Source organism: Castanea sativa, chromosome 12 (assembly GCF_040712315.1).
Source record: "Castanea sativa cultivar Marrone di Chiusa Pesio chromosome 12, ASM4071231v1".
In the NCBI taxonomy this organism is placed as follows: domain Eukaryota; kingdom Viridiplantae; phylum Streptophyta; class Magnoliopsida; order Fagales; family Fagaceae; genus Castanea; species Castanea sativa.
Genome location: NC_134024.1, coordinates 19,077,974 through 19,150,062, shown reverse-complemented (window position 1 = coordinate 19,150,062; position 72,089 = coordinate 19,077,974). Strand labels below are relative to the sequence as shown.

The 72,089-nt window shown below is 34.2% G+C and overlaps 3 protein-coding genes, 1 long non-coding RNA gene and 1 pseudogene across 4 annotated transcripts; 4 read left to right on the top strand and 1 right to left on the bottom strand.

The window, feature by feature from the left end:
* The first annotated feature begins 15,655 nt into the window (after positions 1-15,655).
* On the top strand, positions 15,656-20,022 carry LOC142620975 (uncharacterized). The gene is made up of 4 exons (XR_012841670.1): positions 15,656-15,906; positions 16,553-16,851; positions 18,121-19,232; positions 19,835-20,022. It is a non-coding gene; the product is annotated as an uncharacterized LOC142620975 (long non-coding RNA).
* Positions 20,023-20,708: 686 nt separating this feature from the next.
* Positions 20,709-33,121, bottom strand: LOC142620313 (probably inactive leucine-rich repeat receptor-like protein kinase At5g48380; annotated as a pseudogene).
* A 1,606-nt stretch (positions 33,122-34,727) lies between these two features.
* Positions 34,728-35,827, top strand: LOC142620312 (uncharacterized). Its single transcript, XM_075793702.1, has 2 exons — positions 34,728-35,165; positions 35,744-35,827. Exons 1-2 carry the CDS (start codon positions 34,728-34,730, stop codon positions 35,825-35,827), a joined length of 522 nt encoding a protein of 173 aa, XP_075649817.1.
* Positions 35,828-50,563: 14,736 nt separating this feature from the next.
* On the top strand, positions 50,564-53,423 carry LOC142620311 (uncharacterized). Its single transcript, XM_075793701.1, has 2 exons — positions 50,564-51,759; positions 52,195-53,423. The coding sequence occupies exons 1-2, from the start codon at positions 50,564-50,566 to the stop codon at positions 53,399-53,401; spliced, it is 2,403 nt and encodes an 800-aa protein (XP_075649816.1). The 3' UTR covers positions 53,402-53,423.
* A 1,214-nt stretch (positions 53,424-54,637) lies between these two features.
* On the top strand, positions 54,638-68,634 carry LOC142618714 (origin of replication complex subunit 3). Its single transcript, XM_075791704.1, has 17 exons — positions 54,638-54,792; positions 55,024-55,227; positions 55,631-55,805; positions 56,132-56,301; positions 56,399-56,529; positions 57,089-57,362; positions 57,475-57,552; positions 58,774-58,841; positions 59,097-59,187; positions 59,511-59,722; positions 60,593-60,662; positions 61,988-62,070; positions 63,140-63,229; positions 65,571-65,646; positions 65,972-66,099; positions 67,280-67,456; positions 68,161-68,634. Exons 1-17 carry the CDS (start codon positions 54,718-54,720, stop codon positions 68,264-68,266), a joined length of 2,208 nt encoding a protein of 735 aa, XP_075647819.1. The 5' UTR covers positions 54,638-54,717; the 3' UTR covers positions 68,267-68,634.
* Positions 68,635-72,089: the final 3,455 nt, after the last annotated feature.

Sequence of the window (72,089 nt, the reverse complement as noted above, 5' to 3'; positions counted from 1 at the left end):
AGTTTGGGAGAATGACACTCCATCCCAAACTTAAAGGGAAAAAACACTCCCCTCCATTGAGATTTGAAGAAATTAAACACTCTCACCCTTTTGTTTATATTAGTAATGAAATATTCTAATTTTTTATAAGAATCTCTTTACAAGAGTTTAACCATAGTTAGTAAAAAAAAATGATAAATTTAGAATAAAAATGCAAAATTTATCAAGCACCAAAACACTTGCAACAACAAATCTCTCCATAACACATTGAAAAAAGAAAAAAAAAATCACACTTGATACTTTAAAATACACTTTAATTAAAAATTTAAAATAATGAATTTCAATTATAAAATAAAATAATTTTGGAAACCTGTAAGGGTAGGTTTAGTAAACAACATTTTTAAAATTAAGGGTAAATTGCAAATTATACCCCTGAAGTTTGGGGTTAACTGGATTTTACACCCCAAAGTTTCTGAAACTTGATTTTACATCCTGAAGTTTGGTTTCGTTAGCAATTCACACCCTACGATTAGTTTTTGCTGTTAAATGACTCATGCGCATGTTGACGTGTTTTATTTTTGCCAAATTAGCCCCAAAACTACGTTGTTTCAAAGAAAAATAAAAACTTACCTGGCACTATACAAACAAACCGTTTTCCCTAAGCTAAAACTCAAAAAATCCAATCCTAAAACTACATCATTTCTGCGTAATTCTAAAATCTCAAATCAATGAATCATCACCTATTCCCGTCCATTTAAGCAAGCCTCATCGTGAACCCACCCACCTAAAAGAAACCGGCTCATTGTGAACCCATCATCCCAGTGGCAGCGGCCACAGCAACTTGAAGATTGTGAACTCAGGCAGCGGCAGCAGCTCTAGGCAGCCTTGGTAGCCACGACAACGGTAAAACCAAATAAACCCGAGCTGCTCTTCTCGTGTGATTGATTTGTTGATTGGGTTTGGTGGGGAGTTTTTGTATAAATGTTTGGGTGATTGATTTGTTGCTGGAACTGTCTATATGTGTTTGATTTAAACTCATTGTACAACTTGCATCTTTATTGAAACTATGCTTATGGTGAAGTTTGTTTTTCTTTGATTTTTTTTTTTTTTTTTTTGGTTTCTGTATCACTTTGAATATTATTGATTGGGATTAGTTTTGTATTATTTTGTTGTCAATGGATTATAATATAGTTGGTTGTATTTTGTCTTGTTCTGGTTACTTTATTGATGTTTATTTTTGGTGGATCAGCTTGTTGGATGATGATTAGTTGTATGTATTGCCTGGTGTAAAATAATGTATATTTTTTATTGGTAAATTGACTAAGTGCAATGGTTGTGGTCCAAGTGAGCAGTTCATGTGTTGTGCTTTGTGCCTCATGTCTACATGTATGTTTTTGTTGCATTTATGTGTGTATTATATTTTAGTAATATATTAATTAAAAGTTATATTTTAGTAATGCATTTATACATGTGTTCAGGGCATTGAATATGGATCAAATATTTGATGTGTATACATCATGGAGGAGTATTCATTACACATAGCGATACATATGTTGAATATGTTAGAAGGATTGAATCAAGGGTCTCTGATGTTGATATTGACACTCTTGTTATTTTTGATATGCCTTAGTATGCCAAAAATCTTGGTATTACGAATGTAACAGAATATTTCTTTACCAGATTCCTCAGATGAACCTTCATAATGGCTGAGGTTCATTGAATAAAGATGGTGATGTGAGGGCCTTACGTGACTGGTTAGAATTTGCACCTGAAAAGTTAATACACATATATGTGAAGCATATTGAACAAGCTGTTGGGGAATAAGTTGATGAGGATCAAGGTAATAAAGGTGATAATGAGCATGAGTGTTATAAAGAAGTTGATGAAGGGGTTGGAGTAGATGACAATTTTTTTGATGACGACTATGTTGATTTGGTAGGTGACAGTGAATTTGATAGATATGAAAAACCATCATCCCCTATTGACCCATCCCCCCACATTGTCCCATCCACTCCCCATGACCAATCTAACCTAAACCCTTATGAGAAAAAAAAAATCAAATTGGGCACCCACTTGCTTTAGTGATGAGGAGCAAGATATAAGAAGTGGAGAAAGTGATTTTGGGAACTCTAATGTCTTATGCACACCTGTCAACTCTAAGGATGATGAAGAGCACCCCAAATACACTGGATTTAGGGCTAAGGTGGATATGCCCGACCTTGTTTTTGAGAAAGGGATGTTGTTTAGTGATCACAAGGAATTTAAGAGGGTTGTGCAATCTTATATAATCAAGCACAAATATTTATTGTTAATTGGTAAGAACGAATCTCATAAGGTGAGTTACAAATGTGAAAATTGTGAGTGGTATATTTATGCCTCGTGGGACAATGAAGAAAATTCTTTGCTAGTGAAAACCTATCATGGAAAACATACATGTTCTAGGGCTTTTCATAGTAGGATGGTGTCTGCAAGGTGGATTGCAGTTACATGGCTAGAGGTGTTTAGAGAGAGACCCAAAATCAAGAGTGCTGAGATAAAAGAAGGTATAATGAGTCAATTTCAAGTAGGCATATCCTTGGACAAAGCCTTTAGGTCTAGGTAGATCGCATTGTAGATGTGTAAAGGAAAGTTTGCCTACCAATTTGAAAGAGCTAGAGATTATTATGAAGAGCTGAGATCTTCTAATCCATACACCACAACTAAAATTAATCTACACACACCCACATTGCACTTCAAACGAATGTATGTGTGTCTAGCTACTTGTAGAACTAGATTTATGGAGGAATGTAGGCCAATTATTAGTCTTAATGCTTGTCATTTAAAAGGGTTTTTGAAGGTGAAACTACTGGCAGTTGTTGGAATTGATGGGAATGACAGGATGTACCCAATAGCATTTGCTATTTGTGAGGACAAGAACAAAGACAATTGGTCATGGTTCTTGGAGTTGTTATTAGCTGATATTGGTCCTGTGAGGGAACGTGGCTGGACCTTTATTTCTGATCAACAAAAGGTATGTAATTATTTATGTAAGTTTAATCTTATCATTTGTTGTATAACATTAGACTTGAAATAATTTACATATTATTTAATATCTACCTACTAACCAATTTATTTGTTTTGTTTTTAATATAGGGCTTACTTCTTGCTCTTGCAAAAGTTGTTCCTGAAGCACACACAAGGTTCTTTGTTAGGCATCTATATGCTAATTTCAAGAAGGGGCACAAGGGCAACTTATTGAAAGATTTAATGTGGGCAGCAGCAAGAGAGACTACCAGACTTTGGTTTGAGGCAAAGATGGAGATGAGGAGAAAGATAGATGTTAATGCTTATAGGCATATGATGGGTATTGACTGCGAACATTGGAGTGGACATGCTTTTAGTACATGGCCTAAGTGTGACATGCTGTTGAACAATCTTTGTGAGTCATTTAACTCTAAGATTGTTGATGCTAGGGATAAGTCCTATTGATTATGTGTAAGATGATTAGGAGGTATCTTATGAAAAAGATTCCAAGAAATAGGGATACAATGTTGAAGAAGTCTAGCCCAATTTGTCCTAAGATTCAAGATAAATTATAAGTTAACAAGGAAGCAACTAGGGATTGCACATCTACATGGTCTAGTGGATTGAAGTTTAAAGTGCATTGTAAGGAAAAGCAGTCTGTAGTTGATTGGAGAAGCATACATGTGCTTGCTACAGATGGGATATAACCGGCATCCCTTGCATGCATGTGGTTTCAGCAATTGCTTACAAAAAAGAAAAGGCAGAAAACTACTTGCATAGCTATTACAAGGTTGAGACTTACCTTAGAACATACTCACACCTTATCCAGCCTACCAATGGTGAGGACTATTGGCCAAATGCAACAAGTGATAAGATTTTGCCTCCAAAGATGCTAGTACAGCCTAGAAAACAAAAGGAGAACAAGAGGAAGAAAGCTATTGACGAGGCACCAAGGATTTCACATAAGTTGAAGAAATCATCTGCTGCACAAAAATGTGGCAATTGTGGACAATTGGGTCACAACAAAAGAGGATGCAAATTACCCCCCAAATCTAATGATGCTAGTGAGGGCTAGACTAAGCAAAGACAAGGAGCAACAACGAATATAAGGAGCTAAAACCGTGTATTAATACTTGTTTATTGCTAAATAAGTTTTTTATTGTGCAACTTACCTATAGTAGTTGCTAACTACAAAATTTTTGAACTTGTTGAAGGTTAGGAGAACCAGAGGCGATCATGTGTTTATGGGCTTAAGAGTGGAAGAGGATCATCACCCATCAAGTGTTGCTAGAAGCCAATCCACTATAGTAATTGCAATATTATATATATATATACACACACACACACACACACTTCACATTGTGCTTGTAATTTGCATATTGCCAGTATTTGGTCATTGATTTTGTTGTGTACTTACCATATGGTCCAATGTATCTATTATTAAAGATCTCAACCTAAACAAGTGTTGCTAGAAGCAGTGCAATTGGTAGATATGGAAAAGGAGATGGAGATGGAGCTGGAGCTGGAAAAGGAACTAGAAGTGGATCAAGAGTTGATAGTTTGTAGGACCTTTGATTGTTAGAACCTTTTGTGGTTACTGTTTTATAAAGCTGCCCATAAGCTTATTTGATGGTGTTACTGGAAAAAAATAACTTACTTTGTGTTAGTTTTAGGACCTTTGGTTTGGCAAACTTTGAAAGCCACTGTTTTGTAAAGCTTTCATAAGCTTATTATTCTAGTCATATTGGACATGAGCAGAAAAAAAATATAGCAGCATATTTCAGTCATGTTTCTGCATATTTCTGTCATGTTTCTACATATTTCTGCGTATTCCAGTCATATTTCTGCAAATTTCAGTCATATAGTAGCAGCTTACTATTCCAGTCACATTTTTGCATATTTTAGTCCATCAGTTACTTACTATTCTAGTCATATTTCTACATTAGCAGCTAAGTGATAACTAAATAAAACTTATGCATGCATGTGCTGCAAATATCACCATAAGAAAATAGTATTGTTCATGAAAGATTTTTTCTTCATTTTTGGGTCTGGCACATGCAATGCATAAGTTTAGTATGGTTTGAACTAGAATTTATTGTGTTTGACCTGCCCCACCTTCTTTTTCTTCTCTCTAGCTGATTGATAGCTACATAATAATAAAAACCATGGTACTTTCTTGTTGATGAGTTAATTCGGTAATGTGGTTTTAGTAGACTTCTTCTAAGTTTTAAGTTAGGAGCAAAAGCCACATTTAATAACCTTCAGCCAATTTCCATCATAATGAACAATATTCTAATAAGAGACAAAATTAAGTGACAATTTCCTTTGCAAGAAATGCATTTCAATTTCCATTACAATATAATAAAGCCAATGGCTATTACAATTGTCGTTACATTAAACAAGATAAGAAACTATATACTCTCTCAAACCGATTGTCATTTCAATCTTTCACAATGACTAAATTACAATTCACCTATTCTAAATGCAAGTTCTTTCCTTGGCCTTTTTCATTCACTAAATAAACTAAAATGACCACCACAACAACAAACCAACTTCTACTATTTAGGTTCTCTCGGAGAAGTTGCTATTTCTACAATTTCACTTCTTCCCATTTCAAGATTGTCAATTTGCAAGAGATAAGAGGCACATGTATAGCCGATCATGAATCTATGGAACAGTGGAAAATTTCACTTCTTCAATTGTTCTAATGCTGCTGGATGCATGTTACCAGTGGCAGAATTAAAAGATTCTCTGTGAAGGGCAGCACATGTCTTCCTTTGGGTGGAAGATACATTGTCTACTCATGACCAAATAAACATAATTTGGCAATAAGAAAATGAAGCAAGACTTAAAGTAGTCAGATTAATGCTTGTAATCTTAGATCATTATAATAACAATTTTCTAATAACAATCCCAAATAAATAAACTTTTGGTAATGAGATGAGTTCAAGTTACATCCGGTGTAACTCCATAAGAGTTACACCTTTTAGGTACCGTAGATTCTAATAAATCCAACGGTTGGAAAAATAGCATTAAATGATTATTTTGTTTCTCTTCCTTATTTATGATAAATTAATTCTATCCTTTTTTCTCCCTCTTTCTTAAGCAATATAAAACAAAGTTCTCTTCTTCTTTCTCTCACCAACTTTCTCTCTCTTACTTACCCAATAAAAAAAAATTCTCTGCTTCTTTCTCTCACCGTGTTCTGCATAAAGGAAGAAAAGATAAAAACAAATTGATTTTTTAATTAATTAAAAAATTTACGGAATTAAGGAGCGTGACCAAAGCTTTGCAAGAAAATAAATCCCGAGTTTTTTTAAGCTTTAATTTTGAGGTTTTTTTTTTTTTTTTTTTCCGTTTAGGAGACTTGTCAGGTTAATTGGTTTTGAAGTAGAAATATATGATTTTTGAGTTATGTTTTGTATGAGGCTTTGTTTTGTCTCTATGGCTGACACCTCTAGCAACACATGCACGGTCTTGGTGAGCTAGATACACTAATTTATATAATCATTTTACGTCCATAAAGTTTTCTATCATTTTTTTAGAGAGTATGTGAATTAGGAGATTAGGAAAACTGAAAATGCCAAAACCATTTGAAACACATAACAAGTCTAACAAAAGAAGAAGAAACATTGTCTAATAACAGCAATTTTAGGAATAAAGCGACACCCTTAAACAACATTCAATGAGATCTATGGAAAGTAATAAACGAGGATAGAGAAAAAATGTTATTAATTAGGTAAATAAGGTAAAAGCAATAATCATTTAATGCTATTTTTCTGACCGTTGAATCTATTAGAAATCTACTGTACAAAAAAGGTGTAACTCCATAAGAGTTACACCAGGTGTAACTTGAACCCATCTCTTTGGTAATAAGTATGTCGACAGTCATAAATGCAGTAGACAATTTTTCAAATAATTTGCCAATACGAAATTCCATAAAACATGAAGTCATGCACACCAATTTGATGTGGGAAAATGCTAATAGCATGTAAATGAATAGCTACACAAAGGTGGAACATAATTCTATAGTCTGGATGACAAAGCACAATCAAAACTATATTTTTGGGGTAAAAGTGTATCATTTGCTTTAAGAGCTCTTTGAAGAGCCCAAATATCAGTCAACAAAGCATAGAATATAGGTTAAACCTCCCTCTGCTTAGTAAAATGAAGCAAGTTGTATAGTAGTAGAAATTTTGTATTATCTCAAGCAACTCACAAAGTGGCCATTTGACCATTCCATAATAGTTATTCAATAATATGCAAAGTGAGTTATCACTAAAACCTCCAGAGTAGTTATTGATTATTTTACCCCAACATAAGGATGGCTGCCTCTGAATTATGCATGTTTCATCTGTCTTAATCTTTAAACTTTTTTGTTTGATTCAAATATAAGCATATACAAGAATGGTGAACAATTAGGAATTAACTCAGCTTAGTTATGTGAGAAGATGATAAAATGATTTAGACAATTATATCTCATAATAATCCACAACTTCTATAGAATGACAAAAGATCTCAAGTAAAATAGTAGCCCAAATCACCACAAGAATATAAGATAATAGTGATATTTACAATATTCAAGATCAATAATTCCTACTGTGTTCCTAAGACATAATGCTAATTTAATTGCATTGTAAGTGGCCATTGATATTACACTTTCCAGTAATATCTAGAAATAGGATTTTAGAAAGGGAGTAGGGTATGTCTGTAAGTAGGGGTTTGTATTTTTCATGGATCAATAGGTACCTAAAATATTTATAGAGTTTCTAATGTTGTGGCTTCTGATCTGATCTTGCAATTTGTATTGCTTTTATTATTGTTGTTGGAACTCAACCTTTCATTTGCATATTTTGAATACATACAATTCTGCAACTCTACCACCGCACACCCTTGGTGCGATGGTCACTCCATAGGTATAAATGCTTGTGGAGTGTAGGGGGCAAAGGCCGGGGTTCAAGTCTTTAGGAGGGAGCTTCACACACATATACACTTAGATTAGGCTAGAGTAGAAATTCTATCTTGTATCAAAAAAAAAATTCTGCAACTCTAATCACTGGAGTAAGTGAAGCCTAGACATATTGCATATGTTCTTAATCATTTGTGGAACCTAACTCCTATTTCTATGCATATTGTAAGCTAATGCATCAGAAAGAAGCAAATCATGAAATATACCCTAATAATAATCAACAACTTCTAACAATTAAATTATCAAAAAAAAAAATTGCATAATCTATAAAACTTTATTATTCCAAAAATTATATAAATCCAGAAGCAATAACCCTAAGAAAAAGTGAGAGAGAGAGAGAGAGAGAGAGAGAGAGCCAATGGTTTTACCATCACTGTGGCTGTCGCCGTGGCTGCCTAGGTTCATAAGAGCTGATGGGTTTGTGGGGTTTGGGTTCAGTCTGTTTGGGTTCACACGTGCAATTGAAGCTAGGGGGTCTAAACGTCGCCACCGAGGCAGCTTGGAGCCTTCAACGCTGTCACTGCCACCGCCTAGGATGAAGGGTTTGGGTTTGGGTTTGTGAGTCCTTGTTTTTAGATTGGCCAAAATGCAAAATTGACCCTCTAAATTTTATCTTTTGTCATTTTAGTACTCTAAGTTTTAGTTTTATTATTTCAGTCATCTAAGTTTTAAGTATAATCAATTCAATCTTCCGTTAATCTTCTGTTAAATGCTATCATTTACTAACCACCAAAACGACGTCATTTTGGACGAATTTTTTTTTAATTAAAATTTCTTAATTTGAAAAAACTAAAAAAATTAATTAAAAAAAAAAAAAAAAAAACTAAGGGCTCAGGGAACGATGTCGTTCCCCTTGCCACTGAAAGTCATAAACCATCCCGATTTTCACCGTCGATTAACTAAGAAATTTGGGAGAGAGGATTGTTCTGCAAAAACCATTTATAGAGAGCAAAGATCTCAAGCAAAATAAAAAACCTAACAATATTCTGAGTGGAATATAAAACGAAAGGCAATGTTGATACATTTAAACTTTAAAGGCTAAGGAACATAACTGAGGATTGTATCGAAAAATTAGAAGCCCCAATTCGCCAAACGAGTAGATGCTTTGTTCTCTTCAAAGTTCAAACTACTTTGCTACAGATGGCTTATTTGAGAAGTATTTTCATTGTAACCAAGATCAATTTTGAAAATATGGACTATTATTTCTTACTGGTCTCCTAGTTCGATTTTCCAAATACTAATTCACTGTTTGCAACTAAACAATATATTGCATAAAGGACAAAGGATTTGTAGGTGCTTCCCAGTTCACATTAGAACTGGGTTCATAAGTTTCTGTCCACATTTCTTTTCAGTATTGACTTGACTGCTCTAGACGAGGAAAAGAGAATGGTGGGCGGGCTAGGTTCCCTTGAGCTCTTTTAATTTCTTCTTCTTCTTCTTCTTTTTTGTAATTAGCGTTTTTCAGTTTTTTTTTTTTATATTAAGAAATTTTAAAAAAAATCATCCAAAACGATGTCATTTTGGTTAATAAACGGCAGTACTTAACAGAAGACTAACAAATGACTGAATTGACTATACTTGAAACTTAGAGGATTGAAATGACAAAACTAAAACTTAGAGGATTGAAATGACAAAATGTGAAACTTAGAGGGTCAGGTTTGCATTTTAGCCTTTAGATTTTAGGACTTTGCTTGAAACTGTGTCGTTTATGGAGATGTGCGAGAAGTTAAGTTTAGGCTCGATACTATGTAGTTTTGATGCATGCTAGCTCTTCTCATGGTCATCATTAAAACGACGTAGTTCTGGAGCTAATTTGACAAAAATAAAACATGTCAGCATGCATATGTATCACTTAATAGCAAAAACTAAGCGTGGAATATGAATTGCTAACAGAACCAAACTACAGGGTGTAAATCAAGTTTTTGAAACTTTGAGGTGTAAAATCCAGTCAACCCCAAATTTCAAGAGTGTAATTTGCAATTTACCTTAAAATTAATTGAATAAAGTTTGGTTAATAGGATGTCAAAGGAGGAAAATGTTTTTTCCTTTCAAGTTTGGAGTGGAGTATCATTTTCCTAGATCTCAAGGGGATCTTGTTTTTCAATTAGCCACTCAAAAGCTTGATGCAATTAAAAGAATTCTTACTCTACATCTCTGAGTCATATGTCTTCTTTTAGTTATGGTCAGTGAATAAATAAAATCATATATCATATATTATCATAAATATTAAAGTCAAAAAGCAATTAAAATACTAATCAAATTCAAAATAGCTTCTAATTATAGTTTAATTTTACATCACGTGTCGAATTTAATTTTCTTAATTTTGTGCCAAGCATGAAAGCTAAGGGGACTACAATATTCACACACACCCAACCATTGCTTTGTGATGGGGACTACCATAATAACACACACTCAACCATTGATTTTAAATATGTATAATCTTTTATATATATATATATATATATATATATATATATATATATATATATATATTAATCTTTGTATGTTTCATGAGGTAGGATGGTAGCATGAGAATTTATTATTTATGTTGCCTCTTAGGTAAATTGGAATAAGTCGCTGATCAAAATTTTGAGTATTGTTGTTGGCCATTGAAAACAAGATCATTTAATCTCTCGAAATCTTGATAAATAATTTTTAAAATTATTGTGTAAATATTAAACTAAAATGATTTATTTATTAGTTTATTTAGTATGAAAATGATTTTTTACTCATGATTGCTATTTCTAATATAACACGCTAAATTTAGCTCCACTTAATAAATTTCTCAATAGTTTTTTTTTCCTAATAGCTTCTAACTTTTTGAGCGTTTGGTACTTTAAATGATGTCTTCATGAATTTGAAGTCTTACTAAACCAAAAGTAATTAAGATTGATAAATAATAATAGATTTTCTTATATGATTGAATGTTAAAAGGTGTGTTGGAGCGCTACCCGGAAAGTGGTGAGAGCCATAACTTCTTTTTAAAAAAATTAGTATTAAATTTATTTTTAAATACATTTATAAATATGTATGGGTTACAAGTTTTTTTTTTTTTTTTTTCTTTTTGGGTGAGGATTTCAACCTATGGAAAATTTATGTTCTCAATTCTAAGTTTGCAGCAAGCATGCAAAACAAAAGAGAGCCAAAAAAAAAAACAAAGCCACAACACAAACAAATATTCTTTATGAAAAAAAAAAAAAAAACAAATAACAAGCTCAAAATTATCTCAATTCCTAAGGGAGAGTAAGACTTTGTTTGGTTGGGATGAAAAAAATTAATTTGTGTTTGATTGGGTGATGGAAAAGTGAAGCAATAAAAAATTATTGGCAAAAATACCCTTTTGGTCCCTACATTTTAGGGTCACAATCAATTTGGTCCTTATATTTGGTTGCAGTCTAGTCAATTTGATTTCTGTTCTTTTCAACTTATAGTCAATTTGGTTCCTAAATTCCCACATAACAAATAATATACTGGCATGTTTATATTTTAGTAGTCACATTAGCGGGTTAGATGGCAAAAAAAGAGCCTCATCGCCTTAAAAAAAATCATTTTCTTTACCAAATTTTTTCTTTTAATTTTCTTAAAATCTCTTTAAGCTTTTTGAATTGGGTTTGGTTGTGAGTTTCAATTAACTCAACTAATAAAGTTTCCGATTATTGAATAAGAGATATGAGGTTCAATTCTCGCCTACACAAAAAACCAATTGATGTCTTGGTCTGATAATAAATAGGACAATCATTAAAAGCTTACGGCCGGTAAAATTTTAACAAGGTATCTCATCTATATCATATCATATTATATATAATAAAAGTTGGGTTTAGACGCCATGGTTACGCCATGTGGCTTCACCAAATTGCAGAAATTTTAATACATTTTTAAATTTTAAGAATAGATATATACAAATATGACAAATCAAGTAATGAAAGAAAGAAGTATTTGATTTACAACTATAACTGTTGTGTGGTTTCACCAAATTGCAGAAATTTTAATAAATTTTTAGATTTTAAGAATAGATACATACAAATATGACAAATCAAATAATGAAAGAAAGTAGTATTTGATTTATAACTATAACTGTTGTGTTTATCTAAAATGTTATCAACAAACCCTAAAATCAAAACATATATTTTTTTGTCCTTATCTTTTTCTCCTATAATTTCTAAGTTGATAAAAATTTTAATTTGATTACAATCCAAATTTTTCGTATAATCTTTTTATTATTAATTTCCCCATACACCAGTACGCCACAGCAAATAATGAGTAAATAAAATGTATTCTTTTTATTATAAATAATCACAGCTCCCACGTGCAAAATCCAAATCCCATCATAATGAGAAAGAGATTGTGTATAATATATATATATATATATAGAGAGAGAGAGAGAGAGAGAGAGAGAGAGAGAGGGGTTACCATTGCCATCTATGGTTTTAGTTGACACCACCTTGATCTTGATGAATTTTTTTTTTCCTACGTTTCTTTAAAAAACATAAAATGAAAAAAAGAAGAAGATAACACGTGCATTTTTTTTCCGACGTCTTTTTTTTTTTTGGATCAATTTGCATCTTAAGACATCTTTTTCCTAATAATAAAGTAAAAAAAAAAAAAAAAAAGTATTTGAGTTTCGTCTAAACTACTTCTTTTTATTCATATCGTCTTCTTCACAACCTAAAATTCTCACTATATATACACAATTTTTTGGTGTTTCATTATTTCTACTATGTACTTTATAATTATTTGTTATATTCTTCATTTCTCCTCTCTGCCCTGCCTACAACCTTGCAGGTATTTTTTTTTTCATCAAATTGAATAGATTTTGTGTATTTGTTACCTTTCTATTATATATAATATGATTTTTATCATCAAGTTTTATAGATAGACTGAAATTATATGTTTGATCACACCTTTTAGTGTTTTTTTAGAAGTCAATATAGCAAGCAGTATTTTTGTATTTTTTAATTTCTTATTACATGATTATTTGTTGTTGACATCAATATTTTTATTATGGATTAAATTTGTTATGGCTTTTGTTTGGTGCTTTGTTCCATGTAATCTATGTTCTTTAATTAAAAGCAAAATTTGTTGTCAAACATGAAATTGGATATGAGAGAATCCATCCGTCCAAATTTCAATGTAAGTCTATCTTTACTAAACTCCATTTTTTTTAAGTTAAAAAATTTGGATATTTTTTCATTAATGAATTGAGGTTTTGGCTTAATTTTGCTTTCAACCGTTTCAATTATTGAATTCATTTTTTTTTTCATTGTAATATTAATATATGTGTTTTTTTTATGATAAAAAAAAAAATATATGTCTTCTTAAAGGCTAAAACACAATACAATTTCAAACATTATTTTAAGTTAGGGTGTTATATTTATTTATTAGTAAGTTAGAATGTTACATTAAGTTAGAGTATTATATTTTTATTTACTATTAATTTAGTTTAGGGTTGATATAACTTATAACCATTTGAATGAAATCAACACTAAAACAAATGATTTAAATATCAAAATAAGAAATAAAAATTAAATTTCTTTTGAGTGTACAAGTACAATTTATTTTTTAATCTTAAATTTTGAATTAATTCTTTTTTCATTTTATTTTTTATTAAAGTTAATTATATTATCAAAATATTTTTTATTAAGCCGTGCATCGCATAGGCATAATACTAGTATTATATATAAAAGCAGAAGTTTTTTCCCGCAATTAAGGAGATGTTGTCATGCAAGAAAAGAAAAAAGACCACTTTAAAAACTGACACATATACAACTCGTAATTTTACCGCACCACACATCATTTCAATAAACTTAAAATTTTTACTTTTACTTCTACAACACGGTTTGAAAGCCTCTCACTATAAATAAAAATAAATAAATAAAATACGTAAATGCACTTTTAGTCCTAATATTTTGGTTTTTTTCTATTTTAGTCCCTACATTTTAATTTCACCACTTTTAGTCCCTAAATCAATTAACGCGTATTATTTTGGTCATTTCTGTCAATCAACGGACGGAAATGTCTGAGATGGCTGACGGAGGACTTAAATATTATTAAAAATCTACATCACCCATGACACATCAACATATAAATTTAAAAAATTAATTTATTAATTTTAACTAAATAAAAAAAATTAAAAACCAAAATTCACATGAATTAAGATCTAAAAGTTTCTTGAACAAGAACACCAACCCAAATATTTCTCAATTTCTCTGCCCCCATTCTTTTCATTATTTTTTATTGTCATCATTATTTTTTCTTTTTATTATTTTGTTGGAAGACCATGCCTTTGTTATGTTCTTTGTGGTCTTCCCATAACTGTTCATGTTCTTCCTCTCTTCCCCAAAATGGTTCATGTTCTTCCTCAAATAGCTTATTGCCCAGAAAAATATAAAAATCAATATTTTTGTTTCTCTTCTTGCATTTTCTTAGCAACCAAACATGCAAAACACACAGCGATCTTCAAATTAGACCAAAACCTAACAATCACAAAAATACCAAAACACATCTCAACCAAAACACTAAAACATCTCTACCGGACCCAACCAACCAAACACCAAACATCAAAACTTAACCAAACACAACAATAGACCAAGAAAATCCTCCACCGATCTACCACCTTCAAACCCCACCAATGGCCAAAAAATCCAGATCTACCCACCACCTGTGAGCCTAGCTGACCACTGCCACCCAAATCTGAAAAATTTCTTTTCACAAACCCATATTATCCCTTTTCAAATTTATCAAAAATCCAAAAGAAATACAGCAAACTCAACCCAGATAAAGAGAGAGTGAAATGAGAAAGACAAGCACTTGTGGGAGCAAATTTCATCGAAAGATGAGAGAAATCGATCGCCCACTATGTGCACCGACAACAGTGACATCATCGTCACTGCCTTGCGCAACAAATCCATCAGCCTCTGGAACCTCACCAAGGAAGACAAGACCTACGGTGTCCCTTGCCGTAGGCTAACGGGCCACTCCCACTTCGTCGAAGACGTGGTTCTCTCCTCCGACGGCCAGTTCGCTCTCTCCGGCTCCTGGGATGGCGAGCTCTGCCTCTGGGACCTCTAGGCCGGCATCTCTGCCTGTCACTTCGTCGGTCACACCAAAGACGTCCTCTCCATCGCTTTATCAATCGACAACCATTAGATCGTCTCGACTTCCCGTGACCGCACGACCAAGCTCTGGAACACCCTCGGAGAATGCAAGTTCACTATCTCTGACCTTGAGGTGCACCAGGACTAGGTCTCGTGCGTTCGTTCGTTTCACCCCCAGCAAAACAGATCTAAATTCCATCAATTTTTTGTTTTTAATTATTTTTTTATAATTTTTTTTATTTTTAAATTGATAAATTTAATTTTTTAAATTAGATACTGACGTGGATGTTGAAGTAGCATTTTTTAATATTATTTTAATAGAAATGTCAGCATTGACTGTGCAAATAGGGCACTCTGTTTGCCACGTAAGATTTTTCCGTTAAGTAAGTGACGATAAAGACCAAAATAACACGGATTCAAATCTTCTAGAATTTTTAGGATACTTTACCAAATATAGTACTTTTAATCTTGACCTCTCATTTAAAATTCAATGTTTCAAATTAAACCATGTCATTAATTTTTAAACAAAACTTTAAAAATAAATTCCACGTTAACTATTAAAATGGACATGCCATATTTTGAATTTATTTTTAATTTTAAAAAATTTTAAAAGTCAGATCTAAACTCAATCTCTCTGCTATGCCAATACCAACGGCACCAAACTTTTCTCCGGTGAGATCTGAACGCCGGAATGAATGAGTTAAGCGGAGCTGGGTACCAGAGTGCAAACTTGCCCACTCGGATTTCTGCCACCAAGTCAGTTTAGAGACACAAGAGATCGATCGTTACATCGTTTGAAGATTCTTTTAATAACCGTTTGGAATAAGCCGATACAGAAGGAGAGAGGACGATAGAGAGACGGTAAGTCTGAATAACCAGTAGATGTGAGAGACAGAAAGATAAATCTGACGGGTGACATTACAAATTCTGTCATCACCGTTAGGGCCGCCGCCCATAAGTTCTGTTTTTAATTTTAGAAAGTGGGGGTTTTTTGGGGAGAATCATTTGGGCATTATTTATGATTAAGGTATTTTGGTTTGATTGGTTATGATTTAGGTTTTTGGTTAGGAGTAGTTTTGTTTAATTTATGTAAATAGACGGGTTAGATTTGGTTTAATCTCTTACCCTATTGTCTTCTTTCAGTTTGCTGTCAATTTAGGGATTTAAAATCAGGGAAACAACCTAGAAGATCAAATTCTAAATGAATTGTTATTAGGAATTTTTAGTTTCTGGGTTTTGTATCAAATTCTAACTGAATTGTTATTAGGAATTTTCAGTTTCTGGGTTTTGTTCCCTTGCTTTCATGAATTTCAGTTTCATGTTTTGTTTTGTTTTTGCCTATTTGGGTTACATTCGTTTTGGGTATTCGTTCAAAATCAACATGCAAGACTTTTTATTTAAGTTGTTTTTTTTTTTTTTTTTTTTTTACAATTGGTATTTATTTCATTCCTTCTTCCTATGCTTTTTATTAAAAAATTAAAATAAAATTTAATTTTTTCCTCTGCAGTTGCGATACATAGGCTACATTTCACAGATCATAGTGATTGAGGCATTGCATTAGAACGAGTACCAAAAATTTTGAAAGGGAAGTTTTTACAAATGTTATCTTTTAAAAACCTACACCAGTTCAGTATGTAACCACTCTATCTGCCTTCTTATATACTGTTTCTTCTCTTCAATATTTCCCTTTTTTCTGTTATGCTCTTTTTCCTCTGCGGGAAGAAACCCAGTGACGCTTGAAGAGAAAGAACAGAGGCCTGCCTTCACTAGCCTGCCACCACTGGTCACCCAGCGAAACCACTCCCGGTAAAACTGATTTCTTTCTTTTTTCCCTTTCAGTTGTACTGCTTTGGATTTTATTTCTTAATCTTCCTTTTCTTCTGAGTGAAAATTTGTTTGTGTAATTTGGGTCACTCAATTTCTTTTCCTTCCCCCCCCCCCCCTCCCTCCATGTTCACACAGTCATGCTATCATATTGTATTGTTAAAAAAAAGTAAAAACCCAATATTGCAACATTTGCTGTGTTTTTATTTCCTTCCACTAATTTGATAGAGATATAATTTTACCATTGTCTGTTTTGATTTAGACAATTTTCTGGATTACACCATGTTTGCTTTGGTGATATAAAAACTTTGCCTTGCTTTCAAGAGGTGCCGAATCAAACAAATATTAAACATGTTGCGTTGCAGGAACCGTTCAATGTGCCAATAAGTTGTGTATTTCTGTTTTAATTCTTTTTATATATAATAACAATCGATAATATCTTAGACATTGAAATTTTGTGCACACCCGTGCGTTTGACAAAATGTCTTACTTACTCTTGCATTAGTTGATATCCACTCCATGGTTTGTGCCTCTTGGTTTTAGTTGCCATTGGTCATTGCATTTTTTCCTAATGTGCATTTAGGCATTCTATGTCACCAACATAAGTGGCAATTTAGTACACTATACACTAGAACTTTCCATCATCAAAACCCAAGTTCCACAGTTGGATTTCAAATTTCCCTATACTAGAACAATTTGAAACAACAACTCCAGGTGTTTATTAGTTTTCGATGGTTTTTTTTTCACTTAAAGCTATCTTTATACTTTTATTTCTTTCATTTCAATTATACAAACTGCACACACACACACACACACACACACATATATATATATATATCTTGATAATGCATAATTTTTAATTGTACCTGTTTGAACTTTTCATTATAATGTCTCTTTCATGTCATAGTAACAGTACATTGTAGTTGTTGTGGGGTAGAAATCAGTAACAAATCTACCTGAAAGGTCTCCAGTTTGCCATATTTCCAATTCCAAAAGAAAATATCATTGCTTTTACTTCCCATGTGCCACACAACCTAAGGCAATTTACAATATTCTGCTCATCAATTTGTCTCTTTATATATGCCTTTTAAATGAAGCAAGTTCAACAATTGTTAGTTTTGTCTATAAATATAAGTTCTATTTCAAGTTTTTTTTTTTAAAAAAAAAAAAAAAAATTGGTAGGACATTGAGAAATATAAGTTCTTTATGAATGTTCAATCAGATTTCTCATCATTATATAATTCTTTTCAGGAGGCAAGATTTAGGAGGAAAATTTGTGCCATCTGTTTAAAATTCAGCAAGAATTGGTTTTTGAGATTAATTTATGATTAGTTTTAGTGTTATTTTACAAAAGAAACACAGTTGACTGTAATCTGTATAAACAATTAATGAAATAGAATTAAAAAAGAAGAAGATTTTTTCTATAGTTACACTCAAAACTATATATGTTGAACAATTATTGAATTCTAATGTAAGGGGGTGTATTCTACTGCATTTAGAGTCAGTGATTCAGTGTTGTTATGTTTTAGTTTTGCTTGAATCATTTGAACAATTTCCTAAAAAAAAACTCCTTAGTTTTGCCTCTTCCTCATTTAAAAATTAAAAAAAAAAAAAAAAAAACTTTCGTTGTAGACTTGGAGTTGATAATGGAAGGAAACTCATTTCTCTCTCTCTCTCTCTCTCCCACCTCAATATTCAGCATCTAGACTCAGTATTTAGTTTGGCCTTTCTTTCCTTCTTCTTCTTCTTCTTTACTCCTTTGTCCCTTTTATTTATGAATCTCTAAGTCTACGATAATATTTAGATTAGATTACATTTTACTTAAGGAGAATGAGGAGGGGGAAGCTTCTGCTGCTGTGCTTTTTGCAACATTTGGCCAGGATCCTGTTTGCCTACTAAAGTTGAACTTCTCAGAATTTATGGTAAGTTTGGTGAGCTAAAAAAGGGAAAACAGAGATGTTCAATGACAATTTCTGTGCTTAAATTGGCTTTAGAAGTCTTGGTGATGCCTTAGAAGCCTTCAAGGAGTCACCATGAAAGAACAATTTTACAAATCCCTATTTCTATACAAAAGAATGAATCCCCCATGTCACTTTCCGCCTTCTTTATGCCGCACCTGAGCATGTGAATCTGTTTCCAACTACTAATCGCTGTTGCTTTTCCCCTGCTGAATTGTCAACGGTTGTTCTTTGACCCCTTTCAAAAAATAGATGGGTTCTGCCATTGTTTTTCCTACCGTTTGGCATGGAATGCAAAAAACATATGCATAAGGGGATATAGGGAGACATCTCAGGCCAGCACCACCATTGGACTCTAACCACCAAAAAACTGGCTTCCCTCAACCGGTGGTACACTATAACAGGGTGAGTTTTTATTTATTTATTTATTTTTCCTTTCTTTGTTTTATGATTTTTTATAAATTTTTAAAGTAAAAAACCAAAATCTTGCGAAAACTATGATTTATGTTTGGCAGTTTGGGTATTGGCATTTCGGTTATTTATGGTTTCGATAAAGGTTTTTCGGTTGCAATTTGGTTTATTCTTAGCCTTTTGTTTGTTTTGGATATTTGAAAGAATTTGGTTTTGCTAATTTTGCAATTAGCGTAGAGAGGAGATGGAATATTTTTGGGTGTACGCTCTTTGTTCCGCTTCTTCTTTGCAACACCATATACCTAAGTTTCAGCATAACATTGTTAATTATCCTCCTCGAATACTTTTTCTTCTCCAAATACGGTTTCTGTTGTCTGTAATTTACCACACTTGCTTTTCCTTTGCACCTGAATTTTTCAATATCTACACTTCTAATCATTAAAACCACACCAATCCACACTTTATTATTTTAAAAAAAAAAAAAACACTTAGAAAGAGTACCATAACTGTTAATAAAATTTAAACATTGAACAAAATGAGATAAATGAAGAGAGAGGTAGATAGAAATCTAAAGGTCAGCCCTTCTGTCAAGCCAGCTTCCTGCCAACGTCTACCCTCCCACCACTGACTCACCGGGACTGCTAACAGTAAGTTTTCCTCTTTATTTTTAAATTTGTGCATTAAATATGATCTTTTTTTCCCCTATAATAGTTGGATAGATCTTTGGGTTATATGTGGCTTTGATAAGGTATTTGCATTATGATGGTGGTATATTGGTTAAAACACATAGGAATGGAATTGAAGTCGGTGTTGTGACTAGCAAAAGAAACAGGATACGCTCTACACCCCTTAGCGGCAGCGCATCCCAAGTGGCAACTACATCAGGTCTCTTTGACTCACAGAATCCACCCCTCATCAAAGCCATTCTAACTGCAATGCTGAATAGAGAATGTTTTTGGCTGAAGTCCTGTATGTCTTCTTTCCTTGGTTTGGATGAAATCAGATTTTTTTTACAGTAAGTGTAAGATAACCTGGCTGTTTTTTTTTTTTTTTAGGAATTACAGACACGTTTAGACAAAGATACATATATTTATTTAAGTTAGTACAATCTCTGGTTATGGTTATAACTCCTATTTTGATTGTTAAGTTGGGACTGTTTTCAATTGACAAGTAGAACATTAACAAATATGTTTTTTGTTCTTTATGAGATGTATATGTGTTGATTGTGATTTTTATGTTGCAAAAGCCACTGAGAGTAGGAAATAATCCTTAAAATTGCTTCTAATATTGCTGCATTTGGATTATTTAAAAGTCATATAGGCATGGCCTTATGCATAAATTTGTGATGTTTCTTTTGCTGCTTTTACGTGTTTGAGCTTTTGACATCTTAATTTTAGATTAAATGATCTATGAGATTTTTCTCCTTCGTGCCCTTCGTGTTTGTGTGTGTTTTAATCTGCTATGTGTGTTCTATATACTTTCAGCCTCAACAATTTCATTCGAAGTACTGGCAGTTGCAATTTTAGAATGCCTCAATATCTCTGGGTCATTATTTATGAGGCCATAATTCTTTCTAGGGATGCTTATCGCATGGTACAAGTCGAGGGTTGCGGGCCTTTGACAAGGTAAGGGCTTAATGTAGGCACCAGCAATTCTGAGCAACTGAAAGACTTCATTATCAAAACCTAACCCAATAAGAGATTTATCAATGAAATTGCACATTAAAGAAGAGCAAGTCAAAAGACAAGTAATCCAATCAATGTAACTCCCATCCAAATGGTCTGAATAATTATTTTTATTTGAATGTGTGCCTTTCCTGTAATTAGCTCAAGAAGCAGAATGCCAAAATCATAGACATCGTTTCTGAAAAAATCCAACTCCGTAACTCCATTGCCATCAAGAACACTATTGCTCAAGTCATTGTCACTTGAGTTCGCAAACATTAGTCCTCCTGGTTTCAATATTATTGCCTCTCCAAAATTTGATATCTTGGCGTCAAAATTCTGATCAAGGAAGATAGCATTCAAACTCAAGCTGAGATGGACTACTGAGAAATGACAGTTATGGAGAGGGCAAGCTATGCCTCTTGCTATCTCGATGGCAATTTTAATCCTCAAAGGCCAATCCAAGATCTTATCCTTATATTTCATAGCATGTAGCCAGTCATAAAGGTTACTGTTCGATATATATTTGCAGAAGCATTTCCTTCCTTTCTCTACTGTTGTCTTTTCCTAAGTGAGTTATTTTCTTAAGATAATGCTTTTCCTAAATCAGTTTATGATTTGATACGCAGATTATTTACGAATAGAATGTGCTATTTATGATATAATCCTTGCTGAACATTCTTGATATGCAGATTACTTGCGGAACATTAAATTTACCTTTTAAATCAGTTAAGTCTTGGTCCTATGAGCATTCAACGTTGCAAGCTTTTTATTTTTATTTTTTTGCTTATACCCAAAATTTTGTACATGCATGTGTTTGCTGCACCCATACCCAGTCACTGACAAAAATATTGGATAATTTATGATATAATCCTTTGAAGTTTATAGAGTGCAACATAGTGCATCATTCTCTAATTTATGTTGATGTTACTTTGTTAGGTGTTAATTGCTGACAAACATATTGGATAATTTATGATATAATCCTTTGAAGTTTATAGAGTGCAACATAGTGCGTCATTCTCTAATTTATGTTGATGTTACTTTGTTAGGTGTTAATTGCTGTTAGGAGTAGGAGAGTAGTTGAGAAAGAGCCATAGACAAATAAGAAAATGCATTAGTGAAGTTTAGAAGAATGCAAAAATTGTCAATATCCTTATGCTTCAAGAAATTTGTGGAAAAGGGTTGTGGTAAAAAGCATCAACCAAATGTACATGGCTTAGGAAAGGAGTAGGTAGCTGTAGATTTCTCTGTGAGATTTCACAAATGTAACCTTGATTTAGTGCCACCATCTTTTATTTTTTTATGGGGCAGTACAGTGATTCGTATTGATAAAACTATACAATTTAACTTTTTCAATAGTTTTCGTTTTTTTTCCCTACCCCAACAACTATCTTTTGTGCGGTTTTTGTATGTATTCTTGAAATTAGTTGTCCTCTGTGTTGTTTAATTTGGATAGGTATAATAAGAATGCTATAATCGTGACAACATAGTTTGTATAATTGAGGTTTTTTGTATTTTCTTTATTCATTATGTCTTCATTTGACCATATTTAATGCATAAACACACCTTCAATTTTAAGGGAGTTTCTCATCATTTTAAAAAATAATAATATAATTAAGAAAAATAAAACTAGTGAATTGCGCGGATAATTTTATAATATTTTATATAAGACAGTTTTGGATAGTGTTGTACATATATTATAAAAAACAAAGTATACTAAATTAGAGTAAAGAAACATATACATTTTGAGATATTAAAAATTAATTTAGTAGTTTCACGGCATATTTATAGCATTTTCAAGGTAAGATTAATTATCTTTTTAAATCATGAAACCAAAAACAAATGCAAAAGTGTAACATGACCATGAAAATCAACTAATATATGTTATGTTCACATATTTAATACTATGAAATAAAAGTATGTTCAACTCTCACTATTTTCCATTCATCGATAATGCGACGTTAAAACATGATGTGGACAAGTGTGTATGTATGTGTCTTATTGATGATTTAAAACCATGGTAGAATATGGTTTTACATTGCATACCAAGTATTCTTTCTACTTATATACCAAAAAAAAAAATTATCCAATCAAATGACCCAAACCTAAATCATATTTAATCTCCTAATTTTTTTTATAAAAAAAACCCCATAGGGGTTTCGGCGTCTTAATGGTGGTGGGAGGCCAATATGACGGAGGTGGTAGCCCCTCAGATTTTTCTCTTTCTTTCAAATTTTTTGTCAGTCTCAGGTCTTTTATTTTGGTAATATGTAGTTAAACAATACATTTTATATAACAATTCATAACATTTTTATTTCCCTTTATCTCTCCAAGGCTTTATTTGGTTAGTTATTATTATTAGTCATTAATTATTATTTTTTTGCTTTTTTAAAAAAAATTTAAAATAGTTGGTATGCTAAAAGACATGAAAAAGAGAGAAATGTATGATGTAAACTTAATCAATTAATGAGAGATTAATGAGATAACAGTAAAATAAGTTAATGTAAACTTTTGAGTAACAGCAAAAAAAAAAACTTAATGAAAGAGGTAAAAAAAAATGCTAAATGCTGAATTGGAGCGTTACTTGGCAAGACCTTATGCACTCCCGCACGAGATATATATATATATATATATTTTTTTTTTTTTTGATGATTATTTCTTTATAACTCCTAATCACTAATCAACACGAGTCTCAAAAAACTTTGTGATAGGATTTTATCATAAGTACAAAATAAGCATAGATTTTTTTATCTTTATTTTTTTAAAAAAGGATATTGCTATTGTGTTCATCCTTATAAGAATTTAAGCACTGTTTTTTTTTTTTTTAATCTTTTCTTTATTTAAAAAAAAGGATATTGCTACTGTGTTCATCCTTATACGAATTTAAGCACAGATTAAATTTTCATTATTTTTGACAATTTTTCTTTGATTCCTTTATATTTTATATATTTCGTGTGTTTGCCTAAGGATTATTAGGCGTTTTGTGTTTTTTGGTTGGGTCTTACGGCACTGTTCGTGACCCAACCAAACTTCAAAAAACGTGCATAAGCAGGTCAGCTGTGGGTCCCACAACACTATTCATAGTTTAAAAATTATTTTGTTATAGTGTTATTAACAATAAGTTTTCAGTTTTTAGCAAAATAAGCGGCATCCAAACAGATTCATTGTGTTGGTTTAAATGAATTTTTTTCTCAAGCTTTCAAATGATGGACTTTAGATAGGATGTTCAACTTTTATACATCAAGCATTGACTGTAAATCTTGTACATGGAACAAATCGAGATAAGAAATTAAGAATATGGTTCATTTTGGTCGGCCTTAGCTTAATTTGTCTAGACAACAATTTTCTCTCTTGCTAAAAGTCCGACTTATTTTAGGTGGAAGTTTCATTGATTATTATTTGTACACAAAATTCCAGGATCATTAAATTGGAATAGGTCCCTTATTGACCTAAACAATTGAAATAAGATGAAATTTCTTCCCATCAGCATTGAATGTTGTATACACTCCAAAATTTTTCTGCATCTCATAATGATATGTTGTGGAAAGGTGTCATCCAAGTCCAACATGATTGAGAGTTGTAGTTGAGACTATGGCCTTATGACATATCTGAATAACTCCTCTTATTTCGATAAATGTGGTTTTCGTTTTTTTTCTTCCTACCCCAACAACTATCTTTTGTGCGGTTTTTGTATGTATTCTTGAAATTAGTTGTCCTCTGTGTTGTTTAATTTGGATAGCTATAATAAGAATCCTATAATCGTAACAACATAGTTTGTATAATTGAGGTTTTTTGTATTTTCTTTATTCTTTATGTCTTCATTTTACCATATTTAATGCATAAACACACCTTCAATTTTAAGGGAGTTTCTCATCATTTTAAAAAATAATAATATAATTAAGAAAAATAAAAATAAATGGGAAGTTTTTTTCCTTTTCATTTTCTTATAAAAAAAAGCAATTTATTTAATTTTAATTATCTATGGAGTTGTGTCATAATATTTTTATGATTTTACATATTTTTCCATGAATAATAAATAAAAGTAGTCTGGGTCATACGCTAGTAATAACTAATAGTTGGCCAAAGGCCTTGTAACTGAATTGGCACCTCCTCATGTACAAAGTACTTGGAGGTTTAGGGGGAAATGATTCGAGATGTAGGGTTAGTAGCATGTTGTAATTATTTCTCAAAAAAAAAAAAAAAAAAAAAACTAATAGTCGAAACTTTTAACTTTTTGTTGACCACTTTTCATTGCGCCACATAGCTACATAAATTAATGCCACATCTACGTTTATAAACACAAAAAAATGTTTCTATTCAAGCACACAATTTCAGAACTATTTTTGCAACTGTTGGTGTTTAATTGCATGGTTCCACTTGGTAGTTATTAATTTTGCACCGTTACCGATACATTTCACATTATATTTTTTTAGGAGAAGAAAAAAAAAAAAAAAACAACAACAACAACAACAACTTCAGTTCATTTTTCACCCCCTCTCTCTCTATACAACAAACTTTCTCTTTATACGGGGAAAGTTTTGGGTTTTCACGCCATTTTTGATCCAAGTCTTTCAATTCAAGTTATTGAGTCACATTTTAATCTTTGAAGCAAATTTTGATTCTCTCTAATTATCTCTTACTGGACAAACTTTTTTAAGATCATTGAGCGAAGCCAGGGGGTGCAAGTGTAGAAAGAGGTTTTTGTCCTTTGCAATTATTATTATTTCTTAATTCATGAAGAGAACTTTGCAATGGGTCTATCAAGTTGTAATCTGAGAGATTTTATGTTTTTGCTTAGAGTTTCTGCATTTTGCAATTACATTGATGATTATTCCTTTACCTTTATTTTTTTAAAGGATATTGCTATCGTGTTCATCCTTATAAGAATTTAAGCATAGATTTTTTTTTTTATCTTTATTTTTTTTTTTAAGTATATTGCTACTGTGTTCATCCTTATAAGAATTTAAGCACATATTAAATTTTCATTATTTTTGACAATTTTTCTTTGATTCCTTTTAATTTATATATTGCGTGTGTTTGCATAAGGATTATTAGGCATTTTGTGTTTTTTGGCTAGGTCCTACGACACTATTCATGACTCAGCCAAACTTCAAAAAACGCGCATAAGCAGGTCAACCGTGGGTCCCACAACACCTATTCATAGTTTAAAAATTATTTTACTAAAGTGTTTTTAGTAATAAGTTTTCATTTTTCAGTTTTCAGCAAAATAAACGGTATTCAAATAGACTCATTGTGTTGGTTTAAATGATTTTTTTCTCAAGCTTTCAAATAATGGGCTTTAGATAAGATGTTCAACTTTTATACGTCAAGCATTGACTGTAAATCTTGTATATGGAACAAATCAAGATAAGAAATTAAGAATATGGTCCATTTTGGTCGGCCTTAGCTTGATTTGTCTAGACATCAATTTTCTCTCTTGCCAAAAGTCTAACTTATTTTAGGCGGAAGTTTCCTTTTGATTATTACTTATATACAAAATTTCAGGATCATTAAATTGGAATAGGTCTCTTATTGACCTAACCAATTAGAATATGATGAAATTTCTTCCCATCAGCATTGAACGTTGTGTACACTCCAAAAATTTTCTGCATCTCATAATGATACATTATGGAAAGGTGTCATCCAATTCCAACATGATTGAGAGTTGTAGTTGAGACTATGGCCTAGAAGCTTTACTATTCAATATTTTGCGAGAAAATTTAAACACTCATTTGATGTAATAGGAGACTATGGAATTTGACACTATATACATTGTGGGTTTGTTCTTGATGTTGTGAAATTGTTGTAGGTATTGAAAACTCTAGTTTAATTTGTTGGCAAGTCATGTTCTTTAAGTGTGAAAAGTCTACAATGGAAAACTTTTATGTTCCTACAATAAATGTTTTGGAGAGAAAATTGTTAGCCCCCTCATCCCATTGGGACCCCCTATTTATACAAAGGAAAAATGGTGTAATATTCCTGAGTGTGACTTAGTTATATGGAATTTTTGTACAATTGTGCCTACATTTCTTTTCAAAATTTAACTATAATTTTAAACTCTAATTGGGTGATTTTTATATGATTTTGAGGTTTGATTTTGATTTAGTAAAGACATATTAGCCAAAATAAACGAAAGTAGAGCTATTAAAGAAATCTATACTTTCAGATTAGCAATTATCGATGGCTAATGTTGCATTGTCATTAGTTGTCAGATTATTACTTGTATACAAAATTTCAGGATCATTAAATTGGAATAGGTCCCTTATTGACCTAACCAATTGGAATAGGATGAAATTTCTTCCCATCCACACTAAACATTGTGTGCACTCCAAAATTTTTCTACATCTCATAATGATACGTTGTGGAAAGATGTCATCCAAGTCTAACATGATTGAGGGTTGTTGTTGAGACTATGGCCCAGAAGCTTTACTATTCAATATTTTGCGAGAAAAATTAAACACTCATTTAATGTAATAGGAGACTATGGAATTTGACACTATATACACTGGGGGTTTGTTCTTGATGTTGTGAAATTGTTGTAGGTACTAGAAACTCCAGTTTGATTAGTTGGCAAGTCATGTTTTTTAAGCATGAAAAGTCTACAATAGAAAACTTTTATGTTCCTACAATAAATGTTTTGGAGAGAAAATTGTTAACCCCCTCATCCCATTGGAACCCCCAATTTATACAAAGGAAAAAGGGCCAAATATTCCTGAGTGTGACTTAGTTACGTGGAATTTTTGTGCAATTGTGCCTACATTTCTTTTAAAAATTTAATTATAATTTTAAACTCATATTTGGTGATTTTTATATGATTTTGTGGTTTGATTTTGATTTAGTAAAGACATATTAGCCAAAAGAAACGAAGGTAGAGCTATTAAAGAAATCTATACTTTCAGATTAGCAATTATTGATGGCCAATGTTGCATTGACATTTGTGGCTGTGGAATGAATAAGCGGTTTGTTGTTTGGGCGACTAATTGAGGCAAAGCAATCAACCATATTAAAAGGGATTAGCAACTTTTTCTTTCTCTTTTACCCTTTGTGGTATGTATATGCCTTTTTCACATATGCTAAAGTAAAATACCCATTATTTCCCTTAATTATGATAAACATATGAAAAAAAATTTAAAGGAGGTTCTATATTTATTGAATGATATGTGTGTGTGTGTGTGTGTGGGTCAAGGGCCATATAGCTGAATTGACACATCTCCATACACAAAGTGTCTAGGGTTTAAGTGAGAAAATGTTCAAATTGTGAGAGTTAGGGAGAAAAGGTTCAAGTTGCGGGGTTAGCATACATATTGTAACTATTTCTAAATTAAAAAATATATATATATATATATATATATATATATATATATATATATATATATATATATATATATACATATATTGTTTTCCTTAAGCTAAAGTAGTTGCGATGGAAGTGTCGAGTGGATTATTTATTTATTTATTTTAGTCCTTGAGTATTTTGGGTTGTTTCAAATGAGTAATGGCTCATCTTAGGCTCCTAAAATTTTTGGTTTATTGATTTTGCTATCTATGACTTGATTCTTCTTTACCTAATAAAGTTTGGAATTTTTTGTAAGTACATTTTTTCTTCAAGAAAATGAATAGCAATCTCCCTTCATGTTCATGCTCATGTTAATGTTCATATTTGTATCTTTTACAATACTCAATAAATTGTTTACTCATTTTGTGAATTATCAATTGTAGTTTTAAAAAAGTGTAAACACAATACTATTCAATTAAACTAACATAAAAAATTAAATCTATTAGATTAAAGAAATGGACATGAAAATGGAAATTTCACAAAAAAATTCTTAAATAGAATTAAAATAATTTTTACTCAATATTGTTTATCAAGCAATGATGTACTAACTAACACCATTCCAATCATCATGTGCATAACGGAGTGATGAAATGGTTGTTCAGTTTATTTAAGAAATGTGATCTAGCTAATAGAAATTAAAAAAATACAATAACTTTCATTCGTAGTCATGAATTATATCTTTACGTATGTCTTATGTATTTAATGAGTTTTATTTTATATAAATGTATTTCATAAAATTAACAAAATTTGTCATAAAACCCTTCATTGTATTTTTTAAAATCACTACATAAAAATGAAAGAAGTTTTTTTCCCAAAAAAAATCATACCAAAAAAAAGCGTGCAACGCACGGGCCAATAACCAGTCTATACATATAATTAAAGCCAAAACTGAGAGAAAATCCAATTAAATTCTAAATTGGATTCCAATTATTATCTAACTTTGCGTCACGTGTCCAATTTAAGGTTTTTTTTTTTATTTTATTTTAAACATTGATTCCAAATATCGATGGACTCACCATTCCAAATACATTGCAATATACTAACTTTTTTTTTTTGATGAGATAGTGGCTCCTAAAAAGGGCCATATATGGGACTGTGATTTCATGAACAACTTGTAATATAATAATAATAATAATAATAATAATAATAATAATAATAATAATAATAATAGGTAAAGCAGAGAGAAAATCCAATTAAATTTCAAATTGGAATTCAATTAGAGTCTAATTTTGCGTCATGTGTCTTATCTAATTTAAATTTAAAAATTTTGTGCTAAGTGAGTTAATTTAGTGTAAAAATTAAATTTCAATTAGAGTTTAATTTTGCGCCATGTGTCCCATCTAATCTAAATTTTTAAATTTTTGTGCCAAATTAGTTAATTTAGTAAACCATAAAACATAATCATATAACTAAAAAAAATTCAAATTTATAAGTCATCTATATATATATATATATATATATATATATATATATATTAATAGGTAAAGGTTAGAGAAAATTGAATTTGAAATTGAAATTATAATCGAATTTTGCGCCATGAGTCTAAATTTATGTGGGAACTACACCATAATTATCCACTTAAGCTTGTGCCATGTGCCTACTTAAGTTTTTTAGTCTTTGTGTCAAGTGAGTTAATGAATGCAAAATACTAAGAATCTAATATTAATGAACTAAAAAAAAAAATCACATATACTCAATAAAAATCATCATATGTTTCTCAAAAAATAAATAAAATAAAAATCACCACATAACAAAACTCACCAAACGTTCTATCTTATTAAAAATTAGAAAAAAAAAATGAGCATAAGTAGTATTAGATTTAGGTAAGAATTTTAGTATGTGACTAATTTCTTTACTTTAAAAAAATAATTTGACTAATTATCTATATTTTAAGATAAAAATTGTGTTTAATTTTAAATGTCTCTATATGAATGCATGAATGCATGTATTACATGCTTTAAAAAAATTAATTTGACTAATTATTTATATTTTTATAATAAAAATTTTATTTAATTTTAAATGCATCCATGCGTTTGCATGGAGTTACATGCTAGTTTTAAATAGAGTGATGGTAACTTGCTATACATTTATATATTGGAGTGTAATTTTGTGCCACGTGTCTCGTCTAATTTTTAAATTTATGTGTCAAATGAATTATTAGGTGCAAAAATCAAAGAATCTTAATTCAATTAGATTCTAAATTGAATTTTAATTGGAGTTCAATTTTGCGTCATATGTCCCATCTAATTTTTTAATTTTTGTAGCAGGTGTATTATTTGGTACAAAAACTGAAGAATCTAGATCCAATTAGATTCTAAATCACACACACACACACACACAATTGTGATAGTTTTTAAATTTACATGTGCATATGCACAAAGTTACACACTACTTTTATTAAATGGATGTATCAATTTTCTAACACAAAATAGAAAAATAATAATGAAATTGATTTATTACTTTGCTGACACAACACTAATTATTTCATTACCATGTTAGTTTACAAGATTTTTATAATATAATTGGTAATAACTTTAACTTCTTAAAAAAATGATAATGTAAAAAATTGACATTTGGTTTGTTTTTTTAAAATTTTCATTTTAAAATTAGGTACATAGTATGTTTTTTAGATGATGTTCATGAGCACTTTAACTAAAAATTCAAGACTTAAACCTCATTTGGTTCCTGAGAAAGCAGAGGAAAAGAAAAAAAAAATTTCAATTTCTGATAATAATATAACATCTCATTTACTTATGTAGATACAATTAATAATTTTTTTTTTCTAATTAAGGACACGTGATAATTCAAAGGATAGCTTAGATGGCATAAAAATATTATTTTGATATTAATGTTAGATAAATCAATTCTTTTCATGTACCACTTAATAATAAGGATTATTTTGACACAATACCAAAAGTTTAGAAACAAAATTGACATGTTTAAGATGTTAAAAACCATTTTGATACATAGTACAAGTGTTAAAGACTAAAACGGTAATCAAACATGTTTTTTTGCATATTTTTATTAAAGATTAAATTCTATAGGGATGTGGTTTAAAACCTAAGTTTTACACCTTCCAATCCCAACATGCCACATCATCTTATTACGTATTAAAGAATAAACACAGCCACACTCAATCAATTATAATACTCATCTGAAAATTCAACCAAATTGGGAATTTATTAAGATGTTATTAATTGTAATATAATGTACTAAGTTTTAAGTAAAAAGATGATATGACATCTGTGGGGAGTAAAAAGACCCTGATGGGTATATGGGCCTTTGGGCCATGCTAAGGAAGGCCGACCTGCTCCTGGGTTTAGAACTTGTTAGTACTATGGGTCGGCCCATACGCCGAGGATCCGAGAGTACAGCCGAGGATGATTTTTCCCCTCGGACGGACATCGGAGATTCCGGGACTTCATTGTAAAGGTTAGGGAATGACACGGTGAAGACCAATGGTAAAAGGGGGTGAACCCTTGAATGTCCTAGAAGCATCGATGCTAGAGAAATACCAAGGATAAAGGCTGCCACATCCGCATTAAAGACCTTGCACCTACCACCCTGGCCGCATTAATGGGGAAGTGACACCTGAACAGTGGAAGGGAAACTTCTGGTTACTATTCAAAGGCACTGAGAAAAGAAATATCTAGGCTAAGGGGGAGTTGGGGCAACACGTGTACAAAGTATCAAAAAGAAGAGTATTTAAGGAGCAACCTAGAACTGAAAAGGGGGACGGACTACTTTGTAATCTAAAAAGGAAAAGAAAAAAGAGGAAGAGATAATATAAGAACAACTCTTGGCTTACGTCCGAGGAGGTTGATTTACAATATTCCCCGTTGTTTTTGAGTGTTTGCAATCTTTGGCTTGTCATTTAATCCTCACACACTTCTAACCTGGGTTTCAAGCCCACACTCTACAAATTCATATTGTTTAAGGCTCATTGGGCCTGAGCCCGTAACTGTTCTTGGGGCCAGGTGTAATTGTGCACTTACAACATCTTTTATTAAATGGTGTAAAACATGAATTTTACACCCCATTCATACCAAATTCATACTCTTTTTATTAATATCCTCAAAACACTTTTTTTTTATTAGCTGAATCTGGAAACTAATATCCTGTTTGGTTGTAAGGGAGATGAAAATGAAAGAAGGGAGGAAAAAGTAAGGCAAGGGAAAGGGAAGAAGAGAGAGTTGTACATAAAAGGATTGCATTAATATAGTTTCTTCAAAAGAAAGGTCTTCTTTGAAAAAATAATGGAACCGTCTGTAGGATTGTGCTAAGAAAATTTCTAGAACACAAACTTTTCTAAAAATTATGGGTTGTGAGAAAAGTATGAAACTTCATTAAAAAAGAAAAAAGTATGAAATATTGGCGAATTGGTCAAATTGTGTATTCTCACTTTTAAATAGAAAACTGAAAAGTGAAAATGCTTGGGACCATCACAGCACATATTGATATAGAAAAGCTTAATGAAAGAGGTAAAAAAAATGCTAAATACAAAATCAAGGCACAGACGAAGTTAACAAGACAGACGAGAACGCTCCCATGGACGAGCCTAAGTAAATATCCACGTCACTGATGAGGACATCAGGATCATTTAATTCTGCCAATAATGTCCCGGACGATTATGATGCTAGCCAGACAGACTGTTGAGAGCATATTAAGTCTCATTACTCAGCAGTAAAAGAAAGGCATTAACACCACCATCTCGACCACAACGGCTATAATCCAGAGCATTATATATAAAGCCCTCACATCGCCACCACGAGGTACACACATATAATCATAAGATATACTGAGTTATTCTGATCTATTATTATAAAACATTTCTTTATTCTGACTTGAGCATCGGAGGCAGCAGGCACCGCACCGGTGACCATTTTTGTGAGCTCTTACTCCCACTGTGACGCAAGAGAGTGCCCGGCCCTATCTGGACGAACTCACAAGAACTGACGAACTTTTGCTTCATCAGTTTGGCGCCGTTTGTGGGAACGACATTTTCGTACAACGGTTTGAAAACACAGTTTCTACCAACTTCAATATCTAGATGGGATCCAACCAGGATTCAGCGGCGTTGGCTCAGCAAGTCCAAGCTCTTGCGGCCACCGTCGAGGAACTCACCAGACAGAATCAGGAGATGAGACAAAGGCTTTAGCATGAGGAGAACCGGTCCAAAGCTATCCAAGAGGATGAGGGAGACAGCCATGGGAGAAGCGACCGACGAAGGACTATTACTCCAGACGAGCAACATTCTGATCTTCTCCAAGAAATGAGGAAGGAGATGGACGAGCTGAGATATGCCATTAAGGAGAAGACAGATCGGAGCTTGGATAGAATGGTCAGGGCAACAAATTCTCCTTTTACCATGGCGATCTTGGAACGACTAGTACCAGCGAAGTTTCGGTTGCCTCAGCTTGAGCCTTTTGACAAGCTTAAAGACCCCCAGGATCACCTTAATACCTTTAAAACGACATTGGGCCTCCAACAGCCCCCCGACGAAATAATGTGTCGTTCCTTCCCCACCATACTTAAAGGAGCTGCCAGGGAGTGGTTCACCAGATTGCCCACCTCATCTATTGATAGCTTTGAGCAGTTAAGTGGCGCCTTTCTGCACCATTTCGTTGGAGGACAACGTCCTAAGAGACCAGCAGACCACCTACTTACTATTAAGCAAGGGGAGAAAGAGACCCTACGGTCTTACGGGAAGCGCTTCACTCAAGAAACCCTAGAAGTGGACGACGCTGACGACAAGGTACAACTGACGACCTTTAAAGCGACATTGAAGTCTAGAGAGTTTGTGAGTTTGTGGTCTTGCTGGTAAAGAATCCACCTAAAACGATGGCAGAGATGTTCCTAAAGGCGCAAAAGTACATGAATGCAGAAGATGCATTGGCAGCCATAGTTGACGAAGGAAAACCAGGAAAAGAAGGAAGGAAGGAGGACGACTGCAGGGGGCAAAAGAGAGAATGCCTAGGTCGTCGGAGTAATGACGGAGATAAAAAGAAAGACGAAAAAGCTCCATGGACGGTAAAATTCACCCCTCTAATTATGCCTGTGGACAAAATTTTGACGCATATTCAGGATCAACACTACCTTCAGTGGCCAAGACCTTTACATTCATCCCCTAACATGCATGACAAAAACAAATATTGCCGGTTTCATAAGGATCATGGCCACTACATGGAGGATTGCCGGGACCTGAAAAGACAAATAGAGGAGCTGATACAGAAAGGAAAACTGCAGAAGTATGTGAAAAAGGGAGAGTCCAGCAGGTTCAAAGACGGCAATAAGAGCCAGCGCGAATCCTCATCTAAGAATGAGGATTGTCCAACCTAACCACCGCAAGATGTGATCGGGGAAATCAGTACGATCGCAGGGGGGCCGTTTGCGGGAGGATCATTCAAATCCCTTAAGAAAGCATGCTAGAGGTAGGTGAATAGCGTTCATATGATACCACCATTCAAGCAGAGACGGACGAACAAAGACATGTCTTTCAACGAGGAAGATGCTAGGGGAGTAAAGCAGCCACATAATGACCCTTTGGTTATAATGCTTACGATTGAGGGGTTCAACACCAAGAGGATCCTCGTAGACAATGGTAGCTCCGCTGACATCATCTTCCTACCGGCCTTCCAGCAACTGAAGTTAGACCCTGGAAGATTACGCCCGTTTGACTCCCCCCTCGTCAGTTTCAGTGGAGACAGGGTGTACCCTAAGGGCATAGTGATGTTGAAAGTCACTGTGGGGACCTACTCGAGGCAGCTGACCCATCAATTGGACTTCCTGGTGGTAGATTGCCCCTCCTCTTATAATATAATCATTGGAAGGCCTACGCTTAATCGATGGAAGGCAGCTACTTCTACCTACTGCTTAAAAGTGAAATTCCCAACTGAAGACAGTGTTGGTGAGGTAAAAGGGGATCAGGTCTTTAGCCAGAGAATGCTACCATGCTGTGCTAGCTGCAAAGGAAAACCATACGTGGACGATCGAAGAAAAAAAAGGAGATAAAGTAGAAGCCTTGGAAACAGTAGATTTGGTTGAAGGAGAATCAGCGAAGGTGACAAAGATAGGAACAACCCTGAGCCCCAAGATGAGGACAAGACTCGTTCAATTCCTCAGGGAAAACATGGATGTCTTCGCGTGGAGTCACGAGGATATGCCCGGTATATCCCCTGAAGTCATCTAGCACAAGTTGAACGTGGACCCTAAGAAAAAGCCCGTCTACCAAAAACGATGAGTCTTTGCCCCTGAACGAAATCAAGTGATCACTGACGAAGTTAACAAGCTGTTGCAAGCGGGCTTCATTCGAGAAGTCTATTATCCTGAATGGCTGGCCAACGTCGTACTAGTGAAAAAAGCAAATGGGAAATGGAGAATGTGTGTGGATTTCACGGACCTGAATAAGGCTTACCCAAAAGACAGTTTCCCTCTACCGAGGATAGACCAACTGGTGGACTCTACGGTCGGGCATAAGTTACTGACGTTCATGGATGCTTTTTCAGGATACAACCAGATCAGGATGGCTGAGAAAGATCAGGAAAAAACTGCTTTCATCACAAGCCAAGGACTCTATTGCTATAGGCTGATGCCCTTTGAACTGAAGAATGCAGGGGCAACGTACCAAAGGCTAGTAAACAAGATGTTCAGTAAGCAGGTTAGCAGGAACATGGAGGTGTACATGGACGACATGCTCGTCAAGAATAAGGAGGAACTGACGCATCTGGAGGACCTGAAGGAGACATTTGCCACCTTCAGAGAATACCAGATGAAGTTGAATCCTAACAAGTGTGTCTTCGGCGTAGCCTCGGGACAGTTCTTGGGATTCGTGGTGTCTCAAAGAGGAATAGAGGCCAACCCGGAGAAAGTTTAGGCCATCTTGGACATGACATCGCCCAAGACCGTCAAAGAGGTTCAAAAACTCACAGGAAGAATCGCAGCCCTCAACAGGTTCGTCTCTAAAGCAACGGACAAATGTCTGCCCTTCTTTAAGACATTGAAGCAAGCTTTTGCCTGGACTGACGAATGTGAAGCAACATTTCAAGAACTCAAACGTTACCTGAGTAACCCACCCCTCTTGAGTTCAACCAAGAAGGGAGAAAATCTATATTTATACCTGGCAGTGTCATCCTCGGCCGTAAGTGCAGCCCTGATTCGAGAAGAGGACAGGAAACAACTGTCGGTCTATTACGTCAGCCAAGCTCTCCAGGGAGCAGAAGCACGATACCCCAAGATTGAAAAGATCGCATTCGCCTTAATAGTAGCCTCACGCAAGTTGCGTCCGTATTTTGAGGCGAACCCCATTGTGGTAATGACGGACCAACCTATCAGGAAGTCCACGAACAAGCCTAAGGCAGCAGGATGCATGGTCCAGTGGGCAATCGAGCTCAGCTAGTTCGACATCGAGTACCACCCCAGAACAGCAATCAAGGCGCAAGCTTTGGTGGACTTCATTGCTGAATTTACCCTCCTAGAAGATAATGCCCCCAACAAAGAGACAGAACTGTGGACAATCCAGACCGATGGTTCGTCAGCTAAAAAGAGGGGGGGGAGTAGGGGTTATCATAAACACCCTAGACGACAAAAAGCTCAAATATGGAGTTCAACTGACGTTTCCAGCCACCAATAACGAAGCCGAGTACGAAAGAATCCTAACGGAGTTAAGGCTTGGGAAAGCACTCGGGGCCAAGAACTTGCTCATCTAAAGAGACTCAAGATTAGTGATAGGACATATCAAAGAGGAATATGAAGCAAAAGAGGAAAGAATGCAGAAATACCTCAAGCTGACAAGACATCTAGCAAAGGAGTTTGATAAATTGGAGTTCGTTCAAATCCAAAGAGGCCGGAATATGGCGGCAGACAAGATCGCAAAAATGGCCTCGTCAGAGGAAGGGTCAACATGTGTGGAGTTAGACACGGAAATTCAAAAACGACCCAACATCAAAGAAGTTCCAGCATTTGCATTCCAGAGCGTAAACAGTTGGATGACACCGATCGTGTCTTTTCTCCAAGACGGTCACCTTCCTCACGACGCCCAGGAGGCGAAGAGGATCAAGAAAAGGGCAGCCAGATTTACGATCCTAAATGACACTTTATACAAGAGAGGCTTCTCCATGCCTTACCTGAAGTGCATCGACGAAGAAGAAGCCAAATACATCCTGGAAGAGATCCACGAAAGAATTTTTGAAGGAAAAATTCTGGTTTTGTATCTCATACAAAACACATAGCGGAAGCAACAAACAAGGATCTATTTCATTCATGATTGATAACGTGCACTATGTAAATTTCAGAATTTAAGAACAAGATGGCGTACCTTGGTGTGGGGAAATTCAAAACAATAGAAGCACTTGAGAACACTTTTAATCTTCACTCCAATTCCACTTTATGCCCAAGATGTGTGGTCTCTCAATCAGTTTTCAAAGGGAGAATGAAAGTGTGTCTCACACTTTCTCACACACCGTTTCTTATTTTTTTCTTACTTATAAAAATTCTGTATGTTTCTCCCTTTATAACTAACTGATTATCTAATTGGGCTGGCCTATTGGGCATTTCCAATTGGGCTTTAGTGTGTGGCTTGGAGTGTGACCAAAAGGGACCAATAAGACACTAGTTCCAATGGGCCTTGGGCTTTTCCGTCAACTCTTGACAAGTCCAAAGTTACCATTAATTATATTTAATACCACTATTAATAAATTATATCCCAAGACTTTATTATACATGCAACCCCTTCATAAAATATTCGTAGTAACACAAAGTCATAAATGTAGACTGCCACTTTGTAAATTACTACATCTTATCCTTGAGTACCCGGTTTAATTCTTTAAAGTTATTCATTATATATTTATGAAATCCAATTCATAAATATATACTTTAGTAATTTCTTACTAAAGTGGTTAGGTCTAACTCTCTGAATAACTGAACCCATTAAACTTATTTCAAGGGAATATTTTATATCTCCATTAAGAGACTATGAATTTCATCTTGAGAATATATGTTCCATTAACACTAAATGTAGCTGCCCAATATACTGAGGTTTTGACCATCACTTTAGATCTCACTCCTGATATATCAAAGTAACCTACACCTCATGATCAGGTCCATTATTCTCTCAGGATTAAGAGTTCATGCAAATAGAAGTCGTGAGATTTATTATTCATTTGACAGTCGTTAGAATAATAATAAATCTCACAGCGGTCTTGTTCAATATGTTTTAACTCTTAAAACATATCAACATATCAACTAGAAGTCTCCACTTTCATGATCAAGACAAATCATCTTAGTTGATACATTATAGTCTTTGCAGATGAAATGCCCAATTTCATCACCGACTATGAACTATAAATTCTGAGTTTACAAAGAACTTGTGATTTACATCTTCTGTGACTTTTCACATAAATCACATACAATGCATCTCATGGACTATATGATAATGTCTCATATTCATGTTACCATTATTTTAGATAATAATAAAATAACTTTATCAATCACAATATTAAGTCATACATAATGTTATACATAATATCATACATAGCATCATACAATAGGATTTAAGGGCACTAATCCTAACAATTTGTGGAGACCACACGGGCCCTAGATCCTTGGTAAGCAAGGTCATTCGAATAGGTTATTTTTGGCCAACTATGCAGGTAGACGCAGTAGAGCTCGTTAAGAACTGTGATAAGTGTTAGAGGTTCGGAAATGTCTAGCGACTTCCAGCAGAAAGACTGACGATGATAGCATCGTCGTGGCCTTTTGCATAATGGGGAATCGATATCATCGGGCCGTTGCCTTTGGGTAAAGGTTAGGTAAGATTCCTACTAGTTGCTATTGATTACTTCACGAAGTGGGTAGAAGCAGAGGCCATAGTGACGATCACAGAAGCACGAATCCGTAGCTTCGTGTGGAAGAATATAATCTGCAGGTTTGGGATTCCAAGGACGATCATATCAGATAACAGGTGGCAGTTCAACAGCTAGGGCTTCAAAGACTTCTGCTCGGGCCTAGGCATCAAGAACCAGTTCTCATCCCCAGGGCATCCATAGGAAAATGGGTAGACGAAGATGACAAATCGAACACTGCTCAACATTATCAAGGCCAGGCTGGACGACGCGAAGGGTGCTTGGCCAAAAGAATTGCCCAATGTCTTGTGGGCTTACAGGACCACGGTGAGAACCCTAATAGGAGAAACTCCTTTCAGGCTCATTTATGGCACTGAGGCGGTAATCCCAGTCAAGGTTGGAGTGGCAAGCATCAGGCGAGAAGTATTCCACGAAAAAAACAACGACGACTAGCTGCGAATCAATCTGGACTGCTTGGACGAAATAAGAGACAAGGCTTCCGAAAAGATGACAAAGTACCAACAAAAGATGACCGAATACTACAACAAGAGGGTAAAGTTCAGACGACTTGACATAGGTGACCTCGTCCTGCGCAAAGTCACCACGGCAACTAGAAACTTTGCCCAAGGAAAGCTCGGTCCTACATGGGAAGGGCCTTACCGAGTCATCCACTACTTCAGACAAGGCAGCTATCACTTGGAAACTCTGGACGGGCAGAGGCTCCCACGACCATGGAACATCGAACATTTGAAGAAGTACCATAAACAGATGTAACGAAAAATGTAATTATTTTAGAAGTTAATAAAATTGTTGTTCAGCCAGTATCTTCGTGCAAACAGGTCTTATCAGCTGTAAATCACAGAAACCAAATATGGCTAAGTAATAAGATTCCGCTTAGATGAATGTACATTGCTAACGAAGCCAAAAGACTATCTTAAAAATGGCTAAGTAAATGCCTAAGTAATAAGATTCCACTTAGACGGATGTACATTACTGATGAAGGCAAGAAAAAAAAATGCCTAAGTGATAAGATTCCGCTTAGACGGATGTACATTACTGACGAAGGCAAGAAAAAAAAAAAGCCTAAGTGATAAGATTCCGCTTAGACGGATGTACATTACTGACGAAGGCAAAAAGGTAAAAAAAAAAAAAAAAAAAAAAAGGGGGGGGGGGCTAAGTAATAAGATTTCGCCTAGACGGATGTACATTACTAACGAATCAAAAAAGCCGATGAATCCAGGGGATCGCAAGGAAAAAAAAAAAGCCCCCGCTAAAAGTACGGACGGATACAACATACCACGAGTACAACACATGCAAGTAAGTACATTGCTATAAAAGCCCAAAAACCACGGGCAATTACCTTTGTTTTCACATCTAAAAGCCTATAAACACTGGGCTAAAAATATTCTTCTCAAAGCAAATGAAAATAAAATTGTTCTGGAATTTGAGCCCAAAATACAGCGGGCCAAAAAAAAAAAAAAAAAAGAGAGAGAGCAATTTTTCACGAGTATCAGGTTCGAACGTCCGTAGCAGCATCGTCAGCAGCAGGGGCATCTACGACTAGGGCGTCAATGGCAAGAGCATCCCTGGGGACGTCAATCCCAGTGGCCAAAGATTGAGTAGCCTCATCAGCCGCTATCTCCTTGCCCACTTCCTCAATGTCCAACGTCTCCAAGTTTACTCTGGAAGGGTGCTTGATACAGTATCTCTTCAAAAACTCAAACCCCTTGAAGTACCAGCTGAAGAGCACAGAGTTGTACTCCTCAGTCTGCTAGAAGCCCTCAATGGCCCTGGCAGCAACGACTTTGATTTTTTCCTTAGCAACTGCAAGTTGCTCGTCCTTCTCCAAGACTAACTGCTGCTCGACTTTAAGCTCGCCACTTAATTTCTTGACCTCCTCCTTGGCGTGATTCACATCACTTATTGAAGCTATCAGATCTTTCTTCAACATCAAGTTCTCCGTCTCCAGGGCCTTTATCCGAGAGAGCGCAAACTCGACCTTAGCCCCCTGAGCCAGATACTCCGAGGAAAGATAAATGCTCTCTCCTAACACCTAAAAAATAATAATAATAAAATAAAATATATACATATGTAATGAAGAAGAGGTAAACTCGCACAAACACGTTACCTGGACGAGCTTATGCAAGTGACGACCTGCCAACTCATTTGGAGACAGACCCGAGAACACCCTCAGATCCTCCGAAGTCACGACCCTATGAGCCCTGTCCACCGCCAACCTCTTGTCATCCCAGATGGTAGACAGGTAGGCATCATCTTTCCCCCTGTCAGACGCGTGCGGCCTTTTAGAGGCAGGGGTAGGGATCTCTTCAATCGAGGTGGCAGAAGAGGTTATCCTCGTCACTTTGATGCCAGAAACAATCGGAGTGGCAGAAGCAGTCGGAGTGACGGAGGAACCTTCCCCTTGACGCGTACCACCTTTGTTCCAATGTTGGACAGTGGCTCGTCCTTCTTAGACCGCATCTTCTCGTACATGTCCTTCTTAAACAATGTCGTCATTTCTGCAGGAAGGGAACACTTAAAAAACAACAACAAAAGAACCAAATGCGGATATGGGGGCCAGTACTGACGAACTCAAGACTTACTCTTCTTCTCTTCAATGTCGATGCTCCGCAGGACGTAGGGGGATGGGTCAGGACCAAGATGGTAAAAGGCAAGCGTCCGCGGGTCTACCAAATCATCCCAGTCTTCGATCGTCTGGGTGTATTCAATTGCTTTTTCAACACAATCCCTATACCTGCTTTTGAGTTTCGGCCTCCTCTTAACTGCACAGGAAGCGAAGAAGGTAGTGACGATAACAATAGATTCAACAAAGTCAAAGGTGACAGGAAAGAATACTGATGCACCTAAAGTCGGGGTCCCCCACCAACGAAGCAATTTTGGGATATCACCCCAATCCCTGCTAGAGGGAGTCTCAAAATCGTCCCCGGACACAAAGAAAAATCTGGATTTCCAATACCTGAAGGACAAAGGTAAACCTCTGAAAATCATGGTTCTCCTCTCCTAGGGTACTAACTCATAGTATCCATACTCTTTAGACTCTTTCAAACGGTACAGATAGACGAGTTCACCCATCTTGATTATGTCTCCGTTAGTGGCCAACCATATTTCCATACAATTGACCACTATCCTCCATGAATTGGGCATAAGTTGCCTAGGAGCAATACCAAAGTAATCTAAAAGCTCCATCATAAATGGATGGATAGGGAGCCTAAGTCCACAAGTGAAAGTAGCCTCATAGAAGCACACTTCACCAGGAAAAAAGTGGCAAGCCCTTTCCTCGTCACTGGGCCGACGTACACGAACCCGTTTAGAAAATTGAAACCTATCCCTAAACCTACTGACGGTGTCAGCGTCCAGCCCGCATGCCTCCACGAGGGAATGGAAATCCCTAACCTCTCTAAGCGTCGAAACGGCCGTATCTCCTCCTACCGGGTCACCACTGGACAATAACCCAGTCTCGAGATCACTGGACCTAACCTCAGACATTGATCCTTGCTCCCTCACCAAACCCTCAAACCAATCAATTGATTGACGAAGCAAAGGAAATAGCTCACCCAAAACAACGCCCAAGCTATTACCCTAAAAAATGAAATTCTCAAGGTTTGGGAAAACACCCAAAGACCCCCCTAAACGCGCAAAAAGAAAGGAAATTGAGGGGCAAGCTGTCCTAACCTCAGAGTTATTGACCATGGACACCCAAGAGAGATAAGAAAATGCTAAAATCCCAAAAAAAAAAAAAACGAGAAACAAAAGAAAAAGAAAATCAGATGTTTACAAATGCTAAAGAAAGAAAATAGGAAGAATAAGAGAAAGAAAAGCATACCTCAGACAAGAAAAGGCAAGAAAACCAACACCAAACGCACACCGGCTTGGAAGAAAGTAACAGAAAAAAATTGGAGAAGAAAGTGCCCAGAGAAATAACTGAAAGTTTGGAGAAGGTGAAAAGTAAAGTAAGGAGAAGAGAAGTTTAAAAGATCAAGGCAAAAAACTGAAAACCAGCAGGAAAACCAAGAGTCATACAAGGAGAGCATAAGCCCTATCCAACCAGAATACGCCACGTGGCCACGACCAGTATAACGCCGCCACTATGCATTCAATGCGGCGCGAAATCCCAAGAGTCGCCTGCAAAAAAAAAAAAAAAAAAACCCTTCATCTTCTATGGTCGTCATGACAAGGCTTGACGACCACGGAACCGAGGGCAACTGATGGGACTGACGAAATCAAGCCACAGACGAAGTTAACAAGACAGACGAGAACGCTCCCATGGACGAGCCTAAGTAAATATCCACGTCACTGATGAGGACATCGGGATCATTCAATTCCGCCAATAATGTCCCGGACGGTTATGATGCCAGCCAGACAGACCGTTAAGAGCATATTAAGTCTCATTACTCAGCAGTAAAAGAAAGACATTAACACCACCATCTCGACCACAACGGCTATAATCCAGAGCATTATATATAAAGCCCTCATGTCGCCACCACGAGGTACACACATATAATCACAAGATATACTAAGTTATTCTGACCTATTATTATAAAACATTTTTTTATTCTGACTTGAGCATTAGAGGCATTGTGGCAAGCACTACACCGATGACCATTTTTGTGAGCTCTTACTCCCACTGTGACGCAGGAGAGCACCCGACCCTATCTGGACGAACTCACAAGAACTAACAAACTTTTGCTTCATCAATATATATATTGATTGATTGAACAACGCTTGAGATCTATCCTCAATTCTTCATCAATATCTTTTTCTTTTCTTTTTCTTATTTCAAAGAAACTAAATAAGAACTCCAAAAAGGAACCACACCCTTTCCTTCCGCTCTTTCTTTTTGAATCTTTACAAATAATGTTTGGTTTCGAAAGGCCAAAACCCAGCCTCAAAAGCTCTAAAACCACAAAAATACCTTGGATTCTAACTTTTCCTTTATGTAATAATATTAAAAAGACATGATGTGATTATATCAATGAATTTTTTTCTTTTCTTTTTGAGTTTCCTTGAAGAATGAAGAAAAGAGATTGATGAAGAAGAGTCATTTTTCAAAAAGTATTTTCTATAAAATTATCTCTTTTTTTTTTTATGTTTGGTAGCAACCTTAAATTAGCTGAAAAATAATTTCCTAACTTCCCTTATTTAGCTTACTGTGAGAAAGAATTATTTTCCAACAAAAAAAAATTAGTAAAAATAAATCTAAAAATAAATCATATTTTTTTTATGTTGATTAAACATAGTTTTTCCTTAACTTATTTTTTCTGATATTACTAACATTGAAAAATACGAAAAATTATATTATGTTCTTATGCTTGCTGTAATAGACCCCATAATGCAATACTTAATTTATTAAGAGGATGTAAGCCAAACCCGACAGAATTTCATTTTAAGGACTCGTTCATTGTTGTTCTTGAATTCTTTTTCCCCAAACCCAGATTGATCTTTCATTCTAGAGATTGATCGCAGTTTTACACTTCGCCGTCCCAAAATTTTGATTCTAGGGAAATTCAGATTCATCCCACTACGTCATCTCTTACGCCACCTGAAATTCTCATCTCACGGTTCACCCAGACACCCACTCTACACCAAAAAAAAAGTCCCACACTTCACAGCCACAATGAAACTCAGAAATTATCACTCTTTATCTCTTGATCAATTTTCTACTACCCTTGTTTTACGCAAAGGCTGACCATGAATCTTCAAGCACCTCTTCCAAGTCCAACATCATCTTTGCGTCACTTGGCAATAGATCAGAGTACACCTTTGATATCTTTGTACACCCAACTTAGGACCCACCTTCACTCACCACCGAAATCACAATCAACAATGAATATTTAATCCTCTAGATCTACAGGTTTCACGGTGGTTGATGATCTGAGAAACAAAAACCGAAAAAAATAAAAAAAAGAACAACAACAATGAAAATTTTTGAAGGTAACGCCTTCATAGATGAGAAAGATGGTTGCTTTTTGGGTTCAATTTGATCCCTTGATGACGTTTAAACTTTTAATCTTTAGTTTAGATTTGGTTAGACTGCTGAAACTGGGTTTAGGGGAAAAAGAAAAAAAGAAATCAAGAACAACAATGAGTTAGTCTTTAAAATGATGTTCTGATTGGTTAAAGAAATGGTAAGAAAATTAAAAGCAAAATAAAGAAAGGAAAATTTTTGGTAAAGATAAGGAATTAAAATAAAAGTAAAACTACACTATTGGTCTCTACAATTTATCCTATAAGTTTAATTGGTCCCTTAAGTCAAGCAGCGTTATTAGTCCCTTAAGTTTAAAAAATGAACAATGTTAGTATTTTTGTTAACTGCAGTTAGTGTTAATGCTTATGTGACTAATAGTACATTGACGTGGCATCTTTTTAATTGATGTGGCATTTTTTTTTTTAATATTAGTCTTTTTGTTTAGTGTTAGCGTTAATTTCTTTTTCTCATCACCGATATCGCTTCAAGCTCTAATCTTTGGTTACCTGCATTTAGACTAGCACCTTAGAAGAAAAGGAGATGATGACAATAATAAAGTAATGGGTTTGTTAGAAGCCAATGAATAGTGGCCATTATGAATTACAAATAATTTCTCCGTTTGTCCATAAAAAAAATCTGACTTCACCTGCACACTAGGCTATAAACTTTGTTCCTTCCTTTTCTTTTTTTAACCTGTGCTCCTCCTTTGCTCACAATATCACCCCCAAAAGATCCAAATCTTAATAATAAAATAAAAGAATTTCATGCTTCAAAAAACCATAAAAACATCCAAAAGAAAGAAAGTAAGATTTGAGGAGTTTTTGAGTTTTTGGTATAACGTAGTCTGAGATGGACAGTCCAGCTTGCTTGGGTGGGTGGTCACTAAAGAGACACCGACAGTGAAAACTGGTTTTTTTTTTTTTCAAAATGTTTTGGTGTTTTACTTTTTTATTTTAAATATGAATAGATTGTTAACTTAAAATTGACTTGTAAGTTTTTCGTCAAAATAGCTTATCTGTCATAGTTACACGTTTGTAAAGATCTTGCAGTAAAAGTGTAAATATAGAAATAGTTTCAGCATTTTAATATAAAAAAAAAATGCCACATCAATTAAAAAGAAGACATGTTAATGTTCCGTTAGCCACATAGGCATTAACATTAACGGTAGTTAACAAAAGGACTAACATTGTTAATTTTTTAAACTCAAGGGACCAATCGCACTCACTTGAAATTTGAGGGACCAATAGCGCTTACCGGGTAAACTTTAGGGACCAATAATATAGTTATGCCTAAAATAAAAAATTGATGTGCCTTTTTTTTGGGCGTAAATGTATTTTTGGTCCCTACATTTTGGGGTCATTTCTATTTTGGTCCCTATATTTTATTTTTACCACTTTTAGTCCCTAATCCAATTAACGCGTGACATTTAAGTCCTTACCGTCACCCAACTAACAGAAAATGATGACGTGGCTAACGGCACAGTAAAATAATAATTAAAAAATCTATTTTGGTATTAAAAAATTGCCACGTCAGCATATAAATTAATTTTAAATTAAATTAAAAAAATTTAAAAACAAAATTAAAAACAAAAAATTGAATATGAACATCATTAACAACAAACCAGAATCAAGAATATGAACATCAAACCCAGAATCAAGAACATAAACACCAAAGAACAACACCAAAACAAATAAAAACAAACCTCTAAAATTCCACACCTAAAACGCACAACACCACAAACAACAATTCACAAACCCAACTTCAGGAAAAAAATTTAGCAATGAAAACAAACCCAGAATCAAGGAAATATCCAACTAAAAACTTCATCAACAAAAAACTCATATCCATAACTCAAACAAACACAGTAACAAAACAAAAATTCACTCACCTGAAATCAATCTCATTCACTCACCTGAAATTCACAAAACAAAAATTCACTCACAGTAACCCATATTCAATCTCATACAGAGTCCCAAACCCGAAATCAATCTCATCCACCTCCAATTTCAAACCTTTCCACTCATACACCTCCCTCACATTCTGAAACCCTCCTAACCCCACAAACCCTAGCGCCCCAAACTCCTCCTTCGCCCTCCTCAAAACCCTAGACTCCGCCGCGCTCAAAAGAATCTTCTCCGGCTCGGCCACGCAGTCTCTTCCGATCGACGGGTCCAACGGTTCCTTGTCCTCCTCGACGCGGCTGACGCCATCGACGATGACGGCTTTGGCCTTGAGAGTGACGACACAGAGAGGGCCATTGTCTTCTTCCTCATGACCTGCGTTGAGCTCTGCGACGCCGCCACCGTCGTCGACGTTTACCGTCTTATCCAGTACAACATCTCCGGCGCCCCCTTCGAATCTCGCCTCGCCAAGCTCAACCACCACGCCGGCTCTCTCCACTTCCCTCCCAGCGCCGATCTCTCCCGCACCGTCCTCATGATCCCAGTCCGTGACCTCAACATCACTTTCTTCAAAGTACTCATTTCTTGATTCTGGGTTTGTTTTCATTGCTAAATTTTGTTCTTGAAGTTTGGGTTTGTGAATTGATGTTGTGGTGTTGTGTGTTTTGGGTGTGGAGTTTTAGAAGTTTGTTTTTATTTGTTGTGGTGTTGTTCTTTGGGGTTCATATTCTTGATTCTGGGTTTGATGTTCATGTTCTTATTCTGGGTTTGTTGTTACTGAGGTTCATATTCAATTTTTTGTTTTTAATTTTGCTTTTAATTTTGTTTTTAATTTTTTTTATTTAATTTAAAATTAATTTATACGCTGACGTGGTAATTTTTTAATACCAAAATAGATTTTTTAATTATTATTTTACTGTGCCGTTAGTCACGTCAGCATTTTCTGTTAGTTTGGTGACGGTAAGGACTTAAATGTCACGCGTTAATTGGATTAGGGACTAAAAGTGATAAAAATAAAATGTAGGGACTAAAATAGAAATGACCCCAAAATGTAGGGACCAAAAGTGCATTTACGCCTTTTTTTTTTCCATCTAAGCAGTGACATGACCACTAAAATTTAGACACATTAGAATTTTATTTAAAATTTTAACATTAGGCATGCCAGTAACGCAAACTGTTTGCCATTAGCCATTTTTTCGTTAATGAGTTAACGATAGGAACCAAAATTAATTTCAATTTGAAAATTAATGGCTACCAAAATGATATTTTCACCAAAATTCTTTCGTTTGATTGATGAGAAAAAAAGAAAGAGATGATAAAAAATATAGTTTGTATTAATTTACTCTCATACCCTTTTTACATTAAATTAAAAAAAAAAGTTTATAAGGAAAAAAAATTGTTGAAGAGAATAAAAAACATCAAAATTAATTGAAGGGAGGAGAGGGGTAGATGAGTAACTTCCCATCTAAGGCCTCCCCCCCCCCCCCCCCATTTTCTCCTCAATTTTTCCCACCAAAATCTTTTATACTTTCTTTTCTCAATCAAACATTCTATCGTACTATTTTCTCTTCATTTTTCTCTCCCTCATTTTCTATCTCCTAATTTTCACCTCTAACCAAATGCACCGTAGGTACCAAGCCAAATACAAATTTGCCACACTAGCAAGAGAGAAATACTTTGACCAAAACAAAGAACACGTCGCAACACCTTACAAAAGGACCCCCCCCCCCCCAAGCTTATTGCAGCACCCTATACAAACAAGGCATAAGCTTATATGTATGTCTTCAAAGTCGGCTAGGTTAAAAGGTTTTAGAGCACCAAAGTCTGCTAAAATACATTATGCATTAACAAGGACAAACTCAGGATTTGAGCTTAAGGGGGAGGGGGAGGGGGGAAAGCAAAAGTGTCTAAGGTCATTTAAGTTTAGTTTAAAAAAAAAAAAACAATATGTTTCGGTACTAGTTGATCCTGATGTACCATTTAGAATTATCATTATATATAAATATATTATATTTAATTTAATGATAAATTAGAATCTCACTTTTTTATTTAAGAGCTTTACAAAAAATGTAAATTCATGTATCTACTTTTTAAGCCATAAATTCATAGATCAAACTTAATAACGTTACATACTGCAATAGACACATTTAGATTCCTATCACACCTCAATCAATATGAAAAACAAGATAGATGTGGATTTCAGTTAGCTCAACTGGTAAAGTATCTGATGGTTGTATAAGACATTTGAGGTTCAATCCCCACCTATACAAAAAAACTGATTGGTGTCTTGGTCTGATGATAAAGAGCTATCATCAGGAGCAAACGCCATAGGTTAAAACTCTCTAAAAAAAAAAGATAGATAAAAGGTAGGGAAAAGAAAGATGTGGTGAAGAGAACCCACATGTACAGTAGATGGACTCTTGGACAAAATACAATACTAAAAACCACGAGTATTTGACATTTTTGACCAAAAGCTTAAAAGTAGATACAGGAGAAGTAAAAAAATAAATAATAATAATAATAATAAAACCTCTTGAGAAAACAAAGAGACGGTGAGCTGGTTGAGAAATCAAAGTAGAAGAATGAAAATAATAGTCGAGGATTTCAACGAACTGGTGGAGAAATTGAAGCCAAAAGAAGAAGAAGAAAAGGAAGAAGAATAAAAAAAAAAAAAAAAAGATTTTAGTTGTTCAAATAGTAGACAGCATCAACCATAACGGTATGATAGTGCAAACAAGAACTAGAGAAGCACAAGGATTCAGGTAAAAAACAATGGTAACTAGAGGACGAATAAGAGCTGAGAGAGTGAAATTATTGAGGGAGAGAAATTTAAATGGGTAAAATTGGAAATTTGTCATTTATGTTTTGTTATTTCAGATTTGTGATTATGATTATATATATTGTTTATGCTTTTCAGATGGTCCTAGAGCATTGCTTGACTGTCTAAGTATTGCCCCTATTTTGGTAGAGTTTCTGCTAGTACTTTCTAGGCCCCCCCGGCCCTGGCATGTATAACATTTTACTAGGATTAAATGGGGAACAAGATATAGTGAAAACATGCCCATGAAAAGACTTCTTTTTTCAATAATTACTTAATCAACAACGAATAGACATTGGCAGTGCAATTAGTTCGCCCACGTGGAAAGGCAATTTTATCAAAAGTGAACTAAAGCAACGATGATATATATTGGCCAATCCAACTAGAGGATGATTGCTGCTAATCTGATTGCTACTAGAGACCAGTGCAGCAGTACTTTTTAGAAAAGGTAAATCAAAGGCATAAACTTTTTTTATTTTTGAAATTTCTCAAAGCTTTTCCCTTCTTCAAATCTGATTGGGTAATTGACTAATTGTATATTTGTATGGACAATGGAACCAGGAAGTGATGGAAACATAACCACAACCACAACCACAAGAGGGCAACCGGTCAATGTAATAGTAATAATTAGTTTAAAATTTTCCAAAAGTACTTTTCCAAGATTGAATTGAAGCCACTTGGATTACGGCGTGAAGACACGTAAGTCCAAATCCTCGTAAAAGGAAAGGACTATCCCTGCTTATATAAGAGTGAAAAACATATAGTTAATTTAGACATAAGTTATGGCGTCCTCTTTGTATCATTTAAAATTTGTGTACTTGCTTTCTTTTCTCTCAACATTTCATCTTATAGCCACTCGCTCTTTTTCTTCTGTGCAGCCTCTTTGTCGTGGTCATGAAAGGTCTTACTTGTTGCAATTTAAGGACAGCTTTGTCATCAACAAGGCCTCTTCTTCTGAACCGTGGGCTTATCCCAAGGTTGCATCCTGGGCATTAGAAGGAAACAACAATGACTGCTGCTCATGGGATGGGGTAGAGTGTGATGAGTTCACGGGCCATGTGATTGGCCTTGAACTCAATAGTAGCTATCTCTACGGTTCTATTAACTCCACCAGCAGCCTTTTCCATCTTGTTCATCTTCGAAGGCTTAATCTTGCTGACAATGATTTTAACAACTCTCAAATCCCATCCACCATTTCCAATCTATCTAAACTAACTCATCTCGATCTCTCTTTTTCTGTGTTTGCTAGTCAAATCCCATTAGAAGTTTCACAATTGTCCCAATTGTCATCCCTCAATCTAAGTAGAAACAGTCATTTAGAACTCAAGATGCCTAGTTTAAAAAGTCTAGTTGAAAATTTAACTAGCCTAGAAAAGTTTGATTTGAGTGGGGTGAAAATAATCTCCATGGTGCCTACGATCTTGGCAAATTTGTCTTCTTTAACGTTCCTCAGTCTCAGTGAATGCAGATTGCATGGGGAATTTCCAGTAGGCATCTTTAAGCTTCCGAATTTACGAGTTCTTGAGGTATGGAACAACGAAGGTCTCATCGGCCATCTGCCTGACTTTCAATGGAGTAGCACCCTTGAGAGAATGGATCTTTCAAATACAAATTTCTCAGGTAAGCTACCTGCTTCAATTGGAAACCTTGGGTCTCTAACTACAATATCAATATGGGGTTGCAACTTCTCTGGGTTCATTCCATCTTCACTTGGCAACCTCACACGTCTAAATTCTCTGGATCTTTCACATAACACTTATGAGGGCTGCATTCCATCTTCCTTTGGAAACCTCATCCAACTTTCTTTTATATTCCTTCACGGTAATAAATTCACTGGTCCAATACCTCTTGAGCTTGCAAATCTGACAAAACTAACTACCTTGCTTCTTGGTGACAACGAGTTTGGTGGCCAGATTCCAAGCTCAATCTTTAACCTTACAAATCTAGAATCTCTTGATCTTTCCGGTAACTACTTTAATGGCACTGTGGAGATTGACAAGTTTGTAAAGCTCAAAAAGTTAACTACATTGCGTCTATCTGGTAATCAAGTATTATTACTTGAAAGTGAAACCAGTGCCAATATAACCCTTCCAAAGTTTTTAAATTTAGGATTGTCTCTGTGCAACTTGAGCAAGTTCCCAAATTTCCTAGCAAATCAAGATGAATTGGAGTTGCTATACCTATATGGCAACAATATTCGTGAAGTACCAGAATGGGTTTGGAACATGAGTAAAGAAAGTCTGAAGGAAATCGACCTTTCTACCAACTTTCTTACAAGTCTCGGTCAGCATCCCATTCTTCTTCCATGGACCAATCTGGCCATTTTAGACATTTCGTCTAACAATATCCAAGGATCACTTCCAATTCCATCATCTTCCACTTTGCAATACCACGCATCAAACAATTCATTCATTGGAAAAATTTCCGAATTGATTTGTAACTTGAGTTCTCTTCAGGTCCTTGATTTGTCAGAGAACAACTTAAGTGGTCCACTTCCTCAATGCTTGCACAACTTCGGTGATTCTTTGGTCGTTTTGGATATACGAAGGAACAAATTCGAAGGAAGCGTCCCACAAATTTGGGCAAATGGAAGCAAATTAATGGTAATTAACTTCAGCCAAAACAAATTCCAAGGGCGGTTACCAAGATCTTTGGTCAAGTGTGTAATGTTGAAGGCCCTTGATCTCAGTAATAACCAGTTCAATGATACTTTCCCCTCTTGGTTAGGAAACCTTCCAAATTTGAAGATTCTCATTTTGCGGTCTAACAAATTTTACGGACCAATAAAGACTCACAGCATGAATTATGAGTTTCCTAACTTACAAATCATTGACCTCTCATACAATAGTTTTACTGGAATGTTGCCAGTAGAATTATTTCAAAACTCGAATTCTTCCATCTTTGATCGTGAATACCACTTGTCATATATTCAAGTATACTCAACTTTTGCAACAAATTTCACTTATCCGAGTTTCACAGTGTACTTTGTGTATAGTTTCTTAATGATGATGACAAACAAGGGAGTGAACACAATTTATGAAAAGGTCCAAGAAATTTTTACAGCCCTTGATTTTTCTAGTAATAGATTTGCAGGAGACATTCCAGAATCAATTGGAAATATAAAAGTACTTCATTTGCTCAATCTTTCCAATAACATTCTCACTGGCTACATCCCACCAACATTAGGAAATCTTGCAGAGTTGGAATCGTTGGACCTTTCTCAAAACAAGCTCATAGGTGAGATCCCAAAGCAGCTAACACAACTTACTTTCTTGGAATCCTTCAATGTTTCTCATAACGATCTTGTGGGGCTTATACCACAAGGAAAACAATTTAATACATTTCAAAACAGTTCATTTGAGGGAAATTCAAAATTGTGTGGAAACCCATTGTCAAAGAAATGTAAGTATTATGAGGCTTTACCACCTTTACCTTCAACCTCGAATAAGAGCCAAGATTTGGGGTCTCCACTTCAATTTGGTTGGAGAATTGTTATGATTGGCTATGGATGTGGACTGCTTGTTGGGGTGGCTATTGGGCATATTGTGATTGCAAGGAATCATGATTGGTTAATGAAGACTTTTGGAGTGAGGCAACCGGTACCAGGAAGAAAGGTTTGAGGGAGGAGACATTAGAAATTGAATTAAATATATATTTGTTTGCTAAGGTTTGTTGGTGTGTAATGTTTTTTTTTTTTTTTTTTTGCTTAGGTTTGTGGGTGTGTAATGTAACTTGCTTCTACCTTTTCTCTATTGTTTTGATGTACGTTGGATTGAGTAGCATTAATGAATTATATGTAAAAAGTAATAGTGACTTCAGTTGTTTATGAATATGAAAGGCAGCTAACTTTATTAATGAATTAAATACAAATGAATGTAACTTGCTTAGGTTTTAGCATTTTTTTTTGCTTAGGTTTGTGGGTGTGTAATGTAACTTGCTTCTACCTTTTCTCTATTGTTTTGATGTGCCTTGGATTGAGTAGCATTAATGAATTATATGTAAAAAGTAATAGTGACTTCAGTTGGTTATGAATATGAAAGGCAGCTAACTTTAAGATATTGAAATGAAAACTAAATACAAATGCTAAAACCAATTTAGTTTTTTAGTGGTAGAACCCACTAAAAACTGAAAATGGAAATAAAAAATGATACTTTTTTCGGCTAACCAAATAGGCCCTAAGTGGTTTGAGGCATAAATTATCAAAATTGTGGTTTGAGGCATAAATTATCAAAAATGACAATATATTTGTAAAGGAATTCTTTCATACTTATGGTTTCACCTTAATAATAATTAAAAAAATTATTGTTATAATATTTTATTATGTCTTAGTTATTATAGTTATTATGGTTTTATTGTTTTTTCAGACTAAAATTTTCTAATCTTCAATTTTACACTTTAAATTATAGAATTCTTAATGTAAATGGAAATTGATTTTCATAAAAATAAAAATAATAATAATAATAATTCACACCAAAGTCTTATAAAAATACCTACCTAGAACATTTTCTATTTGTAAATTAAAAAAAAAAAAAAAAGAAGAAGGAAAAACTAGAACCACAGCATTTGTCATCCACTAATGTATGGCTGGAGTAGTTTTATTTTTGTATAGAGTGCCTACGGCTTAACTCTTAAGCTGAACCAAACTTTGACCTTTTCCTGGGTTGGGCCTTTTGAAATTGCAGTCTCACTCTCAATGACCGTCAACTAGGCCCAACAAAAAGCAAATCTTAACCCATGGGCTTACTAAAACGTGAATGTCCACCGTATAGACCACAACCTAGATACTTTACGTATTTACCCCTGGATGTTTTTCCCGCCAAAAAAAGAGAGGGAGGGAGATACTCAGAGAGAGAGAGAGAGAGAGAGAGACAGATAACCCTAGCGAGCAAGCGAGAGAGAGAGAGAGAGAGAGTGTGTTATCTATCAGTATCAGCGAATGGCGCCCACATCGGCTTCTGCGGCGGATTCACCAACTCAATCTGCACCCGATACCATCGAAAATAATCTCCAGGTACACTCTCTCTCTCACTCTCTGATCTCAGTATATTCAAAGATTTTGAAGATTAATACTTCAAAGAATCAAATTGAACGAATCAGAGATTCAATCAGGTTTCCGTTTAAATTGATTTATGATTTTTTTCTCGCATTTTCTAATCATCCAAACAAGGGATAAGTTCTCTTAATTTAATATTATTACTTTTGTTTAAAGCAAATGGAGCGCTAATATAAATTTTCACCACAGCCATTCTTTGTTCTTCACAAAGCTCCGTCCCGAAAATCTGAGACAAGGTCAGCTGGAACAGGGAAAACCCGAAGGCGAATTGATCTGTCTCCATCACCTACTAAGAAGACTGAGAAATCCGAAGAACGCGATCAACAACGCTTCGAGCAATTACGTATGGAAGCTTTCGAGCTTGTTTGGTCGAAAATCGACTCCACTATCAAGGTTTAGGAATGTTGAACCTAACATTTCAATTTTTAGAGTATTAGAGAATATGTGCAGGTTAAGGAAATTTGGAAGCTAACATTTTTTTTTTTTTTTTGAGAAATGTAAAATTAAATTTTAATGTTCTAGATATCACAAATTATTTAAGTTTTCCAAATTTCAAGTCGCGTGCTGGCGCGTACACATATATATGAGTAGTGTTTATTACACGCTACTTATTGCACACACATGTACACACCTGGAGAAATCGTGACTTGAAGTCACAATTTTTAAGTTAGTAATCGTTACTTAAGTCACAATTTCCAGTGTGCGTACAAAAAAGTGTGCAATAAGATGTCAAATGTTGGTTTCATTTCCTTCACTTTTGTTAGTGACCGAATAGAATCTTTATTTATATTTGCAGGATGTTTTGAGGGGTATCAATACTAATGTATTCGATGAAATACATCGCTGGGTTTGTGAGTCCTTTAATACTATCAAATCATTTGGAACACCTGGTATCGCTGAAGCAACTCGAGCTTTTCCCATTGTAACAGATGCTTCTTCTAAACTGTTGTTTGCGGGGCTGGTTCTGACAAGTAAGTTCTCGTCTATTTCAATGCTTCGAGTTAATGTTTGGTTACAGAAAATGGTAGTACATATCAAGTAGATATTAGTAGCATTTTCTGCTGTTGGATGTATAAGAATAGGGATTAAAATCTTCATCTGCATTCTTTGTGCTGGTTGGTATAGTAGTATGTAATGATATCTGTCTGAATTGCTTTGTTGGGGATGCACACTTGCATTTATGTATTGTTAGACACAGTTTGTATTGCTCACTTATATATTTAAGTATGTTCAAACAGAATTGATAAATACACACACATGTATATTCTAATATGCAGTCTTAATTGATGATTGGCAGAGAATATGGAGTTCGTTGACGATCTATTGACTTTTGAAGAGGTTGGCCTTTGTTTGAAATCTCATGAATGCCATGTGGCTAACCTTTCGTCCTTGGACTTCTCAGCCAAGAATGGGATTGGTGGTTGCCTCAGAGGTTTATTGAGACAGTTCTTAATGGCTACTTTGGATGTAAGTACTTACATGTAGACATTCCTGCATAAATTCAAGTTAAGTTTTTTTGTTAAGGGGTTTCTAAATTCTTTTTTGTAATGTTGCTTTTGAGCAGGCAGCTGATATGTCCATCTTAGCATCATGGTACAGAGAACAAGAAAACAATAATTCCCCAGTGGTTGTGATCATAGATGATATGGAACGATGTTGTGGGTCTGTCTTATCTGAATTCATCCTTATGTTGAGGTACTCTACTGCATCTTGTCACCCGGGGGCAGAACTATGATCTGGTTTCTCCCCCCTCCCCCTCCCCCCCCACCCCAAAAAAAAAAACTGAAGTTTATAAAGTTAGCTGTTTTAAATTCAATCACTCAAGAGTTTTATAAGGAAGTCATGAAAGAATATATAAAGACAGTAAAAATGTCTAATATTGATCTATTTTAGTATAAAAAACTCTACAAAATTTTCTGACAAATTCTTATTGCGATTTATGTAACCTTATATGAAAATTTGATATCTAATTAAAGTGTATAATCTTAAAAGTCCAAAAGAGAAATTGGTGAGTGGTGTTAGTTTACTTCTTGTTCATAATGAAGTTTTTCACTGACTTTTTTCATGTAAACGCATAAACTTTCAATTATTTTTGAGATTATGGTCTCTCTCCCCCCACCCCCAAAGAAATTTTCCTGGTTCCATCCCTATTGCCACCCTTCCCATAAGTTCTTTTATATTATCTGATACCTGTATGTGTGTGTCATTTGTTTATGCAATAACTGCCTGCAACTTGTTCTTTGATCTCAATCAGTGAATGGGTTGTAAAGATTCCAATTATTCTATTAATGGGTGTTTCCACAACACTGGATGCTCCAAGAAACCTTCTTCCTTCAAATGTGTTGCAGCAGTTGTGCCCTTCTAAGTTCGTATTGGGATCACCAGCCGAGAGAATGGATGCAGTTGTTGAGGCAGTCCTTGTGAAGCAGTGTTCTGGGTTTAGTGTTGGTCATAAGGTAGCTGTTTTCTTGAGAAACTACTTCTTAAACCAGGATGGAACACTAATATCATTTATTAGAGCTTTGAAGGTTGGTAGTGTGTGTCTATTATCATTTTTATCTTTGTCTCTTTCCTTTTAAAGATACTTACTAGCAGCATAATTTGTCCCAGCTGATATATATTCTAAAAAGTATTTTTCAGATTGCATGTGCCCTACATTTCTCCATGGAGCCTCAGAGCTTCATACTTGGTGGCTTGCTCGATGAAGAAGAACAAGAGGTCAAATTTCTTTATCCTCTTGCAATTTTTAAAATTTTCCGTTGTTTAGTCATATTACTTTGGCATTACTGTTTGAATTTTTCCTTTTTTAGCCGTATTACTAAAACATCCCATATTTTAGTTCAATACTTGTTTAATAAACCTTAACTTAGTTGCATAATCTATGGGTACGTATTACCTCTGTTCTTATATATGGTATTAATGGATTGGCATTGGTGTGTAGGCCTTATTATCTGGAGAGTGCAGCATTTATTATCTGTGCACTCTGCTTGCAGGGTGTGGATATACAATCTAGGTATATTTGGGGCCAATTTGATTCAAAATATCAAGAATGAAAAAAAAAGAGGGAGGGGGGATTGTGAGGGTGGTTGTTTTAGAACTGCCCCCCCTCCCTGGGAACTTTGGGGGAAGTTACAAAAAAAGGTCAACTTGAAATGTTGAAAACTAATAGTGTGTTAGATAGTAGGGTGAGATTCAATAAAAGATTCTATGTGATCAACAGATGAAGTTTCAATAAAAGATTCGAGATTCTATGTGATACCAGTTTTCATCAAACATTTTATTACTATTTGATAAAATTGCTATTTGTAATCTTATAAGATAGGATTTTAGGAAGGGCTTTTTATGTCATTTCACCATTTAATCCCCTAGCCCCCTCCTCACAAGGGAAATTGCTTGCCTGAAAATTTACACCATGGTATGGACGTTAACTATGATATTCACATTTGAATTCTTACATTTTACAGTATATAAATAAAAACAACTAGTAGTTATCGATAATTAATTTTTCTGCTCTCTTTGCTCGTCATGTATGTAAATGATATGCATTAGTAGCATATATTTTCAGGTGCACAACTGGATGCTATTTTCAATTTTTTTTTTCTTTTATTACCCAGTTTCCCCTACTGTGAAAATTTACAAAGCAAATAGGTGGTGATTATTTTTGTTTCTCTGCTCTGGGAAGGGAAATGTTATTCCATGAAAGAGTTATTGCTTGCACAGTTTTCACTTAAAAGTTCAAGCAAGATATCTCACAGGTTGAAATATCTGTGGGAGCAACAATAACAGCACTGGAAACCAAATCCCCAATTGAAAATTGTTTAATTTTGTCAACACTTCAGATTTTTGTAAAAACCTACATCCTTGATGAGAATTTAAGCTTAGATGCCTGTTGATTTTTCTTTTCATCCAAACAATGTTTGGAAATTGGATGTGTTTCAGGGAGAGAAAAGTGGTTTACTGCCAGAAATAATATTGAAGAATGCTCCTCAGCTTCCGTTATATGTAAGGTAATGCAAATATTTAGCAGTTGGATGCTATATGGTTTTCTGTAAATGCTCAACAATGCTAAATAAAGATTAAAATACAGTGACTTTGGTTGCTAATGAGCGCTAACTTAAATGACATCTCCTTCCCTTGTAAGCAAGGTGAAAGATGAGGTTGTGGGTTCAAGACCCACTGGGTGCACGTGTAATTACCTACACACACACACACACAAAAAAAAAAAAAAAAAAAACTGACTTTGCTCGAAGATCTTTTAATAGGAATCAAATGGCTGAACAGAATGGCAAAAGTTTGGTCCATGGTTTGTCAGAACTGAAGAGACTGCACAAGTGCTGGAGCATTGTTGTCTTGGTGAGGCCTCTGATTCTTTGTTTTATTTTATTTTTTATATTTATAAATCACTTCCCATATAATTTTGAAAGAATTATTCCTTGTCTTGTTTCTTATTGTAAACTTACAAATTTATATTCTGATTTTGTTTCCTGGGTTTATCTTTGTCCAATTTTTTTTTTTTTTTTTTTACCTGTAATGCAAATATTAATAATTCTGGTGAAATTCCTGTTTCAGAACTTGTCATTTCTTTTTATAATTACAGTTGTTTTCATTAATAGGTAGCAATGTGTCATGTCATGGAACTAGTACTTCTGTTTGTTAACAATTACTGCTCCTTGCAGTGCCTTTATGAAGCTGGAAATTGTGATAAAATCCGACTGCTAGACTTGTTATGTGAGGCACTTGATCCTGATTTGTACACCTCAAAAGCTTCCAATAATGTGGTACTAGAAAACGATTGTGGTTTACCTATAACTAGCGATCGTTTTATGCGGCGAAAGTATTCTACCTCTCAGAAAGGAGGTTTGATCAGTCAGATAATACGCAAAGTAAGGTATAAACATGTCTGCATTTAAGATGAACTGAAATAAGCTTATATTGTTATAAGTCCATGTTAATAGTTGAGAGTGTCCCAAGGGGAGCACCTACAATATTTTGCAAATCTTCTTTAGCTCTATCTCTGGAAAAATGAAAATTTCTCCTTTATGTTTTTGAGGTGAAAAAAAAGGAGGAAGGGCTGATAGTCTTTCATGTTGACAGAAAACCACCCAAGAATGAGGGATTTGTTTCAAATGGTTTAGCTTGGTCGCAATATAAAATGTGAAATTAATCAGGGGATATAATCCTTAATGATCATTATAATCACCCTCTACATTAATATTTTTACCTGCTAGGATTTGGCTCAATCACTGCAAAAACTCTTTTCTCCAGTATAATTTCCTTTATGACAAAAAAGAGAAGGTATAATTTTCATATTATATGAACGACAATAATAGAGTTGTTGAACTATAACCACACTGATCGATTTATATGCACTGTTGGTTGATTTTGTTAGTTATAAAGCAGTGAAACTTGGTGATTCTTGTTCTATATCTTGCTTTGATAGCTTAATATTGTGGAATAAATGATCTAGACCTTGAATTTTTTCATTAACAATTTAATCCTTAAATTGGATCTTGGAGTTTGTTAAAACTTAATTGTAAGTTTAATTAGCTATTGTCTACAATTTATTTCATGCAATAATATATTGAAAGATCCAGTATTTTTTTATGCTGATATCTTCTTTTTTCATGGGAATATATATGTTTTACCAAAATCTTTTGTCTCTTAACATGAAGATTAACTGTTTTTCTTTATGAGTATGCATAGTAACTTCAATTTCTTTTTGCTTCATGTCACTATTTTGAACTTTGAATTTAATCAGAGATCTCCCGGCAGCAATGCTCTATCAGTTGTTGAAGAATTGGGAAAAAATTACTGTGGATGTACCTGAGGTATGCTTGTAGTTTTGAGAAAGTTGAGAAGTCTCTGGGATTTGCTTGGAAGATTAATCCATCTATGAAATAGCAATTTCACTTTATAATTAAAACCATTTTTTAAATTTTCGCATGTGGTGCCACAAGCTCTAACTCAAATGGTACATCTTAGTAAGAGCAAGGTGAAGGATGAGGTTGTGGGTTTAAGAACTACCAAATGCATGTGTAATTACCAACAACTAACTTATCAAAAAAAAAAAATTACCAACAATTAAGAAAAAAAAAAACTATTTTGCATAGGTCATTCTCCTTGTCAGTTGAAAATCATTTCTATCCACAGTTTAATCATTTGCCTTTAGTTTATGGGAGAACTTGAATTCATCTTGATCTATTTCATGTATTTGCATATGGTTAAGCTGCTTCCGTGTGAGTAATTTTGGAAGTGCTTTTCGCTAATGTTAGAGTTAGTTCTAGATGTTGTTTATTTTAGCATATTAATAAGGGTATTTTTGTAATTATGTTATAAACCCTAATATAAATATATGCTAAGCTGTGGGCTTGATAAGTTAACGACCTCAACCTCTTCTTTCTTTTCTCTTTGTCTCTCTATTCTTATTCTCATTTAACTCTAAATCTTCATATTTTACTAATTAACTGCTAACACTCTTAAGAGTTACCCACAGCAGGATCATACGTTTAGCCACAAGAACCTGTGGAGGTTTTGACAATTAACTTTTATCCACCTTGCTGTCTTTTGCGTGCAACCACAACCGATTGGAATGCCATTATTAGAATAGTTAATCATACAGCTTAACCACCAAAATTCCCTTGCTCACCCGCCGCGGGGGGGGGGGGAGGAGGGTCCTACACCTTTTCTTGTCAAACTGTACATTCCTTTATTCTCCATCTACTTTCTACAGCTGCAAAGTTCATAAAATTTCTAAAACTAAAGTATACCTGTATGTTATAAAAGTGAGCTTCGTAAAATGTTTGAAAAACTATTTTGTTGGTTTTATAAAGTTTTGGATGAATTTATTACTTGATCAAGTATACTTTAGTCAACATTGTACGTACATCAATCTGAAGATGTCCTTTAATGTATCAAAAGTTTTCATAATTATTTATGGTCCTTATCATTTAGAGGAGTCAACAGTTTCTTTGACTTGTACTTGTTTGTGCCTTAATTAATATTTAGGTTTATAATCAAGCAATCTTATGTTTCCTCTTGCATTTCACACCTTGTGCTGTATTGCTTTTCCATATTTAATAGCCATGATACAGAATTAACTTGTTATTCATTAGATTGTTGAGCTAATTGTTATGAAATAATATGCCTTCGACAGATCCATGACAAAGTCAAGGAGTTGCAGTCTGAATTCAGATTTGAAGATGGCAAGTTGAAACAAAACGCCGATGACATATCCAAGTAATTTTCTATTTAACCTTCTCTCTTTCATATTAGGATTATATCTCATGCTACTGCCGCATGTTAAATGTTCCATCCCTTTTTTGTGATGCGTGTTAGTTTCCATAACTTAGCAATATCCTTACATAGGTAATGGTAAATTTAAATATTAACCATAATTTTAATAGAAGTGGTGATGTTTCCTATTTGAAATTAGGAAGGGGAAAAGAAGAAGCAGATCATAAAAGTTGATTGGCAAAGTGATTATATTAGAAATCAATAACAAGAGGGAAATGATGGGATGGGAGTGAGGAGATTCAAGCAATGCTCAATTGACCTGCTCTGATACAATGTCAAAATTTTAAATATTATTGAAAATAGAGAGAACATGAGAAAGGAAGATTGGAAGAGATTAACTTATATGATTTGGTCACTAAGACCTACGTAAACATCAAACACCAAAAGGCTACATCTTTCATTCATTTGATAGATAATACATTATGAGGGAACCCGAATTCATAATGGGATTACAGAATTTGAAATTAGGTCAGCTGTCAATTTATTGCATGTATAAAGTTATCTAGTTTTGTTATTCTTTTTGGGGCTTGATAGTTTTCTTAGCTGAAACTTCAAAAGGAACTTCATCTGTAGAAACAAAAAGTTCATCATTTGTTTGTATGTACATCAGTACATGTACAATGAGTTGTTGTGGAAAATGGGATGGGATTTTATTTGTTGTGGAAATTACTAGAAGGTGAAGCTTATTTCTTGATTGATCTGGTCTTATGACATTGGTGGTCAAATTAACTTTTCTGTTGCTTTTTTATTTCACCGTGTATCATCCATAAGATGGTCATTTTGTTGTCATAAGATGTATAGAGTTACATTAAGATCCTGGCTGGAATTGAGATAGATAATCTTCTTATGACATGTTTGTATTCTCTTAATTTTCATCATATTACTTCTTTGCTTTTCATGTTTGTAAATGTATGTGTACATGCACATGTATTTACTGTGTATGTATGATATATGCATTCTTTTACAGAACATTGATTCTTGGGGCTCTGTTATGACCTTGTTGGTATGACAGGAGACATTCATCTTTGAGCCCTTTAAACAGTGAGAAGGACTCAAAAGCAATAAGTGAGAAAGCTGCTGCATTATTAGATTCCTTGGTTGGGTAAGGATATATATGCTGTATATTTTTCTTCTTGCTTAGATGGGATGTGGATTTATTTTCCATAACAGAATCTTGACAAATTCTATTCTATTCTTCATCTATTAGGTTAAATGTATAAATATGTGTTTGTAATAGAGCATGTTTCTTTTGCAACTACATTACTTGTGTGCTGATCATTTGCAGTATGATACATTAATGATTAATCAGTCATTTAATCCATATTGCAAGTGCTATAGTAGCCAAAAGAAGAACAAAACAAAGAAAATTATAGTAGTGAAGGCCATCATACAACATTTACTAAGCAATCCAATTTAGGAATAAAGGCAATTACACCGTTGCTGGGATTTTGTTTATATTCATCTATAGGAAACTGATAAATAATAAGGTCGTTTTTCAAGCTTCTAGCACCCTTTTTGTAATGAGGTTAGGTCTCTTAATTTATACAGGAAAGAAGTTTGACTAGTGAAGCAAGTTGTAAAATTACTAAAGACTGTAAAAAAGAAAATCTGGTAACACAACTAACTGTTGGGCCACTGTAAAGCTCAGACTTAACATCAACTAGACCAGATCCTGGCAGACCCTAAGTAGGCCCCCTCTTGAATATCAACTATTTTTTATATTCTTTTTGGTCATTAAATTTGCTTTCTCTTTTGAGCTTTTTGTAGCTTGCATCAACTGGGGATGTTACAAGCATTTCTAGAAAAGCCTATTAGCTTATAGACCATGATCTTGAAATCCAATGGATTTTTTTGCTAATTTTTAGTTCAACCAGTGCTGCTGTAGTTGTGTGAGTCTTGACATGTTGAAATGTTTTCCTTTGACTTGGAAACAATCCGGAAATACTTGCCTTATTAAAATCAATTGGAAAGAACTATTAGAGTGTTGAGAATTTGATTTGTTCCTGAAAAATTAGAAATTGTGAGAGAATGGTATTTGTCAAACACTACTAAAGATTTTTTTGGCGTATTTCTTTCTTTTCCCTTGTATAAATGAACGTTGACCCCTAACTTAGGATTTTGGTAATTTATTTCAAGTCTAATCATTAACAAGATGAAATGGCATATCAGATATAGGTTCTGCTGAACCCCACTTGTGATTTGATTTTCTTTTGATTTCATAAAATTCAAATTTTGCTAAATTTGTTCCATTGTTTTTCAGATTACTTCTCCTTTTGCAATAACATCTGGTATTATGTGAACTGAGCTTGAATTTAGGAAGAAAAATTGTGTAATATTTACTTTTCCTGTCATAAGAGAAACTGATGCATTATGGTGCAGCTGAGGTTGACAAACTTCATCAATATCTATGAGCTAAGGGAAGAAAATTTTCATTGGGCCATTACTTTTTAAGAGGTTGAAAAAATATGCTTCTGGTTGAGGATGTGAAAATATGATCCAAAATCTGGTTATCTTTATATAATGGGAATCCACTCTGACATTTTTTATAAGCCTCCATCCTGAATAAACAATCAATCTAAACATAATTTAGAAATCTTTTCCTTTTAAACAAAACTAATTTAACGATAAGATACTTCCATAGACTATTAAAATTAAACAATGCTCATTACAAATTCAAACCTAATTTGATCTAGAATTCTATTCCTCTGTATCGTGTAAACTTTTAGGAGGGAGGGGAGGAATGCAGCTTAAGTCTATATTTCAGAGAACTTTGTATGTGTGGATGCTAGCATTCAGCTGCATCCAGTTTTGTTCTCTTTTCACAGATCAGTTGAATTTTGCATGTTCTCTCGGTGCACCTATTGTTAGATTTTAAATACCTAAGGTAGATTCTCAAAAAAAAAATACCTAAGGTTTTACTTCGATTTAATAAAGTCTATTGATTACTTGTCAAAACTTTTGTTCCATTCATAGAAAATGCACCAATGTTGCAACTGGTACTGTGTTACTTATTTATAAGTTATATAACTTTGCTTCTTTGCAATATGCTCTTCCAATGGCCTGTAATGTAATTAGATCCACTGTTTTTTTTTTTTTTTTCTATCCTTGGTCAATCTTATGACCATAGCTTTAGGTCAATGGACTTGTTACAAAAGAGAGCAGGTCTGCTTACTATCCATGGTTTACTTTATGCATGTGTGAATTAAATGACCAAAAACTATGTTGAAGTTTCTTGTCCCATTTTTAGATCCTCAATTTGGTGTGTTAACATTTTCAGTTGCATTGATATTTTTTACAGTACAAACATCCAAAATTGGAATTTCCTTCTTTATGTTGTAATGAATTAGAAGGGGTTCCCTGTATAGCCTATCTATTCTGACAATGAATTTACTTAATACACAGCTACTGAAATGAGTTCTGACTTTTTTTCCCCTATGAAACAGAGATTTCTTTAGGCCTATTGAGTGCATTCCTTTTCATGAAATTGTTTGCTTTAAGAGCGTTGAGAAACTTCAATCGGTAAGCACTCTTAGAATTACTTTGATTAATAAATCTTTTATGAGCTTTCCTGTTTTGCACAAGGGAAAATATTCAAACAGAGTTTTAATAACTGTTACGTCAAATTTGACTAAAATCCATGAAGCAAATCATTACAGCAGAATATAGCAAATTTGAAAAAACAGGATATGCAGCAGGATAAGGCATTTTCATACATTATGATTTCTTTGACATGTCTTGATTCTTATGTCGTATAAAGAACTTGCCTTCACTTACAAGGTTCTGGGGAATTAAGTTTATAAATCTTACTATCTCTTTGTACTTTTAAACTGCTCACTTATAATAGGCTTTAATTGGAGATCCAAGGAGAAGGATTCAAGTCGATCTTCTGGAGTTTTACAAAATTTTGCGGTGTAGTTGTTGCAGCAAGAGTGGCAATATCCTTGTGCCATCTATGCATGATACCTCAGTTATGTAAGTATATAGTTGGATGAAGCATTCACATAGCACTTGATGATGTATGTCCCTTTCGTGATGGTGATATCATAGTTTGATTTCTCTGTTGAACTTTCAAAAAAGTGTTTTGTATTATCTGGTATGTTGCATTTATATCCACCAACATTACATATAAAGAGTCAGGGGCAACAATTGGAGGGATTCTGCTTTTAGTGTCAAAATAAAAAATAAGCTTTTTGATGTTTCAAATCAGCCTTTCCTTTCAGAACTGCTTGTTGGAAGTGTTAAAGAAATTATTGGGATTGCTACCTATCAAAAAAGAAATGATTCAGATTGCCCAATTTGGCTTATTCTTTATAGTTGATGCCCCATTCAACAATATATAATTTTTGCCACTCTGAGAACCCCCATTTTGAGTAGGATACTTTGTCCAAAATAAGATTGACTGTGTACAATTGGGGGGCTTCAAATAATTAATATTTTACAAATTTTGTACAATTGAGTCTATTTGTGAAAACGCATTATCATTGCTCATTAGTCTCAGATAAACTTTGGAAAGTAGGACATATATTATAGGATCTATAAAATTTTATCACAGAATATCTCTATTTAGTTATGATTTTGTTGTTCTATTGCATAAGTTGTGTCACATTTTGCAGTTTTTACTCAGAATATCTATTACATAAGCCCATCTGAAAGTGCTATAGTTGGTCTTGATTCTAGTTCCTGCAGTATTTCCATAATTAATGAATGTTTTATTTTTTAATCATTGCTTTCTTTGTTTCTCGTCTTTTACTAGGCATTCTGTACATATTTTTAGGGAAATGGGATGAGGTTTTAAGGTTGTCTAATTTGAATTTTTATTATTTCATAATAATGACCTTGTATAACCCCAACCCCCCTCCCCCCCAAAAAAAGAAGCATGGTATCTCTCTCTCTCTCTCTCTCTCTTGCTCTCTGAAGCCATGACAGTTGGAGGCTTAAAGCCTAGAAAAACTAGTTTTCTTTTACCACCATTTACATGTTTTGGTACTCTGTCATACACCTGTGAAACCCTAATTTTAAAACTAAAGTGACTCACTTTAGTTGAAAGACATGCTGTGAATTAACTTTACTTTCATTTTGTTTGTTAAGTTCCTTTTGAAGTTGGAAGTTGCCACTACTTGATGAATGCAATTCATGTTTCTATGCTGTTTAGGTATACTCTAGCTCAGGAGCATGGTGATCTTATCAATCTCCATGACTGGTTCCAATCTTTCAAAGCAATTGTTCTTCGTCCTAGTAAGAAAGGGAAACCCAAGTCGAAACAGTCCCCACTACCAAAGAAAAGAAAGGACATGAATGAATCTGAGAACAAGAGTGAAGCATCAATTCAGTATCCTATTGCCTTTTCATTTGCATTTGTGTTCATCAGTTATATACTACACATTCTAGTTGAAGGTATATGTTCTGAAATTTGTGTTGCAGCACATGAAAACCCAGAAACTACTATGAAAATGTGTGTGCCCGTGTGTGTACTCTTAGTATCATTCATAATTGTGTGAGCTTATTGATCATCTTCACTAATATTTTTTATTTCATTTCATGTTCTTGATGTGCTGCCATTGCACTTCAATTAGGGATTTCCTTTGTTCAATTCAGACTTCTTTTACACTGACTCAGCATTTTTCACAAAAACTTCTGGTTACGTAGCCATTGTAAGTAGAGTTCATTCAAGACCAAATTCTCAGTTATGTGCTCATGTGACAGAAACCCCCCAGTCTTCTTTTCTTCTCTCTATTTTATAGTGTGAAGAACAAAATGAAAAGGTCTTCAAATTATTGAAGAGGTTTTGCTATAGATTTTCACACTAATTGTCTTATGGAGGAAGGAATCCTACAGTGTTATTTATGAGTATTGTACTAATTAAGTATTGCTGTTCCAGATTCAAACAAGAGATTCCTGCACTAAATTTCTATCCCACCTATAAAATGCTATTTTGCTTTGGTGTATAAGGTTTCCATATGTCACCTTTCCATCAAGGATTCCCTCACCCCCAACCCCTTAATCCATGAAGATCCTTAACCCTATTTCTCTCAGAGCAAGGTTTTGTAGAGCAGTTACGGAGCTACAGATTACTGGGCTCCTTCGGATGCCTAGCAGAAGACGCCCTGATTGTGTGCAGAGAGTGGCCTTTGGACTCTAACTAGTGGTGTCATTAAAGAAGCTTAGTCGCATTGTTCTGATCTCTTCTATGCGAAGGTAGTTTAATTTCATATTTGTGCAGTTGTATTGTTAATGTAATTATGTCAAGATTTAACAAATGAAGAACATGATTTATTAATCTATCCAATATAAATGCCAAATAGCCCCAGAAAAAACCACTTGGGAATTGGGATTTTTTTTGTAAGTACCGGACATACTAACGGATTGCTACAGGTTGAATTCAAGTAATTGGGTTTACAACCCTTTTATAAACTTTTACTTTGTAACTTGTAACTTGTAAGATTGAAAGAGGTTATTAGAATTTTTGCAATTTAGTTATTCTTTCAATTAAAAAAAGTGGTTACATTTTCTCTGCTTTCTCATCTATGAGGGGCCATAGATGTTACTCAAATTGAATTTAATGATGTACTGGTTGAACTGATACTTGTTTTAGTTTCTTTGTTGTCTTGGCTGGCGTTTTATTTTTATTTGAATGCGTGAGTTTTTTGTTCAAGGGGACGGAAAAAGGGACTTGCGCGGCTTATTTTATCGCAAAAGAAAAATGCAAGAAAAAGTGATCCTCCTATTTGAGGAGAACGGTCGAGGTTTAAACACCAGCCTGTGAAACGGCTAATAGATTCATTTATGATTTACCTCATAAATTTCTTTTCAAGCTTTCTTGAAATTATTTGACACTTTTAAAAAAATTAACACCATATTTAAGATTTTTTTTAGAATTAAAAATATTTATTTATTTATTTACATAAGAAGAATGAAATATATCATAGAATCTATATTTTATCTCATCTATACTTATATTTATATCATGTCTAAAAACTTAAAAATAGCATTTATTGTTACTATGTTCCTGTTGAATCACATCAGCCTAGCATTTTGGTTTATTTTAGTATTTTTGCCAAATTCAATCTAGTTTGGTCCAATCAGTCCAAGTTTGCCCAATTCAGTCCAGTTTGGTCCATTCGGTCTGATTTGGTCTACTTCGATCTATTTTGGTGTACTTACTTGAAAATAAGAAAAGACATGTTTGAGTTGAGAGTATTTATGCTAAATCCAAATTTATTAAAAAAAATATAAATCTCAAACTCATTCCAAATTCTATTAAATTGTAGCAATTTAATTTTAAATTTGTTCTACATATATTTAATTTTCGAACCCATCTATTTATACATTTTATTTTGCTTAAAAAGAGACAACTTAACATTACTTATTGTTAAATTCTAAAACACTATTAGATCATATTCAAACCTTAAAATCACTATATTTAATCCTAAGGCCGGACATATATTGGGAAATATTAATCTATAAATATTATGTGATTATGTATACCAATTTACCAATTACTATTACCATTAGTAATATATAAAATTTTAAACTATCTAATAATATTAATAATTCAAATAACATTCATATTATACTGCAAGACTGAAAAAGAGATAAAGGAATGGTGGATAAAGTTTATCATAAAGATATTATGATAAGGCAAAATGCTTATTAACATGTTATAGTCATCCCTTAAATAATTGTACTCACCCAATACATATGATGTTTGAATATTTCACTAGATTAATAGTTTGCTTTAGATTCTCAATGTAAAATCAATGAAAATGCAAATTTTTAAAAAGTCAAATGCAATAATTTTCTTGTCATAATACACTTGAACTTAAGAATGAAAATATTAGTTTCAACTTGCTAGATTGTGGAAAAACGATTTAATTTTTTGTTTAAATATCTAATATTAACGGATCAATGGAAAAGATGGGCAATTTCCAAAATGCCCTTAACCTACCAACTTCCAAACTGACAATTGAAAATATGAGCAGTTTTGACTTGGTGGGTACTATAATTATTCAAGTTAAATAACTTTTACTAAATACTAATTGAGTTAAATGGAATCTACAATAAGCCAAATTTAAGATATATAAATAAGACTACTATTTTTTTCCTCTCTTTTTATTTACTCATTATAATTCAGTATTTGAGGAGAAGAAAGAAGAGAATTTGAACTTTGAATGTCTTCGTTGTAAACGCAAGATGCTAACTAATTGAACTATAAAGTTTTTAGCACCAATTCATTTAATATGACTGATTTAATGGGAACCCAACATACAAATTACAAAGTAAATTACTAAATGAGAGGTTTACTCTAGAGGAAGCCCTTCTAGAAATTCTCAAAGGCCAATTCCAAACCTGAGCCTAGGAGTATTTTTTATCTCGTTCTTTTTAAAGGAACGAGTATTTTTCTCAAACTCTAACTTTTGTAAGAAATTTTGAGGAGAGATTGGGGGAATGAAATGGAACTAAAATTCCTTTATAGCTCCATTTGTCCCACTAAAACTTTCAAATTAGAGAATAAATGGAATATTCTTTAAAGTCTTCATTGAATTATTTACTATATTCAGTATAGTATACATTTTTCTCATGTAAACGTGGATTCTACACATATAGAGACCCACCTTCTTATGAGAAGAAAGTGTAATATAAGCATCAAAAAGAAAAAAGAAAAAAAGTGTACTATACACTGCATAGTTGTGATTTGTCAGTTCATTTATAGCTAATGCCGAGCAATGCACTTGGCAAATGGTTGAGTTTTTATTGAAGCTTCGAGGCAAGTGGGCAAAAGGAAGAAAGAACAAGATGCGGGGGAGTTTGCTTATCAAGCAATTTCACGAATCTCATCAACAATAAGCCAACTTTTTTTTTTTTTTTTTTTTCCTGAGAACCAACAACAAGCCAACTTGTTTCATGTTTGGATTTTGATAATACTGAAACGATCATATTTTTCATAATACACACGCGCACACGTGTTTTACACACGTTGTGTATGAATCCACATGCGCACACGCACACACACGAACCTACATACGCACACACACGTTGAACATATATCCATGTTTGGAAGGAAAAAAGAACAATATAAGAAAACAGTGTTTTTTTTTTTGTGGGAAAATCAGACAACAGAGATTTTTAAAACCCATAATATCTGTATTATTCTTGTTCTATCATCTATGTTATCTATACTACTATTTAAGGGGCTTCCCCTGTTTGGATTCCACATTTTGGATGCCTAAAGTACCCTCATCATATCCACTTACAAGTTTTCAACTAATGAAGATAAATATGTAAATTAAAACTCCTACACTTTAAAACCCATAAACTCACGTACGCTTTGCAGTTTCTATTTCACTTTCTATCTTTCATTCTTCTTCAGATAGAAGACATTTATTGTCAGAGACTCCAACAAATTTCTAGGTTCTATCTTTTACAAGTTCATCTTTGTTTTCTTTTCTTTGGTTTATGATTGACTTTCTTTGAGCTCTACTTTTTTTTTTTTTTTTTATGTATAATGTTAACTCTCTTTTTTTTTTCTTTTTTTTTTAAATGTAATTTTGAAATTAATGGTTCCTTCATATACTCTACCACTGTACTTCTTAATGAATTGTCCTTTCATATTGTAGGTATTGTCATCCAAAGACAGAGCTGCCTTATGCTACAAAAGAAGCATTCAACCAACAAATTTTCAAGTTCTATCTTTTGCAAGTTCCTCTTTGTTTTCTTTTCTTTGTTTATGAATGACTTTTTTTGAGTTCTACTTTTTTTCTTTTTTTCTTTTTTTTTATATGTATCACGTTAACTCTTTTTTTTTTTAAATGTAATTTTCAAATTTTGATTAATGATCAAAATATAAATGATCAATTACTATTTCCTTCTATTTCCTCACTTCTTTTTTTTTTTTTTCTTTTTAAGAAATTTTTTTTACCATCATTGTATATGCTTTTGGTGTTAAAGTTTTTTAGTTTTTTTTT

Excerpts from the sequence above, each read along its gene's own strand:
- LOC142618714 (XM_075791704.1), top strand. The coding sequence starts at position 54,718 with ATGGCGCCCACATCGGCTTCTGCGGCGGATTCACCAACTCAATCTGCA. Across the intron at positions 56,302-56,398 it reads TCTTAATGGCTACTTTGGAT|GCAGCTGATATGTCCATCTT; the intron begins GTAAGTACTTAC and ends GCTTTTGAGCAG. Across the intron at positions 66,100-67,279 it reads ATGCATGATACCTCAGTTAT|GTATACTCTAGCTCAGGAGC; the intron begins GTAAGTATATAG and ends TATGCTGTTTAG.
- LOC142620311 (XM_075793701.1), top strand. The coding sequence starts at position 50,564 with ATGGCGTCCTCTTTGTATCATTTAAAATTTGTGTACTTGCTTTCTTTT. Across the intron at positions 51,760-52,194 it reads CTTTCCGGTAACTACTTTAA|TGGAAAAATTTCCGAATTGA; the intron begins TGGCACTGTGGA and ends CAATTCATTCAT.
- LOC142620312 (XM_075793702.1), top strand. The coding sequence starts at position 34,728 with ATGTCTTTCAACGAGGAAGATGCTAGGGGAGTAAAGCAGCCACATAAT. Across the intron at positions 35,166-35,743 it reads GTGAGGTAAAAGGGGATCAG|GATACAACCAGATCAGGATG; the intron begins GTCTTTAGCCAG and ends ATGCTTTTTCAG.